This window comes from Triticum aestivum, chromosome 7B (genome assembly GCF_018294505.1).
Source record: "Triticum aestivum cultivar Chinese Spring chromosome 7B, IWGSC CS RefSeq v2.1, whole genome shotgun sequence".
Taxonomy (NCBI): Eukaryota; Viridiplantae; Streptophyta; class Magnoliopsida; order Poales; family Poaceae; genus Triticum; species Triticum aestivum.
The window spans coordinates 61,445,738-61,516,600 of record NC_057813.1 but is presented as its reverse complement, the minus strand read 5'-3'; the positions used below and the strand labels follow the sequence as shown (position 1 = coordinate 61,516,600).

At 45.5% G+C, this 70,863-nt stretch overlaps 5 protein-coding genes, 1 non-coding gene and 1 pseudogene across 7 annotated transcripts; 1 reads left to right on the top strand and 6 right to left on the bottom strand.

Annotated features, from left to right (window-relative positions):
* The first annotated feature begins 2,063 nt into the window (after positions 1 to 2,063).
* LOC123160647 (UDP-glucuronate 4-epimerase 1-like) lies at positions 2,064 to 3,798 on the top strand. The gene has a single exon (XM_044578473.1). It carries the CDS (start codon positions 2,306 to 2,308, stop codon positions 3,635 to 3,637), a length of 1,332 nt encoding a protein of 443 aa, XP_044434408.1. The 5' UTR covers positions 2,064 to 2,305; the 3' UTR covers positions 3,638 to 3,798.
* A 3,956-nt stretch (positions 3,799 to 7,754) lies between these two features.
* LOC123162929 (pathogenesis-related protein 1-like) lies at positions 7,755 to 8,231 on the bottom strand. The gene has a single exon (XM_044580699.1). It carries the CDS (start codon positions 8,229 to 8,231, stop codon positions 7,755 to 7,757), a length of 477 nt encoding a protein of 158 aa, XP_044436634.1.
* Positions 8,232 to 22,197: 13,966 nt separating this feature from the next.
* Positions 22,198 to 24,213, bottom strand: LOC123163051 (anthocyanidin 5,3-O-glucosyltransferase). The gene has a single exon (XM_044580808.1). The coding sequence runs from the start codon at positions 24,044 to 24,046 to the stop codon at positions 22,592 to 22,594; it is 1,455 nt and encodes a 484-aa protein (XP_044436743.1). The 5' UTR covers positions 24,047 to 24,213; the 3' UTR covers positions 22,198 to 22,591.
* A 4,545-nt stretch (positions 24,214 to 28,758) lies between these two features.
* Positions 28,759 to 39,092, bottom strand: LOC123158274 (putative G-type lectin S-receptor-like serine/threonine-protein kinase At1g61610; annotated as a pseudogene).
* A 277-nt stretch (positions 39,093 to 39,369) lies between these two features.
* On the bottom strand, positions 39,370 to 41,884 carry LOC123158273 (trimethylguanosine synthase). 2 transcript variants are annotated; one of them, XR_006479281.1, is made up of 6 exons: positions 41,195 to 41,884; positions 40,979 to 41,114; positions 40,290 to 40,381; positions 40,099 to 40,170; positions 39,748 to 39,871; positions 39,587 to 39,644 (listed from the first exon to the last, which is right to left on the bottom strand). XR_006479281.1 is itself a non-coding variant. In XM_044576331.1 (5 exons), exons 1-5 carry the CDS (start codon positions 41,764 to 41,766, stop codon positions 39,576 to 39,578), a joined length of 993 nt encoding a protein of 330 aa, XP_044432266.1. In that variant the 5' UTR covers positions 41,767 to 41,869; the 3' UTR covers positions 39,370 to 39,575. The 2 variants fall into 2 exon arrangements, 1 of the variants encoding a protein (XP_044432266.1); XM_044576331.1 differs by lacking the exon at positions 40,099 to 40,170 and having other exon boundaries at positions 39,370 to 39,644; positions 41,195 to 41,869.
* A 378-nt stretch (positions 41,885 to 42,262) lies between these two features.
* On the bottom strand, positions 42,263 to 49,359 carry LOC123158272 (origin of replication complex subunit 1). Its single transcript, XM_044576330.1, has 17 exons — positions 48,559 to 49,359; positions 48,035 to 48,170; positions 47,790 to 47,942; positions 47,536 to 47,685; positions 47,315 to 47,466; positions 47,139 to 47,238; positions 46,916 to 47,038; positions 46,639 to 46,800; positions 46,432 to 46,489; positions 46,173 to 46,351; positions 45,457 to 45,580; positions 45,124 to 45,194; positions 44,857 to 44,952; positions 44,076 to 44,152; positions 43,409 to 43,492; positions 42,892 to 43,042; positions 42,263 to 42,776 (listed from the first exon to the last, which is right to left on the bottom strand). The coding sequence occupies exons 1-16, from the start codon at positions 49,308 to 49,310 to the stop codon at positions 42,979 to 42,981; spliced, it is 2,481 nt and encodes an 826-aa protein (XP_044432265.1). The 5' UTR covers positions 49,311 to 49,359; the 3' UTR covers positions 42,263 to 42,776; positions 42,892 to 42,978.
* Positions 47,805 to 47,882, bottom strand: LOC123163419 (small nucleolar RNA snoR28). The gene has a single exon (XR_006481886.1). It is a non-coding gene; the product is annotated as a small nucleolar RNA snoR28 (small nucleolar RNA).
* Positions 49,360 to 70,863: the final 21,504 nt, after the last annotated feature.

Genomic DNA, 70,863 nt, shown 5'->3' with positions numbered 1-70,863 from the left:
GTTCCTAGATGTTCTGCGCGTAGGAATTTAAATTTGCAGTCGACGCACCCTACCGTAGATTCCAACATGGCGCGCACGCGAGCACATGAGGATGGCGGCGACAGTGTGTATCAGGCAGGGAGAGGGGTCGTGAGGACTGAGGAGGGAGAGAGAGAATGAGATTGGTGATTTTTTATTGACACGGACATGCGGGTCCCACATGTCATAATGCCCAATGTGCCGGTCGAACGTTATGGAGTTGACTATTGTGCCAACATGTGGGCCTGCCCGGTCATAAATGTGTCATCGAATGAATCGGTCACTAATGGGAAGTGGTGATTCTTTGAAAAAATTACCATAAAAATATAGTGTTTTGTTAAGCCTCTGAGGGCATCTACATCCAAACTTGGTAAATCTGCACCCCCCAAACGCCCGCGAATGCGACCGGGCGTGTCTGCGGGCACTGATCAATCACACCTCACACTTGGTGCCATGCGTCAGAGTACCTCACAGTTCATCCCCTATATCCATCCAAACCATGCAAAAGAAATTCTATGTTACCATCGCGCCAACCTCTACGCTTTGTCGTCGGAGATGTCCACGATGTCGGTGTTGGGCACCGGGTGGATGGACGCGTAGTACGGCTCCGGCTCCTCATACTCATCCATATACGCGAGCATCTCGTCGACATTCGCCTACCTCCGCCTCCTGCAGATGATGGCGCTTGGCCTCCGCCGCAGATTCTGACCGGAGGGAATCGATGATCGCTTGCTACTTCGCCTGCAGATCCACTCCCCCATGTCCTCCTCATCCTCCTCCAGCTCCTCCTCATGCTCCGCGTCGACCCCGTCATCCTCCACCTCCACCGCCTCCTCCTCCTCCACCTCCTCCAACTCCTCCTCTGGGTCCACCTCATCGGAGGTTGCCCCACGGCGATCCGGGCTTCGCGTGTTTTCTCGATATGCTCAAGGAGCTGCAGCCAACACTCTGACGTTAGATACGGGTAGCTCCTTACCCGGCGGCGTACGGGCATGGCTACTACTTGTGGTGGACGGCGAGTGGAAAGTGACAACGGCGGCAGACCGGGGGGGAGGGGGGAGGGGGATGTGGATGGGTAAGGTTTCGGCGCCGGCGGTCGGCTTAAATAGTCGGGGTAGAGCACTACGCGACCTGTCGGAGCGGCGCCATGCGGTGACGGAGGAGACGAGATTCGGACCGCGGGGTTTCAAAGTGTTTTCGTGTGGGATCTGGTCGTCAGTCCGATGTGGCAGACGTGCCCGGACCTACCCATAGTCGCCCCATATTTGGGCTGGATATGAGGGGTACCAGTCAGCCCGGGCGTTTGATGCCCGTTTGAGGCGCCCGTCTGAGTCGTTTTTTTGTGATCGGTCACTGATCGGGCCGTCCGTCCGGGATTATGAGGCAGGTTTGGGCGTCCGGTTGTAGACGCTCTAAATTATGATGGTGTTTTCTTTTGCGACGGTTGCTCCACTTATGATAGTTTTTGGTTATTTACTCACATGCACACATAGTCGTTGGATGTGGCTAAGTTTTAGTCGACTGAGACTTAACCAGTGATATACTCCCTCCGTTCCTAAATATTTGTCTGTTTAAACATTTCAACAAGTGACTACATATGAAGCAAAATAATTGAATCTACATTCTAAAATATGTCTATATACATCTGTATGTGTAGTTCATTTAAAATCTCTAAAAAGACAATTATTTAGGAACGGAGGAAGTAGTATAGAAGAAGAAAAAAAAAACTAAAAAACTAAAAAGAAATTTTTGTACAAATCTTCATGCAAAATCAACGAAGCCTCAGTCGGGTTAGACTTAGCGAAACTGATAGTTGATACCATATCCCAAACTTCTACAAATGAGCTCACACATATGTATGACCATGCCGCCATGAGCATAGCAAACAAGAGCATCCATTCTTCTCTTGTCTTCCTCTTGTCTTCACACAGGAGGCTAAAAATACACCAGGCTAAATTACAGGGATGTCCACCAACATCGCCGAGCCCCGGAACACAAAACCACCCTATTTATAACCCACGCCCTCCTAAGCAGGCGCCGGGAATTTCTTGGAACGAGAATGATCGGCGACAGCGCTCGCGCAACGAGATCGACCACCTCAGCGGAGGCACACATTCGGTCCATTGTTGCGACGAGGAGCTGACCGGTCGAGCGCTGCCGCGGTCGACACAACAGCAGGATCGATCGACCGATCCCACCGATAAGAGGAGCCCACCGCCGCCGCCGGCCGGCCGGCCGCCCGTTGGTCTCCTCTTTCTTTTTGTTCATTTGCTTGCATGAGCAGAGGATGCGGGTGCTAGCCGAGGAGGAGGAGGACATGCTGCCGTCGACGCCGGGCAAGGTGAAGATCGAGCGGGCGGGGGCCATGACCCGGCAGCTGCACCGGTGCTTCGCCTCCACGGGCACCATGTTCCTGTGGGCGCTCTTCCTCGTGGCCATGACGGCCACGTACCTCAGCTTCCACTCCTTCGTGGATACCTCGTCGCGCTACTTTGCCGCGTCCTGGGGCGGGCTGCACTGGGAGCGGCAGATCCGCGCGTCGGCGTCGCCCCGCCGGCCGCCCGGGTCGGCGGAGGGCGCGGGGCTGTCCGTGCTGGTGACCGGCGCCGCCGGGTTCGTGGGCACGCACTGCTCGCTGGCCCTCCGGAAGCGCGGCGACGGCGTGGTGGGCATCGACAACTTCAACAAGTACTACGACCCGTCGCTGAAGAAGGCCCGGCGCGCGCTGCTGGCGTCGCACGGCGTGTTCGTGGTGGAGGGCGACATCACCGACGGCCGCCTGCTCACCAAGCTCTTCGACGTGGTGCCCTTCACGCACGTCCTCCACCTGGCGGCACAGGCTGGGGTGCGGTACGCCATGGAGAACCCGGCGTCCTACGTGCACTCCAACATCGCGGGGCTGGTGTCCCTGCTGGAGGCGTGCAAGGAGGCGGACCCGCAGCCGGCCGTGGTGTGGGCGTCCTCCTCCTCCGTCTACGGGCTCAACGACGCCGTGCCCTTCTCGGAGGCGCACCGCACCGACCGGCCGGCGTCCCTCTACGCGGCGACCAAGAAGGCCGGCGAGGAGATCACCCACACCTACAACCACATCTACGGCCTGTCCGTGACCGGCCTGCGCTTCTTCACCGTGTACGGGCCCTGGGGGCGGCCGGACATGGCCTACTTCTCCTTCACCCGCAACATCCTCCAGGGGAAGCCGATCACCGTGTACCGGGGCAGGGACCACGTGGACCTCGCCCGGGACTTCACCTACATCGACGACATCGTGAGGGGGTGCCTGGCGTCGCTGGACACGGCGGGGCGGAGCACGGGGACGGGCGGGAGGAAGCGCGGGCCGGCGCCGTACAGGATCTTCAACCTGGGGAACACGGCGCCGGTGACGGTGCCGACGCTGGTGTCGATCCTGGAGAGGTACCTGCGGGTGAACGCCAAGAGGAACGTGGTGGAGATGCCCGGGAACGGGGACGTGCCCTTCACGCACGCCAACATCAGCCTGGCGCGGGAGCAGCTCGGGTACAAGCCCACCACCAGCCTCGAGATGGGGCTCAAGAAGTTCGTCCGGTGGTACCTCTCCTACTACGGGTACAACCGGGGAACGCAGGCCTTCAACAACTTGTGATGACTCATGGTATATTAGCATTGGTGTATGTATGTAGTCGTACATATGTATGTATGTTTGTACTTTTATTTTTTGCGTGGCTGGGTCCTCCACTCTCTGATCGAAGACTGGCCATTCTTGTTTCTTTAATTTTTGAGGAAATACGAGGAAGAATTCTTTTCTGGACAACGATATCGGGCTAGCGTTTTTCTCACTATGTTTTCTTTTTTGAAACTGATTACATATCACCCACAAATTTTTGGGACCCTGATACGTGTCGAACGTCAGATACGAGCACATGCCAACTTCGAATGCTTTCGATAACAAGTTTAGTTCAGCGAGGATGACAACTTTAGTTGATAAGCATGGCAACTTTCGTGCTGTAGTTTATTTTTGACAGAAACCTGTCGTATGTCATTGGAATTTATCATCCTTGCGTGACAGAAATTGCCATCGAAAAACGTCAGGATCGGAGTGCCACGCACCTGACGTGTAACACTTATCATTTGGGTTTTTTCCTTCTTCTGGAAACGGTGCTTACCAAAGCAACGGAATTTTTTGAAAACCAGCTCCTGGAACTATTGTCTTAAGAACCACCAAAATAAACCGCTTCATTAAATCTAGGTATTCATGGGAGTGTCAGTTGATATCTATGATAAATCACTTTTGTCATAGACAAGCTATTTAGCATCATAAAATGACACTTAACTCAACATGGTTTGTTACCAACTTAAATTTTGTTTGTCACCACAACACGTTCACCGAGTTTCATGTCTTAGTTAAGTCCGCCCTCGAAGCAGCAAATGTAAACCTCGGGCTAAATAAACTCACCATGGAAAGCTACAAATCGTGAAACTTTATAGTCTTCGCAAGCATGGCCTTACAAGTCATGTTAATTGATATTTTCTAGCACCATGGATTTTTGAGACTTTTCCAAAAGTGTATACTCCCTCCGTTCCTAAATATTTGTCTTTCTAGATATTTTAATTGGACTATCACATAAGAATGTATATAGACATATTTTAAGTGAGATTCAATCATTTTGCTCCATATGTAGTCACTTATTAAAATATCTAAAAAGACAAATATTTAGGAACGGAGAGAGTAGATGTGAAAATTTGAGATCGGCCTTCTAGGGCATACATGATAAGAATCTTTTTATATTCCAGTTCTTTTGCCAAACTAGAAAAGATCCAAGTCAGTAATCCTAGCCGTTTACTTCTTGCTGGAGAGGAAGAAGCACGCGGAGAAACAATTTTGCACATATTTTTCTTCTTACGGCTATTACATCAATCGATCAGGGTAACCACCTAGTATTGTGCATCTTAAAAGCAAAAATTTCATATCACTTGAGCATGAACTTAACTTAAAACAAAGATCTTTTAATTTCAAGAATGTAACTTTTTGCATGAATTCCCTCGCAAAAAAAAAACTTTTTGCGTCAATTGAAGCAACAAACTTTTAGCTATTCTTGTAGCACAAGTGTCAATCAGAGAATTGATGGTGAAAACAGACCAGCAATGTCATCACTCACTTGGATGTCATAGGAAAAGAGACGCGCTGTCTTGGACCCCGTCCCCCGCGTCGCCTCTCGGGCGGAATCACCGATCTAGCGCCGCCGGGCCCCTCCCCGCCCCCTTCCCTCACCTCGCCGTCGCCGGAGGACGCAGCCGGGCTAAGCCCGCGCAGTGGACGGCGGCGGCGGGGCCTTCTCTCTGCCTGGCGGCGGGGTCTCGTGGTGGAGGAGGCTCGGCTCCTGTCTGCTGCGCCGTGTGGCTGCTCCGGCGCTGTCGTGGTCTGCCTGGGCGTCGAGTCGCATCGGCTTCACGCGCTCCTTGCGCTTCTCGGCTCCTGCCGTCTCAGCGCGTTGCGTGCCTAGGAGGTGGCGGCCTATGGATCTCGCCGGCTGCGGCGGGATTCGGCTCGTCTGCGTCGGTGGCTCGATGTGGAGGGCTTTGAGCGGCCGTTCGGCGGCTCGGCCTGGCGGATCAGGGGCGGGGTGGCAGCCCTCCCCTCCGGCTCAGGTGACGCGGTGGTTGTGGGCGGCTCACAGCAGTGCAGCGAGTGTGGGTGCCAGATCTGACTGCGATTGGTTTGTTCTGGCTTGTCTGCGTCTGTCGGCGACGAGGAAGGAGGTGGCCTTGCGTAGCGTTGGCGTGCTCGCTGCGTTGGGGTGCGTGGACCAGCGGAGGTTCTGCGTTGGAGTGGTGGTTGTGCTACTTCGGGTGAAAGCCTAGCCGATGCTTGCCGGTCGGCGGCGACGGCGCCTGTGGGCGTCACTATCCTCCTTGGAGGTGTCGGAGGGGAGATCTGCGCATCCTCAACTCCCGGATCAAGATCTTTAGTTGAAAGCCAAGATCCTGCTGCAGGGTCGGGTGGCGGCGTCGTCTTCAGCGTCGTTTTCCCTTTTTAGGGTGTCGTCTTGAAGATCTTGGTTCCTTTGGTGCTTCCGGCAGGCTGGACGTGCACAGCATTGCGGTCGGCTGGTCTCCGTCCGGCGATGTGGGCGGTTTGGCGCTGCGACTCGTGTGGCGACGACGATGGTGGAGAGAGGAGCTGGGTCGTGGCTTGTCCTTCTGATGTGGACGGTCCAGTGCGCCAATGTTGGTTTCATGCTGTGATAGAGAAGTCGGAGCTGCGGTCGGCGGTGCCATTGCGGCAACGATGACTCCATGTGAACTTTGGACTAGGTCGGTGCGAGGCGTGCAACTTTCCCATGTGAAGCTCTTCAGCAAAATCGGAGCTGCCATGTCCTCAACGCTTTGGTCGATTGTTTGACGTTTGTGGCTAGGTTGTTCGTGTGTGCCCCGTGGGGGTTGTAATCTAGGTTTTCGTCCGGTTTTCCTCTAATTAACCGGGCAACTCTCTTCTGCTTAATCAATGAAAATGGCAAATTTTTTGCGTCGTTTCAAAAAAAAAACAGACCAGCATAAGAAAATTATAGGTTCTCAGTGTACATTGGCCGGCGCCGATGATACAAATACACATTCAGCAATAGCTAGCATATGGTACAGTTGAAGCAACGGCTGATGTTGAACCTACACATGGCAGGAAGGACCGCCCTTCTCAAGTTCGCATTCACTGTATCAAAAGCGCAATAAGGGAATTTGTTAGCACAATTTGCCACATTGCCAGCATGCCAAGAAAACGCACAACTCATGTGAAATTTGGACTTGGATTCACAATATTTATTCTTTATGTGCTTCTTGAACTTGAAAATTCTGAGAAATGTCTGCAACGTGCATGGGCATGTGATACATATGTTTTTTTTTGTCACAATAGCCTAAACACATGGATTGGTGCGATTTCTTCTATACAATGGGGTTATTTGGATACAAAGTTTAAAATCAGTTTTCCTAAACACATTTAAGGTTGTAACTAACTAAAACTTTGACAATAGCCTTATTTTGGATGTTGTATCATTATTTGAGTAAATATAAAGCTAGCTTCCATGGCAATTAAAAAAACTTAAATAAAATTAGTTTTTCTAAAATTGAAACAATGGAGCTTCTGGAAAAACGCTGATTAGATTTAATTTTTTCTATAGAAAAGGCTTAGCGTATTTCTTACGCATGGGTCAAACATGTTTTACCAGTTTCCTCATCTAAACAAGAGTATGTGCATACTTTATCTCTAACAGAATTACTATCCAAAACTGGTTTTCCAAAAAAATCTTACGAAAACGTGTATTGTTAAAGTTAGACATTAATGTTACGGTTTTCATTCGGTTATCCCTGATTAACTGAAAATGTTAGGGTTTTTTTATCCGGTTTTCCTTATAAACTGAACCATCTGCGTTCTTCTTATTAATGAACTGCAGGACCCTCTGCCCTCGCGGTGAGGTTTTCTCAAACAAACAAAAAACTAGACGTTAATTTCCTTTATCCAAAAGCAATTTTGCATTTTTTTTCCTTTAATTTTTGTACTCTCCCCGATCCACATTACTTTGTTGCAGCTTTAGTACAACTTTAGTCCGAGGAAGTAACAAGTTTACATGAAATTTTCACAAAAGAAAAACCGGTTTACATGGAAGCATATGTCTTCAAATGATACGCAAAGTGACTAAACTCAAATGAGCGACGTGTTGCTGAGGCTCACTTTACGATTGTCGTCGACATGCATCCACACAAAAGAAAAGCTAGTATGTGTAGACAATTTCTGCACGGATTAGTTCATTACCAGCGGGCTCGTAGTTGCAACTTATGAAGACGCCGCGACCGTGGCCGCAGACGGCACGGGCACAGCCGATCTTGGTGGAGTCCGGCCACACGACCTGAACGTACTCCCTCGCCGCCGGTGCCGTCCACGCGTCCAACGCGTCGCCCGCGTTCCACGCCTTCTCGGGCGGGCCACGGAACAGATTCTCGCCATACCTATGATGGCGGGGTTCGTCGTCGTAGCCGGCGCCGTCCGGCCTACGGAGCCCACAGCCGCGCTCAGTGCGCTTCCCGGCTTCCCGCGCCACCTCGTCGTCCCATGCCACCGGTTGGGCGCCAGCCGCCCCGCGAGCGGCGTTGTGGAGCCTGACGTAGTCCTCCGGGGAGTTCAGGGAGAGGGCACCGGCCAGGACCGCGGCGGAGATGGCCATAGCCATGGCTAGCTTCTGTGTTGCCATGACCGAACACACTATATCGTAATTGACTTGTGTGACTGACTGACTGTGTCTTTGCAGATTTACTTAAGGTCTTCCTCGAGGACCTCGAGCTTTGATATCGATCGAGCTAACAGGCACGGCTTACCAACTTTGTATAGGCCCCTATCGACGTAGGAAACACTTTTTATAAGCCTCTACTTGGGCTGCTTGCTCAAACTCTAAATATCTCTTCTTGAACATAGAAGACTTGACCTCGGTTTGGGAACTGGTCATTCAAATTAAGAAGAAGCGGACAAGAAACTACCAGTCTGCCACATGCATCGTTCATCCCCTCGGGTACACTAGGCCCCCATTTTTTTTTAGAAGAGTACACTAGGCCTCATGTGCAAACAAACTTGAAACCTGAGTTTATCATGACTAGCTAGGGTCAAGCGCTACCGTGATGCAAAGATGAAATTTGTTACCGTAAAATAAGCAGAGACATCCAAAATGCTAGTGGCAAACTAAGAAAAAAGAACCCATTCAATCAAAAACTGCGCAATACTTTGTCTTGCACACACACCAAGGTTTGAAACGACTAGACTACCCACGATACTTGTCTTTGAGATTTTATCAAATCATACACTATATTAGGCTGTATAAGCGCCAAATAAGATATGACCCTTTGGCTGAGGTAGGGTTTGGCACCGTTTTCTCCATTTGATTTTTTCAGGGATTAGTTTTCTTGCGGTAGGGAAGGGTTTGTTCGGGTTTTTATACTTTTTCTTCTACTTTGTTGGTTTTGTTTCTTTTCCGTTTTTCCTTTTTTTAATTTTTGAAAACATCTAACACTTTTTGGACTAAATACATTAAATCATTTTTTAAATGTGAGATTTTTCAGTTACATGAACTAATACAAAATGGTGAATACTTTCTAAAATTACAAGAACATTTTCTTGTGCTTTTCATTGTTTGCATTTCATTCTCCTTTTACTATTTTTCAGTTATTGGTTTCATATTTTCATTTTTTGAATTTTCCTTAATGTTTCTTTCTTAGAAAAATGTAATTTCATTTGAAAAATACGTAAACATTTTTTATATGTGATGAACACCTTTTTAAGTAGGACAAACCCTTTTTAATACATGATGAATTATTTTTTCAGTACGTGCTGATCATTTATTGGATCCACAACAACATTTTAATATGCAATGATAATTTCTTTTGATTACATGATCAGTATTTTTAAATACATAGTTACATTATATAATAGACATTGAGCATTTTTCTAGATACACGGTGAATATTTCAATACACCATGAACACTTTTTATACACACGACACACATAGGACAATTTTTTAATACACGATGACCATTTTGGATTACACAATGTGTATTTTTTGAACATTTTTGGATTTCACGGTGAATATTTTTTGAAATACATGATGTATATTTTTAAATACATGATGAATATTTTCATTACATGATGGACAATTTTTAATACATGATGTACAGTTTTTAAATACACAATGAACATTTTGAATACATGATGAATTGTTTCTGTGCACTGTGGACAATTTCTAGCTATACTAAGAAAATTTTGTAATACCCTGATGAATATTTTTTTAATACAAAATGACTATTTTAGTAAAGTATGAAATATTTTTTTTCAGATATGTATATATGAGGAGAAAAAACAAAAAGGTAAAAGCAACAACAAGTTGTATGTCTTCTCTAGGGAACCATCGAATTGTGCGTAGGCTGCACAAAATATGTGCAATCAGATAGGATACTGGGCAAGCCCGTTGACCTGATCGTGGGTTAGCATCCTAGTTTGCACAAAGTGAGACATAGACGTTCCCAAAATTGTGCTTGGATCACCATATCTGTAATAGTTTTTCTGGTAAGTTCCGGTCCACTGCATTCAAAAAAAATTACACATCACAGAAGATATAGATAAAGAAATTGATCCAAGTGCATTGCTAATGGATACAATAATGTTCAGTGAAACAAACCCAATAATGGAGTGGTTGAATGAGGATGAAGAGGATCCAATCATGGATGGAGCTGATGTTGCTAGTGTTATTATTGAGAAAATAAGGCGTCCCAACTTAAGTAGAAAAGCTTCCTATGTTGGTACAAAGGTTAATAGAAAGAAAAGAAATAGGAATGGTGATGAAGAGAATGAGTATGTAAACACTGAGAGTGAGGATGATGACGAAGAGAATGAAAATGTTTATAATGAGAGTGAGGATAATGATGGGGTGTGTGAGGATGATGAAGATGATCCATCAATGCAAGATCAGCAACATGCGCAAATGCAAGTGTTAAAGGAGACACAAATTCAAGTGGAAAAGGAGACACCACCAAGCGATGGCAATTTGGAGACCCATAGATCTGGACGGCTAGTCAAGAAGACCAAGGACGTCAACAGCCTCTACCATGTTCTTTTCCTGAAAAGAAAATAATATAATTAACAAAAATCTTCTTGTAAGTCTCTTCTGTTTGATGTTTATGATTCATGATGATAACTTAGAAAGTTCTATTTACTTGGATCTGCTAGTTCATAGGTTAATTAGAGCTTGTTATATATGTTCTAAGCGGTTGTTCTTTAACTAGCTTGTTGTACATTAGTTTATTGTTTAAGTAGTTGTTTGTTCTGCTACTCTATATGCATTAAGGCCTCGTTTGGCTAAGTAAAAAAGAAAGTAACTAAGTTTCTAGTCCCATATCACAAGTCCGTATACACTGTTGGACTAACATAAACAAGAGAGGACCTCTTTTGCCCCCTCCTGTTGGTAAAATAGTATGGAGAAATCAACAACTATATGCTTTCTCAAACTCAAAACTGTATCTCTAGTAATCCAACATAAGCAAACCCATTATCAAGCAATCTGATCTAACTCAAGCCCTTTCATTTTATTTTTTGCATGTTTCCTTTCTTTATGAAAGTTTGCTTTGATATTAATATGTCCAAAAAATAGTTTTAAAATAGATAAGAAATCTTGTAGTATAATATTGTTTTAAGTCGTAAACACATACGAGACACAATTCTAAGCATTGAAGTACATATATTGTTTTAAAATGAGGTGAGTTGGGAAACTCTAGTTTGCGTTTATGCACACTGTGTACAATATTTGTCTTTAAGTGATTCCTAGTTGTTCCGATGCTAGTTGGAACCTAGAAGCTTGGAGCATTTTCAATGGAACAATACCTCCCTATGTCCATGCTTTAATGGTTTTCTTATGGAGCCATTGTTTCAATGTGATGCTTTGATGGTTGTCTGTTGGAGTTGTTGTTTCTGTGTGTAATCCTTTAAAGTCTATTGGTTGTACTGAAGTATTTAAAATTTGAACTGCCCGGTGATGGTTTGGAATTGAGGTTCGACTAATAAGGTTATGTTGGATGCCATCATTAAGGTTCGAGGTCATCATTAAGGTTGTACTGCCAAGTTTAGAACTAATGTGTGACGGTTATGTTGGACCGATGTAGTTTTTAATCCCTAAAGCTAATTTGCTAAAGATTATATGATTAGTCTTGAGGGCGTTGTTGGGATGATATATTTATGCTCTATTTGATTTCAAATTTTGTTCAGATTTCAGCCAAATTTTGTTCAAATTTCAGCCAAATTTTGGTTAAATTTCGTTCAAAAATACAAAACTTGTTCTTAGCAATTTCGTCCAATATTTTGCTGAAATATTTGAAATGGTTGAAATTCAGCCATCTAGGCCAGGGGTGAAAAGAGAACGCAAACCGAAGATCAAAACTTTGATCTGCTCGGAACATGCGGGTCTAGGGTTTGGAACCATGTGAGCTTCATATTATTTTTGTAATGTTAAAAATTTGGCGTCAGATTTTTAACCACAGCAAATATGATGTTTTTATGGAAAATTACATTGTTAGGAGCATGCAACTTCCTTCAACAAACATGGCAAATCTGGTCATCCTCGGGTTATTGCCGACATAATTTGCTATTAAAAATGTCTGATTTGCCATGGTTAAAAAGCTAACAACTGATTTGTGGGAATCCTTTATTTTTATTTGAACTTATGTCCACTGTAGAATTTGTTTCCAAAAAATAGAAGTTGTGAGAAATCAAACATGGATTTACGAAAACTAGAGAAGACACCGCCCGTTGGTGCGGGAAGCGATTGCGATTTGAATATATGAAACATGAATAATTGAATTAATAATATATGAACTTAAAACTAAAAATGCATATTATAATTGAATTAATAATATATGAACTAAAACTAAAAATATGTATTATATACTACTCCCTCCGTTCCTTTATATAACGTGTATTTGTTTTTGACAAAATTCCACAATGTAAGGTGCATTTCTTCTAAGTCCTCATAATCCCTTTTTTATCCCTGTAGAAAAAAGGATAGTATCTCTCTCCCGATTGTCTGTATCTCTCTTTATAGAAAAAGAAGGAAAGTATCTCTCCCCTGATTGCCTGTATCTCTTTCTTTCAAAGCCTAACTGATTTACTTGCTAGTATTTAACAAGGGTAATTTTGTATAAATGTATCAATAATTTGTTGCCTTGGTCACCATGCCCAAAAATATACACATTAGATAAAGGAATGGAGGGAGTATATTTTATTATTGTGTAATCAAAAAATAATTTGAATATAAGTGGCATAATATAATGGGAAACAATCCCACGCATGTAGAGCGGATCTTTGATGAGGTGGCATGTGTGTTGAGGTGAGATGTGCGCATTGAATCAATTAATAATGGGAAACCTTTTCAGATGCATGTTGTGGTGGGCTTTTGATGAGGTGGCATGTGTGCATGTTAAGATAATTGAGGTAGTGATGATGAACTAGTTAGGTATATAAGATGCATGTAAGGAAAACTTGCGTTATACTCCCTCCGTCTTATCGAAGAAATGGATGTATCTTTCTTTTTTCTTTTTGAGAATCAAAAATGAATGTATCTAGACATATTTAGTTTCACGTACATCCATTTTTATCCATTTCTCTGATAAGTATTTTCAAAACTACCAATGAACTCGATCCGTAGGAGACTCGGGTCGAATTACATGATGATTGTATGCCGCAAGCAGTATTTCCAAGTTGGGGGAGGGTCGATCACGGGAGCGACTAACAGTCAGTCAACTGAAACTATAATTTGGATCAGTCAGTTTTTCTTAGGATAGAGAAAAAACATTTTTGTTAACTTTCAGGGTCACCAAACGTCCAAATGTGCTGCCCAAAGGCCCAAACTCATGCGTACAGCAGCTGGCAAAGCATTCAGCGAAACCTGCCAGGGCCTAGTCTATTTACTACGGTCTCTTCCTATGACAGTACAAAAAGGCAACATCGTCACTGAATTTTAGTCTATTAAAAGTTTTGATCTCATGATAGATTACTCCTTTTGGATCAGGACAAAGTCAGACCTTGGACAGAAGGCCACACACCAGGTTTTGAATGTCCAAAGGAAGGGCACTTCAAAAAAGACTGCACCAATCAAGTTGTCTGCTTTCGCTGCAAGATGCCTGGCCATGAGTCTAAGGATTGCAAGAGGCCGGGGAGCCCCTCGTCGGAGGAGGAGCTCAGGAGGTCGACGGCAGCCAAGGTTGCGCGCAGAGAGGCGCCTCTGCGTGCTCCTGGGGGTGGTCCATCCAGGACGTCGCCGCCCCCCCCCCCTCCCCCTCCTGCATCTTCCCCTGCTATCTGGCCAAGCCTCTGCATTCCCCGCCTTGAGCGCTCGCCACCAGATGATATCAGATCACATGAGCTCTGCGTCGTCCGGCGCACCGGGAGCATGGCTGACCTTGAGAGGAGGCTGCAGTTTGCCATGGTGGCGTATGTTGGAGGGGCTCGGCATGATATCTCGCCGGAGTTCGTTCTGCAAGCTCTGGAGGCAGTGGGTGGTGTCGAGCCAGAGTGGGTGTCGGTGCACTGCTTCAGACCGGAAGACTTCCTGGTTGTTTTCGCACGACAGGAGCACCGCAATTTGGTGGCGGCGAAGCCGTTCATCGAGTTCCAGGGAATCCGTCTCTTCTTCCGGCAGTGGAATCGACAAGCGCAAGCTGTGCATTCGCAGTTAAATTACAAGGTGTCGCTCGTGATTGAGGGAATTCCGCCGCATGCGTGGGAGCGTGAGATTGCGGAAGACCTGTTGGGCACTTCTTGCCTGGTGGATATGGTGGCACCAGAGTCCAGCTCGCGCCGGGACCTATCGGCATTCAAGCTCACGGCCTGGACTGCGGAGCCGGATTCCATTCCCTCGCTCCGATGGTTGGCAATTCCAGAGCCTGGGCTGGTGGCGCCCCTGTTGTTGCCGCCTTTGCTGCAATACAAAGTGCTAATCCATCTGGACTCTGTGGCGGATTACAGTGAGTGGGATGAGCCGCTATTCTTGGGCGTTTCTTCGGGCAGCGATCAAAGTGGGGTGTCGTCAGATGGGAGAATCAGTGGTGGTGCTGCGCCTGCGGTTGTTCCTAGGCGTCTGCCATGGCATTTCGGTGCACGGGACTCTTGCGGCCAAGGGGTGGGCAGCTCTTCCGGCAAGACACCGGACACTCCGGCCACCGGGGATAGCTGGTGCCTCCCGCCGATGGAAAATAGGATGATGGTGACAGCTGGAGGTGTCGTCATGCCGATACGAGATAGGCTGTCTGTCAGGACTTCAGCTTTTGACCGGCTGACCATGCACGATGGAGTGGCTGTGGTGGGGCAAAGAAATTTGAACTTGAGGCCCGGGAACGAGGAGACTGTGCCTCGCCAGCCAATCAGTGCCGCAGAGGTGGATCGCCTGATTTCCCCAAATGGTGGCCCGAGTCCGCAAGGGGGACCCGCAGATACGGCTGCTACTTTGGGAAAAGAGAAAAATCAAGAAGCTGTGCTGCACTTGGGAGATGCGACAGCCGAGGATCCTCTGCTTTGCCCAATAATTGAGCAGACACAGACACCGCCAGTGCGTGTGGTGGATCCAACGCAGCTCTCACCTCGCGGAGAGGAAGAATCGCAGCATGAAATGATTGAGCATAGAACACGTGGAGAGGACGATCTGCACCTAGGAACGAGTGAGCATCAACTGCAAGGGACATGTATGCAGCCTGAGGTGGGTCCAGGGGATAATGCAACGGCTGTGGACAAAGGCGACAAACACATCGGGATGACTTCCCAGGTGGATCTGGAACTGAATGCGAGTGCACCTGCCAAGCATCTCTGCGACCAAGAGGGTGGCGCTGCTTCCGAGGTCGCTGGTGGGCTCAGCACGGAAATCTTTGGCGAGACAAGGCGCAATGTGCTGGCCTCTGCCGAGGAATCTCAGCAGCTACCAATTGAGGGCGAGTGCGTGTTGGCTTGCGATTCGCTGCATGGCGCACTGCATGGCGCTCTGGATGTGACTACGTCCCGAGCGGCTACAAGCGATTTGCATAGGGGAGTGGACGTACTGGAGAGCAGACCATGCACAGAAATGGCCTTGTATGAGAGGGAGATACTCTCAGAAGTGCATGACTCAGTCCAACAAGGAATGACAGCATCAGAAGCGCTTGCTTTCGCTAAGCTGAAGGCCTTCTGCTCATGTATTGTCAAGAAGCTGGCTCCCCCACTACTGAAGGAAATTCAGGCCTCAACCCTACACCCGGCTATTGAGCCATGCACGCCTAGGCGCACCACTCGAGCCACGAAGCGCATCGCGGGGACAGGAGTATCCAAAGCGCCGCCTGCTGAAAATGTTCTTCTTCGGACGCTAGGAATTGCGGCAGAGGATCTCACGGTTGACGATCGAGCAGTGGAAGAGCTCAAGGGGCTGTTTGACTCGCCTTTACGCGAGCAACACATCCGAGTGATTGCAGCTCTGTTCGGCAAGACCCTGCCTCTCGGAGGGGCCCTTGCCCCGCAAGACTCGGTGGCTGTGAGCGCACAGTAGCCCCCGAATGGGGTTATTGAGTTGGTGGTGCTTTGACCATTTATGGATCCAAGCCCATCAATTATTTGCTAGAATGTGAGAGGGCTGAACAACCCAGCCAAATGAGATGTTGTGCAAGGTTTTGTGAGCACTATTAGAGCAAACGTAGCTTGCTTACAGGAGACTAAACTTGATGTAATCGATCGCTACTCAGTTATGCAATGTTTGGGGCCGTCGTTTGATGGCTATGCCTACTTGCCGGCTGTCGAGACTAGGGGAGGAATCCTACTTGCTTGGGATTCTTCTGTGGTGGATGTTGACCAGCTACAGCTGGATGATGACTTTATAATAGGCATGATTCACACGAAAGCGGGAGACCATTGGTGGCTAACGGTTGTTTATGCTCCACAGGGCGACGCGCTCAAAACTGCCTTCCTGGAGCAGTTAAACATGAGGAGAGAGTTATGTCCAGGACCATGGATGGTCTTGGGAGATTTTAACATGATTTTGCGAGCTTCCGAGAAAAACAATGCCAATCTAAACCGTAGCATGATGGGGAAGTTCAGGGCTTTCGTGGATAATAATGAGCTTAAGGAAGTGTACATGCATGGGAGGAGATTCACTTGGTCAAATGAGAGGGACTCGCCTACTATGACCAAGATTGATAGAGTGCTAGTCTCGGTGGATAGGGAACTGGCGAATCCGGACTGTCTTCTCCAAGCTTTATCTTCTGGTGTGTCTGACCACGCCCCGCTACACCTTCACGCTGCGGCCATGTACTGCCCGAAAAATAGATTTCGTTTTGAGCTATATTGGACTAAATTGGATGGCTTTGAGGATGATGTGCGCGAGGCTTGGGTTTGTGAGGATAGCATTGTTGACCCCTTCAAGAGGCTGGACACTTTATATAGAAACACGGCAGTCGCTCTGCAAGCATGGAGCAAAAGGAAGACAGGAAACATAAAAGTCCTCATGGCTGTAGCAACCTGGGTGATCTTTCGGCTTGACCAAGTGCAGGAAAGCTGCATTCTAACGGACCAGGAGCTATGGCTTAGGCGTACCCTCAAGCTCGCTCTGTTGGGGATGGCTTCCCTTGAAAGAACCATTGAGAGGCAGAGATCACGGATGAGATGGATTAGAGAGGGCGATGCAAATACAAAACTGTTCCAAGCTTTTGCCAATGGAAGACGAGCCAAAAACTTCATACCTTTTGTTAGAGTTGGAGATACTGTATACACGGATCAAAGGCAGAAAGAAGAAGTGTTCACAGCTGCGTTTGAAGCAAGGCTTGGAACCGATCAAGCACGCGAATTTACGATTGATTTGGACTACTTGGGTATCCAACCAATTGAGCTAGCGGACCTAGATGACATGTTCACCGAAAAGGAAGTCTTTGAGGCTATAAATGAGCTGCACCCGGACAGAGCTCCGGGTCCTGATGGCTTCATTGGAGCGTTCTACCAGAGAGCATGGCCTATCATCAAGAATGACATCATGGCAGCAGTGCACAAGCTCTACGTGTGTGATGGAACCGGTTTTGCCAAACTCAACCGGGCATACATTATGCTTATTCCGAAGAAAAGCGATGCTGAGGAGGTGGGCGATTTCCGACCCATTAGTTTGACACACAGCTTTGAAAAGCTGTTTGCAAAGATGCTCACAACTAGAATCAGGAGACAGATGAAAGCCTTGGTCAGTGCAAATCAATCTGCATTTATTAAGGGCAGAGTGCTCCATGATAACTTCCTAATGGTTAAGAATGTTGCAAGAAGAATTCACGCTAGGAGAGCTCCAGGTGTGTTTCTGAAGTTGGACATCTCGAAAGCTTTCGACACACTCTCCTGGCCTTTCCTCTTCCAAGTGCTGAGAGCCAAAGGATTTGGTCCAAGATTCATTCGATGGCTGGAAATCTTGCTGCAATCTGCGAGCACAAAGGTGGTTGTCAATGGATGCCCGGGAAAAAGATTCTATCACTGCCGAGGACTGAAACAGGGCGATCCTAGCTCGCCACTACTCTTTGTTATAGCCATGGACATTCTTACAGCTGTGATTGGGAAGGCAGCTAGGGCGGGTGTGCTCTCTTTCTTCTCGGGCATCAAAGACACACAGAGGCTTTCAATCTTTGCCGACGATGTGGCCCTGTTCATCCGGCCATCTGTGCCTGACCTGGCATGTGTGAGAGAGGCGCTAAATATCTTTGGGATAGCATTAGGACTTAGAATCAATTACAGGAAGACTTCGGCCATTTTAATTCGAGGAGATCAAGAGGATAAGGAAAGGGTGATAAGCTTCCTGAACTGTCAATCTGGAAGTTTTCCATGCAAATATCTTGGATTACCACTCCATAAACCAGCTTACGAGGACTGATTGGCAACCGCTGTTAGATTAGGTTAAGCAATTCATCCCAGCATGGCAGCGAGGCCTTATCCAGAGACCAGGCAGACTAATCCTCGTCAAGAGTGTCATTGCTAGTAGACCAATACATCATCTGCTCGTTCTAAACCCACCACTGTGGGTGTTTGAGGAAATCAATACCTGGATGCGATCTTTTTTCTGGGCCGGAAAAGATAGAACCAACGGAGGACAATGCCCGGTTGCTTGGAAAACCATCTGCAGGCCTACGAAATTCGGAGGCCTTGGAGTCAAAAACTTACAACTTCAAGCACTTGCCCTACGTGTCCGCTGGGAGTGGCTTCGCCGCACTGACGCTGAGAGGCCGTGGCATGGACTGACAAATGAAATTGATGAGGAGGCAAGAGCTGTGTTTGATAGCACTGTCCATATAACAGCAGGAAAAGGGGACAAGGTGCTCTTCTGGACTGATCGATGGATCCAAGGTTTTGCAGCTGTGGATATAGCACCCATGATCGTTGCTGCAGTTGATGTGCGCATCAAAAATAAGAGGACGATCCAGCAAGCAATGACTGATAATGCTTGGATCAATGACATCCGAGGCGATCTAACCTTCATGGCTCACATCCAACTCATTCACCTTCAGCATGTCATTACTACCACCCCGAGAGATGCCAATTCTGAGGATGCCTTTCAATGGCCTTGCGAACCGTCGGGCTCCTACACGGCCAGGTCCACTTACGAGAGGCTATGCCAGGGGCTGGTAAGATCGAGCACAGCCACATGCATCTGGCGAAGCTGGGCGACTCTCAAGTGCAAAATCTTTGCATGGTTGGCTGTGCAATACCGTATTTGGACATCGGACCGAAGGGCTCGACATGGGCTATAGGATGCGCCTTCGGCTTGCTATACATGCATGCAGGAAGAAGATAATGTGGATCATATCTTGGCACAATGTGTCTACGCGAGGGAAGTCTGGCACCAAAGTTTCCTTATCATGCAGGTCAATGTGGAGATCCCACAGGTCCTTGACACCTTTCAGGAGTGGTGGTTGAGGACAAGAAGCAACTTCCGACAGCCATACAAACGAGGGTTCGACACTTTTGTCATTGCCGCTGCCTGGTTGCTTTGAAAACAACGAAATGCAAGAGTTTTCAACCGGGCTGAGCAAGTGAGTTCCCCCATGAGGCTAGCTCAGCAAATACTAGAAGAGATCAGGTTATGGAAGCTCGCGGGAATAGGAGTGGTAGGATTGAGTAGATTTGTGAGAGAGTAATTGTTTGTGTGTTTAGGAGTGGGAGTCGGTGTACTCACGACGATGCGTCGTAGATTCTTGTAAATTTTTCTGCTCCCTTCTATAAAAATATGATACTCTATTGGCGTACTCTCGAAAAAAAATGTCCAATACTATTGTACTAAAATAAAACTAAAACAAAATAGGCTTTCAAAATAGGAATAAATTAGAAGCAATGGTAAGAAAATAAAATGAAAACTAAAATAACAAAATAATGACAGAAATTGCACATAATTTACAAATAAATTGTGTTTTTAATAATAGGCAATAATAGGCATATGGTAGTGTAGTTCTGCAAGAATTTTTTTTAAAGGAGGAATGAACTAAGATCAATTGTATTGTCCTTCAAGAAGAAGAAAATGAAAAAAAAATCAAACTAAATCAAAATATGAAGATTTCTAAGGAATAATGAATTAGTAACATTAGTATTACCCTTTAAGGAGAAAGAAAATGAAGATAAAATAATATGGAAAAAATTTGCACACATTTTATTAATGAATTGCGACCTTTTATAATATGCAAGAATAAACGTATAGTAGTGGAATATTCACAAAAAAAGGTTCCTAAGAGGGAATGACTTGGTTGCATCGGTATTACTCTTAAAGAAGGACAATAAAATAAAAACTTAAGCCAAATAGAAAAAATGAAGTTTTCTAAGGGGGAATGAATTAGTTGCATAGGTATCACCCTTTGAGAAGGCTAGAAATGAAATAAAAACTAAAATAAAATCAAAATATAAAGTTTTCTAAGGTAGAATGAACTAGTCGCATTGGCATTACCCTTTAAGAAGAAGAAAATCAGACACATTAAAACAAAAAATGAACAAACTTGCACACAACACATATTGCGACTTTTTATGATAGGCAAAAATAAGCTTATAATAGTGGAATTTTCACAAAAAGAAAGTTCCATAAGAAGGAATGAATTTGTGGAGTTGTTACTACCATTAAAGAAGAAGCAAATAAAATAAAACTAAATAAAAAATGTAGTGTTCAAAGGGAGAATGAATTAGTGGCATTGGCATTACCCTTTAAGAAGAAAGAAAATGAAACAAATAAAACACATAATGACAGAAATTGTACTTTTTATAATATGCAAGAATAAGCATATAATAGTAGAATTTTGCAACGAAAAAAGTTTTTTAACAGGGAATGAATTAGTGGCATTGTATTATCCTTAAAGAAGAAAGAAAATGAAATAAAAAATAAAACAAAATCAAACTATAAGTTTTGTAAGGAAGAAAATGAAAACAAAGCTAAAATAAATAATGAAAAAATTGCAGTCCATTTACAGATAAAATTTTATTTACACGCATATTTTAGTATTTCCGTGTATACATACACACGAAAAAAAATGAAGTTGTCTAAAAATGAATGAATTATTGGTGTTTGTATTACCTCTTAAGAGAACATGATGAAAATAATGAAAAATGAAAAAACAATTGCACACATTTTACACAAAATAGCGTTTTTTATAATACAAAAGAATAACCATATAATAGTGGAACGATATTGGTATTACCGTTAGAAAAGAAAATGAAAAATTTAAAATTAAAATAAAAAAAATGGATTTATCTGGGGAAGAATAAAACCCTTTAAGAAGAAAGAAAAATAAAAATCAAATACTATATAGTGAAATTTTCTAGGGAAGATTGAAACCCTTTAGGAAAAAAGAAAATAAAAAACAAAAAAGTTTTCTAAGGTAAAATGAAACCCTTTAAGAAGAAAGAAAACAAAAACTAAAACAAAAACAAAATAATGAAGTTTTCTATGGAAGAATGAAACCGTTTAAGAAGAAAGGAAAGAAAAACTGAAACAAAAAAAATGAAGTTTTCTATGGAAGAATGAAACCCTTTAAGTAAAGAAAAAAAATACTAAAACTAAAACTAAAACAAATAATGAAGTTTTCTATGTAAGAATAAAACCCTTTAAGAAGAAAGAAAATATAAAAACAAAAACAAAGTAATGAAGTTTTCTAGGGAAAAATGAAACCCTTTAAGAAGAAGGAAAATAAAAAAATAACTTGCACACAAGTATGCCCTGAATTCACACTTTTGTAATTTGCAGAAATAAGCATATACAGTGCAATTTTTGCTCCCTACTATAATTTACACACATGGTGTATCAAAGTTGTGTGTATACTTACTAAATATAATAAAACGAATACAATTTTATAAGAGAGAGTAAATTAGTGACATTGGTATTACTCTTAAGAATAAAAAAAATAAAGAAAAACTTGCACACAACTTTATAGTGAAATTGCACTTTTTATAATATGTGGCGAATACAGATATAACAATGCAACTTTAGGGGTCTAGTAGAATTTACACACATATTGTATAGTACTTTCGTGCATGCATACACATAATAATAGACAAATGTATTTAATTAGCAAAAAATTAGCACAAAACAATTAGCATTGGTATTACCCTTAAAAGAATAAAGAAAATGAAAACAATTAGCACAAAAATGCACTTTTTATAATATGTAGAATAAATATATAAGAGTGAAGTTTCCATACAATAATGTAATTTGTACATGTAGCACTTATATGTATACATTTACACACACTCAACATCCGGAAATACACGTAAAGAAAAACAATCAACTGAAAAATAGAAAAATAAAAGCTTACACATGCAGAAAACAAAAGCAAGCCCATGGAGAAAAGCATGCACACACCAAAATACAGCTCAAGAAGAAAATCGACTGACCCAAATAGATGCCTAGTACGAGCAGCAAAAGCGTGGCAAAAAAAGAAAATACTGCACAAATCTTAAAGCACAATTCAACGGCCAGAAAATCAACTGACCACAAAACTAAAAATCAGCAGACTGAAATCAGCTAAAGTGGTCGATCACCGGAACCGCATCCGCAAGAGCGTGCGTCACACTGGTTGCCAAAGCTCACCATCGATAGCTTCCCCGTCGCGAGCCAGCGGCTGTCGGCTGTCCACTTCCGCCAGGAACTGGGCAAGCGCCGCGCGCCCCGAGCCGCCGTCGTTCCACGCCACAGCGGCGCTTTCCTTTTGCGCCGCCGCTCGCGCCCTTAGTTCCCTGCCCTCCTCAGCCTCCATGATCATCCTTACCTTGCCCTCCACCTCGCCGGCTTTGACGAGCCCCTGCTGCCACCCCACCATCTCCACGGCGACCCTCATCTCCTCAACCATGAAGAGCTTATTCATCCTCTGTTCCGCATACATCGGCCAACAAAGCATCGGCACGCCGGCCGTGACGCCCTCCAGCGCCGAGTTCCACCCGCAGTGCGTCACGAACGCGCCGGTGGCCCTGTGGCGGAGCACGTCGACCTGCGGCGCCCACAGCTTGATGACGAGGCCGCGACCGTCCGTGCGCTCCAAGAACCCGTCCGGCAGGAGCGCGCTGAGATCTGGGACGCCGTCGCCGCCGGGGGCTCGCACGACCCAGAGGAACCGGTGGCCGGAGTTGTCCAGGCCGACGGCGATCTCCCTGAGCTGCTCCTCCGACTGGAGTCCCCAGCTCGTCATGCTCCCGGAGCAGAGGAACACGACGCTGCGGTCGGGTTGCCCGTCGAGCCACGCAAGGCACTCGTGCCTCGGTGAAGTTGCCTCGCCGTCGGCCGTGCTCCCGATGAGAGGCCCGACGCAGTACACCGGAGGCAAGACCCGTCCGGGGAGACACCGAGGGTCCCTGAGAGCCGCCACAGCCCGAGCCTCCAGCGACTCGAAAGTGTTCACCAGGATGCCGCTGGCCTCCGGGATCCGGTACATGGCGGCCATCGTCGCCTTGTACGCGTCGCTCTCCGGGTCCTCGAGCAGCTCGGCGAGCAGGTGCGAAGCCGGCACGGGCGGGAGGCCGAAGAACTCGACGGGGCTATCTCCTATCTCCCTAAAGCCTTTCCGACGGCTCTCGCCATCACCGAGGACGGAGTGAAGCTGTATGGAGGCGAGGAGGGTGGACGCGCAGGAGGTATAGAAGACGTAGGCGGGGATACCGAGCTCCTCGGCGACGCCCAGCGCTCCGACCGATAGCGAGTCGAAGATCACGGCATGGGCGCGGCGGGCGGAGCAGAGCAGGTCGTGGAGCCGGCCGTTGTAGCGGTCCAGGAGGCGGAGGTACGAGAGGAGGAGCGACGACGGCCCGTCGAGCGCCAAGGCGGGCTGGTCCTGGACGGGCGGGAGCGCGTGGATCCGGACGGACGGCATGGAGGAGGCGACCCGGCGGACGGCGGCGGCCAGGGAGTCGTGGCCGATGAGCGCGACGGAGACGGCGTAGCCGTGGTCCAGGAGCGCGGCGGCGAGCTGCATCATGGGGTTGAAGTGGCCCACGCCGAGGCCGGGGTACAGGACGATGGTCTTCTCCATTGGAGATCGTGGACACCGACTGGCGCGCTCCCGGGTTACTGATGCCTCACCAGCAGTGGCACCACCGGAGCCTAGCGGGAATTTGAAGCCGTGGTCGACATGGCGTCCCGTCGCTGCGGTAGCAAAGTTCGGTGCGGAGGTGGTGCCTCCAATTCTTTGGTGCCAGAGAGCAACGGCACCGATTGTGACTGAATAGCATCCATCCACCGGTGAAGGTCAGATTCAAATCATTTCACCGCACAGACGGCTCCACCACTTCGCTTCAGTTCATACGGGCAGGGTTTCCTTTTTACCCGAATATCGCACTGACGTTCACTCAGGTCGCAGGAAGGTCATTCATGCTGTTAAAAAAAATCACTCCCAACGAATGCTTTTGAATTGTCATACGGAAACGGATAAATTTTTCATATTATTGTATAAGGATTTGTCATATTCTACACTAAAAATTGTCATGTTGTAAAGATGTCTGAAAATTGTCATGCTGCAGCAGAGTAATCATGTAATTTCACATATTTACCATGATTGCAGCATAGAGAATTGACAGCCTAAAAAAGGAAAAAGATGAAAATTGCCATGCTACTTGAAGGGAATTGACATGTTATATCAACGGAAAAAGGTGAAAATTACCATGCTCTAAAAACAGAAATTGTCCATTTAATGTCGTTAGCTCGCTGTTCGCTTAGAGGCGTTTGTGGGAGCGCATGCTTTAGGATTCTTGTGGGGGATCTGATGTGTCTAGGGATTGAATGGCTAGAAATATGACATCTGATCGTTATCATTTAGGTTTTTAAACAGGAAACGGGTCCGTAAGGACCTGTAACAATTTCGTTAAGCTTTTGTAATTCGTACAATTACAAAAGGACACCAACGAAAGGCAAATTACAACCTAGCCCATGAACTTCAGGAAAAAAAACTGGACGCGAGAGGAAGATTTCTATAGGAATCTGAACATTTATTTCCCTAAAAATTAGTCATCATTATGGAAAGAACATTTATTCCTATAGAATTTGAACTCCAGTCGTTATCTCATATGTGACCCGAAGAAAAAACTTTTTTCTGAAATATACCCAAAGAGCATGATAGTTTACACATCACAAATCTGATAACTTACATACAAACATCGCAATATCTTTTTTGACCTGTTTTTTTATTATTGTTGAAACATGCTGGCAGTAATTTTTGTGCAAATAGTATGATAATACACATATCACACACCGGTAATTTACGTACAAATATCATGATAACTGTTGACCCAGTGAAAAAAAGTAGTTGAAATATCCCCCTATATAAGTTTTTTGACAAGTAGTGTGATAACATATGTACCACAGACCTGCTAACTTAGGTTTAAAACACCGTGGAGTTTGGCGCATCGGGTGGTTGAAATCATACCCGCGATGACATCTGTGTAAAATAGCATATGGTAAATTACGGATCATAGAGCTGATAACTCACGTATAAACACCCTGGTAACTTTTGACACAAAGAAAATAGTTTTAAAAACATACCTTCGATAACTTCCTTCTCTGCAAACATGTTAACATATGCACTGCACACCTGATAAATCACGTACAAACACCATGATAGCTTTTGACCTGGTGAAAAGATGTTGTTGAAACATACATTCGATAAGTTCTATGTAAGCAGTGTGGTAATTTACGTACCACAGACCTGCTATAGTAGGCACAAACATCATGGTAACTTTGCCTCGAGAACAAAAGTTGTTGAAGACATCCCCAGTAACATATATGTAAATAGCATGGTAAACACCATGGTAACTTTTGACCCCAAAAAAAAGTTGTTGAAAATATATCCCCATAATAACTTATGTGCAAACGACATGGTAATATATGCACCACGGACCTCATAAAGTACCTACAAATAACATGGCAACTTTTGACCTAATTGAGAAAAGTTATTGAACATACCTTCGATATGTTCTGGGAAATTAGCATGGTAACTACATATCACAGACCAGCTAAATTAGGTACAAACACCCGAAGGCGAATTCGGTGAACATGGTTCCACGCGCGCCCCTTATGAATGGTAAATTTAAAAATAAAACTAGAAGAAATCAAAAAAATCTGAATCTTTTTTGTAATATACATAGTCAACTGGTATACTCGCGTATGAAGTTTCACAAAGAATCAAATTCATGGTAATCTGGGCAAAATGACAAAATCGAATCTATATTAAAAAAACACTGTTTGATGAATTGTTTGATGAATAGTATGGTCTCAATTGTATTTTCTTCACTAAGAATATCATGGGTGTCAATACATCATGAAACTTCACACATGAGTAGAATGGTCGATTAAGTTTCATACCTCGAATTTTAGATATATTTTTTAAAAAAAATTCTAGTATTTTTTCGAATCTACTATTCATGTGGGTGTCTGTGCACATGTTCACCTTTATATTTTTGCAAACACCCTAGTAACTTTGACCCAGAGGGGAAAAAGGTTTTGAAATCATACCCCCACTCCCCTCCCGGATAATATCTATGTAAATAGCATGGTATATTACACACCGCAGAGCTGATAACTCACATACGAACATCGTGGTAACTTTTGACCCCTGGATATTTTTTTTGTTGAAATCATACCACTTTAAGTTTGGTGTTAATAACTCGGTATTTTACGTACCGCAGACCTGATAACTTGCCCAGTTTTGCGTAAAACTAAAAATCAAGTTTCATCTTTCATGTACTCCCTCTGTTCCTAAATATAAATCTTTGTAGAGATTTCACTATGAACCACATACAGATGTATATAGATGCATTTTAGAGTATAGGTTCACTCATTTTGCTTCGTATGTAGTCCATAGTGCAATCCCTACAAAAACTTATATTTAGAAACAGAGGGAGTACTATTTATACATAGTGAACAAGTGTCAAATTTGGTTAGTTTCTTATTTGAGTTGGGCCGAATTAGCTGTGGGGCAAATATTTCTTCCAAAGCTGTATTCAAATTCTAAAGGGGTTAGATATTTATCATGGAAAATTTGTCTAACGTTCTACGTTATGGTTAAATATAAAATAGCGCATGTTTTCCTCAAAGCCCAGGTAGTTCTTGTGCTCGGGTTGGAAGTCCGAAGTTTGTTGTTCGAGTCCAGCATTTGATAAATTATTTTGTGTAAAAGTGAAAAAGCAGCGATGCAAGGAACCGGTAGCGACCGAAGGAATTGCGAGGCGATATATATCAGTGTCCTTTAATCTATACCTAATAATAAAGGGCTATTACTTCTTCCGGTACGTCATGGAAATTGCCTATAAAATTGGAAAATATTACGCATCAATGTTCCACCTATAAGTGATAAAAAAACGCACCCGTTTGGGCCGGCCTATGTCCGGGTGGCATTTTTTTAAAATTTGTTTTTTTTTATTTTCCATATTTTTCCTACTTTAAATAATATGCGACTTAAAAATGTTCGGAAAATTAAAAAAATAAGATTTTTCAAATAAAATCATAAAATGTTTGTGGATTCAAAAATGTTTGCTTATTCAAAAAAATTCGAAATTATAAAAATACATTCATACACAAAAAAATCATAATTTTTTTTAAAAGTTTGTGTATTAAGAATGTTAATGAAATTGAACAAAGTTCCGCCAATTCAGAAAATGTTTATGAGTGGGCAAATATCCTAAAAATTCAAAAAACTGTTCGTGACTTACAAAATAGTTTATTTATTCATAAAATGTTTGCTCACTGAAATGATCATGCATTTCAAAAAACGTTCGTTAAATCAAAAAAGTGTTCATGAATTTCAAAAACTGTTCCACCAATTTCCAAACAGTGTTCGTCCATTCTAGAAATATTCGCCGATTCAAGAAAATTGTTAAAAAAATTGCAAATAGTATAAAATGTTTATGAATTCAAAACATATTCTTGATTTTAGAAAATGTTTGAAAATTTGTAAAAGTGTTAATGAATTTGAAAAATGTTCACAACTTCAAATATGTTCATAGTTTAAAAAATGTTCATGATTTCATGAAATTGTGAGTGATAGTGTATCTCGGTGATGCAGCAAAATCGGATCATGGCTGTTGGAGATTGTGATTTATTTTTTTCTCACATTGGGCTCTTTTGCTAATAATATACAATACATATTTCAGCTAAATCTTAGTTATTTAGATTTCCCCTGTTTGACATTTATGCATGCCTTCACAGTATCGGGTGAAGGTACTGTGTCGGCGGGCCGTGGACCTGGTACTTGCCCTCTTCGCAGCGGCATCGACATCGTCGACGTGCTGCTCAAGCCACGGCTACTCAGCCTCTAGCTCCGAGGACATTTGGCCTCTCAGGTGTCTCGCTCCTCGAGGGTTGGGGAAGGGGTTTGTGGTTGGGCCGTGTAATCCCGCTTCGTTGGCTTGAATTGGTGAAACGACAATGAGGATGCACCAATGCAGCAGCACAAGGTCATGCTTCGCCATTCACCAAGCAAACACAAATTTAAATTACTACAGTATAATGTAAAAAATGCCTTATAATTATATTAAGGCCCCGTTCGGCAACACTCCGCTCGGCCAGGACAGAGCGGATCCGCGCCAGGTTAGCAACTCCCTATATTATAACTACATGCAGCTCCGCTCCGGAGTGGAGTTGGCGGAGTGAAGGGATTCCAAACACGCTCTAAGTAATTTTTTGGTGTATTTTGTGTTTGATGTTCTGAGTAAAAGAGTGCATACATATTCTTTGCTAACTAAAATTGTCTTTTTTCACCACCACCGCACAAACGCACGAGCACATTCAGTAGAACAAAAAATACATCGCATTGAAATATCCAAAAAAATTATAAGTGTATGGAGCTGGCAGTGTGGTGCTCCCATTCTCTAGCGCCAACACAACTGATGACATGTGCGGTCTGTCTTTTGGGTTTTCTTGGGCACACAAGAGGGCTACATGAATGCAAAGCAACACCTCATCTGGTAAGCATGTGTCTATGCTAGATGGGTCGGCCAACTCCTCTGCCTTCCCGTCCTTCCACATATTCCATGACTGGAACAAACAAAAACATCATCTCTTTTGTGTTACATGACTGTTTTCTTTTAAAAATATCGGGCAACTTTTTAGAGAGTTGGGAGCTTGAAAACATGTTGTACGTACGTAAGCTAGGAGGCTAGGAAAGCCCGTGGTGTGACTACTGGAGCTTCTCTTCATCCGGTTACAATCTCCAATAGCAACACGCCAAAACTATAGATGTCGGACTTGGTAGAGATGACGCCTTCCATTGCGTACTCGGGAGCCATGTAGCCACTGCTTGATTGTTTGACTTGCAAGAGTTATTTGAAATGGGGTTTGGATATAATTGCAGATCAATTGAAGCTATCGGTTCAAACAGTTGCTCACTATGTTCCGACGACATGTTGGGTGTTTGCGTTTTCCTGGTTATCACCGAAGATCCTCGCCATACCAAAATCTGCCATCTTGGGCTTCATCTGTGCATCTAGCAAAACATTTCCGGCTTTGAGATCTCTGTGAATTATGGTCGGCCTTGAATCTTGGTGGAGATAAAGAAGCCCCCTGGCGACACCTTTGATTATATTTAAACGTGTTCCCCAATCCAGCAACAATTTCCTTGAATCATCTTTAGACAAAAGCAAATGTTAGAAAACAAAATTTTGACATGTTTTAAAAACTGGTGTATTGCTAGAATATACGAAAAGGGTGGCATCTAAGCTTCTATTAGACAAATACTCATAAATCAACAACTTTTCATCTCCCTCGTCACAACATCCAAGAAGTCGAACCAAATTTCTATGTTGAAGTTTGGCAATAAGTATTACTTCATTTCTGAATTCATTTGTTCCTTGTTGAGAATCCTTATTTAGCCGTTTGACAGCAATTTCCTGATCGCCTAGTGTTCCCTGTATGATTTTAAGGGAAAATGTAGATTTGAGTTTGTCATGTGAATAGATCAGTTAGAATAAAAGCAATGTAGTGCATAATTACCTTGTAAACTTTGCCAAAGCCTCCCCGTCCAATCATACATGTTTCAGAGAAATTATGTGTTGCTAGGGCAATCTCCTCAAATCTTACAAATGGGAACTCAAGATCACTTGAACCATCCAATAGCGCCTTCTTGTGCCCTGGGTCCTGTTCTTGCCTTCTTCAAACAAAATGGCATGATCATTTCTTCTCCAGTAAATATAACATAGTACTATGCAATTAGCCCCCCGAACTTGCCCCTTAGTTGAACACTCAAGTCGTCACTCATAGAACCCAACCAGCGCAGGATCAAGAGAAACAATGTGGTTCAGCCATGTCTTATCTATTGATGAATTACCATCACCGCATTACCAGCATGGATTTGCATCTTCATTGGGTTTATAAAGCTTTCATGGAATGGGGGTACAATAGATAGACAAACTTGAATGTTTCGGGAAGGTAAAGAATGTAAACTAAACGCACCTTTGGATTTCAACCATGCAAGGGAAATGCACACGAGTATCAGGACACTACTTCCTAAAACTGGCAGTAAAATCTTCACGGCAGTGCTCCTTGTCCTTTTACATGTGCAGCGCACATAAAACAAAGTATTATACACAGCCAAGGGCGTCCCCGAGTTGCGCTGTGTCTTGTCTATCTAAAACAAAAAGAGAGTTAGTGTAGACAAGTATATACAAGGTAATAAAGTGGTACCAGCTACTGCATCCAAGCCTGCAAGCCGCAGATAGAGTGTGTCGCTCACAGGGTCTGCGTGTAACTTCCCGGTGTCAACCAACTCACCGACCCACAACAAGCACCTTGGCATACCTCTGCTGGCCATGCCACTGCTCAGGTTGGCATACGCGTACGCCACGCATGAGCAGTTGCGGCGGCATTACCGCCGCACACTCCTCCAACGACGTGTCTCCGACGAACACGAACTTGTCTGGTGGCTTAATCCCCGGCAAGGCCAAGAAACCATCGCCGCAATGCAGTGCCTCTTTCCGTCGACACCCCTTTGAGAACTTGCCCTTGTTCCACTCCTCTGTGATCGTCGGCTCAAAACCGTCGAGGCACTTGCACATTGGGACGGGCAACACCGTCTCGTCACAGTAGCCGTAGCGGTTGCATCCGTAGTGTGGCCACTGCCCAAAGACTACCCACGCAGAGGAGCTGTTGTTCCAGCCCTGGAACTGGAGTGTGCCGGAGTAGGTCAGCACGAGCCTGGTGCGCCAGGTAACGTCCGAGACGCTAAATATTGCGTAGGTCTCCTCGTCATTATTGACGACACTAAGGTATATCATGATGGCGCTGGTGTTGGTCATCAGGTATTGGTACTCATTCTTGACCTGGTACCCCGTCCATGGGGTGGTGCGGTATTACCGGGCGTGACCCGTCCCAGAGGAACATCTGGATAATGGTGGCTGGGTTGCAGCCATAGGAGAAGCTCCCTGGCGAGGGGTCTCCGGAGCCTTTCCAGGATACCAGGCGCCCACCCGCACATGTCCTGTACCTGATTCGCATCTTCATGCCAGGTAGGAACGTGTCAGTTGGGTGGTCGAAGCTCTGCCATACCGTGGTGCCGTTGGATGACGGGATGATGAGGTTACCGGTCTTCAGAAGCACTGCCTCTGATGAATAGGAGCTCGAGGCAGCAGCCACGCCAGTCGTCCAAACAACACGACTACCATCACCATCAGAGAGAACAAGATTGGAGGTGTTGGTGAGGGAGAGCGTGGGCGCGGAGGAGGTAGTGTTCCTGACCGGGGTTTCCCGGTTAGCGACCCACAGCACGGTGAGCTCGGAGATGCCGTTGTACCAGATGTCGATGTACAGGTTGGACGGCGTTGAGCCGGAAGAGGGGAAGAAGCCAAATGCGAAGTCACCGCCATCCGAGACGATGGTGGTGCCGAGGGAGAGCGGCTTGCTGGAGACAAGCCGGTCGCCGGGCGCACGCAGCGGCAGGAACAGAATGATCAGGACGGCGATGGAGCAGGTGAGAGCTGACCAATCCATTCGACGATGCTGCCAGAAGAATTGAAGTGCAGGCACGAAATGTGATTCTGGTGGTCTTACAAGACTCCTTGGCCAGACAAGCAACATTACAATTATAGTAGGCTAGTCTCAGGGTTGACATTCCGGCTGTCTACATCAGTCCACCTTCATTCTGTTCGTTTAGGATATTATTCATTACGATTGGCCTGATCTAAACGCAGATATTAAAAATCAAGGATAATGTGTTTCCATTCTACTACCATTACGTGTACTTTGAACTGGGAAATAGCCAGCCTCAACTACCATTACGTGTAACTTTGAACTGGGAAATATGATGTGTACCTTATGAAATCACATCCAACCCCTCCGTTACAGAAAGTTTGTAATATCTAGAGAAGAGCAATTCACCTATCTACCCTCTAGAACTTTGGATCCATGCTCCCCTTCTGGCTTTTTTCAGTTAATTCAGCTCTCCTAGTTTTGAGTTCTACCGTTACCCTTATAACATGCAACATCTGTTCTGCAGAGTGAGGTGCACTGGAGGTATCAGAACCAGCAGCCACACTTTATCAAACTTCTCCAGCCATTGTCGGTTTGTTCCTGGGCGCTGCCATAAGCCCATAACCTCCAGCAATGGCTAGAAAAAGGCTCGATGAGAGGACTTTCGAGATTTTGGTTCACTTTCGCTGTTTATTTGCTTCAAGGCTCATGAACTGACGATGTCCCAGCACCCTGGCTCAAGCGATTCTGATAGGAACCAGGAAATTTTCCTAAACTGATCTTTGGGGTATACATTGGAGTCTTATTGTATGATGGCCCTCCCCATGGGGGTGAAAGGAACACCAAATCCGCCTGGTATAGTATCAGCAATCAGCAAACATATATCACTAAATGGCTACTCAACAATATGAAAATTGAAACTATCACTCAATCTTGCTAGTTCACCCCGGATGGTCTGTTATCCCATGACGTTTTATGTCACTCTCATCATACTAAAGAGGATGGTAACATCTTGAAATTAGACTTCAAGAAGGCAAGTGACAGGTTTAATTCGGAATACCTTGAGCAGTGTTACTTGATAAAGGCGTTCATTAAAAATGGGTAGACTGGATAGTGGGCATATTAAAGGGCCAGGTCAATATTTTACTGTATGGAGATCAATAGCCTTATAGGCGTTACTATACAGCCCAGGGCCTGGGGCAGAGAGACCCTAGGTATACAATGTTTTTTGGTTTATTTGCAGATGGACTGACAACAATGCTGAGTATTAATAGCCGAATAGGCAGATCAGTAGTCCCAAAATGAGGTACTTTCAACTAAACATTCTGACTGTACTACTCTCTTTTTAACTAATGGTGTTGACATGACAAGGAATCCAAAGTTTATATTTGCATTGTTTTCAGATTATATCGGGCATCAAATCAAATTTTTTAAAGGTGGAGTAATCTGCTACCTCCGTTCCAAATTATAAGATGATTTTGGATATTTCAATATAGACTACATACGAACTGAAATGAGTGAACAAACACACTAAAACGCGTCTATGTATATCCGATTCAGAAAAAAGTTAGAACACCTTATAATTTGGAATGGAGGGAGTACATCACTAAATGTGTGAGGACATGCCTAGTTTTGTTGGAACTCCTGTCAGCAATGTCAGGCTGGTGAAGGAGTTTATCGCAAAAAATAGGCTGGTGAAGGAGTACTGGTAGTAATAATAGTAGTTCAAAAAACAAGGTCACTTGGGCAGTTGTAGTGCTAATACTCCCTCCGTCCAGAGAAAAGTATACATATAGAAATTTTAGGACAAATTATGGAGTGGAGTAAAAAAATGCATTGGAAAGGTGCAAGCCACCATCTCTCTCCTCTTTAATTACCCAACCCCCAATGAGCTAAGTGCATGTATAAATTAAAGGAGACCATATGTAGAATGTTATTGGTCTTGATTACCGTGTGATGAGAGAGAAACATTTTTTTTCTACTTTAAACTGCGTTGGGGAGATAGAAATACACTATTTTGTGGACAAATTTTAAACCAAATGTACACTCTTCACCGGACGGAGGGAGTAGATTAAATTTAAAAGTACCACACTACCAATAATTGTAGATTTTTCTTTAGAAATCAAAATGGCTTTCTACAGATTCCGATATACTGGACATACAAAGTGTTCTCGAGTTCTGTAATCCATGCAGGTAGAATCCTGGTGCGCCTCATAGCTTAATTGCGCAAAAAGAGTTGGTAAAATTAACAGTTACAGTCTTACAGATGGGTTGTGTGTTTTTATAACTATGCATACCTTGAGCATGCCATATCATAGTTGGAAGCATACATTGGTTTGGCTGGTTTCATACCATTTCAGGATTTCCCCCAATAGGCAAGGTCAAGGCATGTCCATTTATCAAATTTAACTGACCTACTCAATGTGGTCTTGTTCATCCTAAAAATGAACGAGTATACCTTCAAGTAAGGCGCGAGGTGGAAGAAATCGCCGACGACGAACTCGATCAAATGCTCCACGCCGTAGATTCTGGCATTGTGCTTCACCAGATCCACCTTCCGGGGATTGATCTCCACCGCGACCACGTAGCAGCCCCTGCACGAGAACGAAACGCCAGTGTTAGCGGGGGAAAGCAGTGTCCTGGAAACGAGAAGTGATCGGCCAGCACCGATGCCTGGTGGCGAACTGGATGGAGTTACCGCCAACCATGGCAAACGCGTCGACGACGAGACCGACAGGCACGGCGCTGGTGTACTGCACGGTGACAATGGCCTCTGGAGTGCCAGAGTACCAGCCCTCCGCGTCCATCACAAGTTCGTGAAAAAAGAAAAACTTCATGCACACTAACACTCGGCCATCCTCTATTATGAACATATTTCATGGGCACGAACAAGAATCATTCAGTAGAACAAAAACTTTATGGATCAAGCCCGTGTAGATGGGATCAAACAACTTCCCTCCACCACTAAGCTACAAACAACGACCACCCGTGGACAAGCCTTTCTTTACACAATGTCCAACACATATAAAAGTAATGAACTATTTCATCGACCCTCTATACCAGTAAGAGTTAAAGTATTCACGGAATTCTGAATATTGTTTGTGAGTTGGTCCAATTCAGTGCTCTGTCCCACAAAGTATGCCGGCCGACTGGGAGTTGGGAGTGTAGTGCTTCCTTCTCTAGGGTGAACACAACTGATGACATGTGTGGTCTGTCTTTTGGGTTTTCTTGGACACACAAGAGTGCTAGATGAATGCAAAGCAACACCTCATCTAGTAAGCACGTATCTATAATAGATGAATCAGCCAATTCCTCTGCCTTCCCATCTTTCCACATATTCCACGACTGAAACAAACAAAAACATCTCGGATTACAAAACTATTTTCTTTATTGAGAACTTCGGCAAAAGCATGTATATACTCACGTAGATTATGAGGCTTGGAAAGCCCATGGCGTGACTAGTGGAGCTTCTCTTCATACCAGTTACAATCTCCAGTAGTAACACGCCAAAACTATAGATGTCGGATTTGATAGAGATGATGCCTTGCATTGCATACTCAGGGGCCATGTAGCCACTGCTTGATTATTGACATATGCAATAGTTACACAAATGGGAATTGAACATAATCATTGGGTAATATGAGCTATTGGTTCAAACAGTTACTTACAATGTTCCGACGACGCGTTGGGTGTTCGCATTTTCCTGGTTATCACCGAAGATCCTTGCCATACCAAAATCTGCTATTTTAGGTTTCATCTCTGCATCTAGCAAAACGTTCCCTGCTTTGAGATCTCTGTGAATTATGGTCAGTCTTGAATCTTCATGAAGATAAAGAAGCCCCCTTGCGATACCTTTAATTATATTTAACCGTGTCCCCCAATCCAACAAATGTTTTCTTGAATCATCTTAAGACAAAAGCAAATGTAAGAAAAATATGTTGAGTTGTTACATGAAAATTGGTGTGTTGCTAGAATATACCAAAAAGGGAAGCTTTTATTAGGCAAATACTCATAGATCAATAACTTTTCATCTCCCTTGTCACAACATCCAAGAAGTCGAACCAAATTTTTGTGTTGCAATTTGGCAATAAGAATTACTTCATTCCTGAATTCATTTGCTCCTTGTTGAGAATCCCTACTTAGCCTTTTGACAGCAATTTCTTGACCACCTACTGTTCCCTGTATAATATTAAGCAATAACAATGAGTTGCATTCTTCATATGAATATATCAGTTAGGTTACTGATTAGACTGAATAAGAGGAAACTAGTGTTCAATAATTACCTTATAAACTTTGCCAAAGCCTCCATGTCCAATCATACATGTTTCGGAGAAGTTGTGTGTTGCTAGGGCAATTTCCTCAAATCTTATAAATGGAAATTCAAGATCACTTGAACCATCCGATGGCAACTTCTTGTGTTTTTCCTGGTTTCTGTCGTTGCCTGCTCGCCATACAATTGCATAATCATTAATCATTTCTTCTCCGATAAGCATAATAGAAATTAAGAAGAGCTCTGTTTGACCCTAACTGTTGGTGTTTGCCCATTATACCTTTGTAAACTGACAAAACCAAAGCAGATAACCCCCCTCCCTCCCCCCCCCCCCCCCACACACACACACTTGTCCTCACTACTAGACCCCCCCCCCCCCCACACACACACACTTGTCCTCGCTACTAGAACCCCCCCCCCCCCCCCCCTGAGTACACACATACAGCGGGAGCAGGAACCCTGATGATCGGCGTGGCTCACACTGGCTTGAGGATGGATATAGACAATGTGGTTTGGTTTGGTCATGTCTTATTTACCGATAAATTGCAAAAAATACATTAACAGACACTATGATTAAACAACATAAGGGGTTATTTGGCCTGGATTTGCATCTTCACAGGGTTTACAAGATTTCATAGAACAAGGGTACAATAGACAAACTTCAAATTTTCAGAAACGTAGAATCGGCATTTCTCCAAGCAATGTATTCTAAACGCACCTTTGAATTTCAACCATGCAATGGAAATGCATATGAGTATCAGAGCAGCACCTCCTAAAACCGCCAACACAACTTTCACGGCATTGCTCCTTGTCCTTTTACCTGTGGATGCACAGAATGGCACAAAAATAAATTATCATATGTCATATACTGATGCATAGTGAGATAAAAGGGGGAGAGATTTGGTACCAGTTGCTGCATCTAAGCCTGCAAGCCGTAGATAGAGTGTGTCGCTGGCGGTGCTTGCGCCTAGCCTCCCGGTGTCAACCAACTCCCCGACCCACACCAAACACCTTGTCAGGTCTCTGTTTTCAATGCTGCTGCTTAGGTTGGCGTATGCATACGCCATGCAGGAGCAGTTGCGACCACATGCCGCGGCGCACTCCCTCAACGACGTGTTTCCGACGATCGCGAACCTATCCGGTGGCTTCATCCCCGACAATGGCACAAAACCATCGCTGCAACGCAATGCCTCTTTCCGTTGGCACCCTTTCCAGAACTCACCATTGTCCCACTCCTCCGTTCTCGTCGGCTTGAAACCGTCAAAGCACTTGCACGTCGGAATAGGCAACACCGTCTCATCGCAATAGCCATTCGGGCCACAGTAGCCGTAGCGGTTGCATTCGTGGGGTGACCACTGCCCAAAAACTACCCACGTGGAAGAACTACTGTTCCAGCTTTGGAACTGGAGCTTGCCGGAGTAGGTCAGCACGAACCTGGTGTGCCAGGCACCATCAGAGACGGTAAACATCGTGTAGCTCTCCTCATCGTTGTTGACGAAAGCCAGGTTTATGATGATAGCACTGGTTTTTGTCAACAGGTACTCGTCTTCGCTCTTCACCCGGAACCCGGTCCACGGGGTGCTGCGGTACACCGGGCGCGACCCGTCCCAAAGGAACATCTGGATGGACGTGGCCGGATCGCACCCGTAGGAGAAGCTCCCAGGCGAGGGGTCTCCAGCGTCTTTCCAGGACACCAGGCGCTCACCGGCGCGTGTCCTATACCTGATTCGCATCTTCATGCCGGGCAGGAACGTGTCGGTTGGGTGGTCGAAACTCTGCCACAACATGGTGCCGTTGGGTGACCGAATGATGAGGTTACCGGTGTTCAGAAGCACCGCCTCTGTCGAAGAGGAGCTCGAGGCAGCGCCCACATTGGTCATCCAAACAACTTGACCACCATCACTGTCAGAGAGAACAAGATTGGAGGCATTGGTGAGGGTGAGAATCGGTGCAGAGGAGGTACCATTTGTGACTGGGGTTCCCCGGTTGGCAACCCACACCACAGTGAGCTCGGGGATGCTGCTGTACCAGATGCCAAGGTACAGGTTGGACGGCGTCGAGCCGGATGAGAAGAAGAAGCCCAAGGCGAAGTCACCGCCATCCGAGACGACGGTTATGCCAGGGGAGAGCGGCTTGCTGGGGACAAGCCGGTCATCAGACGCACCCAACGGCAGGAGCAGAATGATTAGGACGGCGGCGGAACAGGTGAGAGATGACCAATCCATTCGACGATGTTGCCAGAAGAATTGCAGTGCAGCCGCGGTATATGATTCTGGGAATGTACTTGTACAAGCAACAATAATGCAAAGACTTTGCAAATATAGTAGGCTAGTTCCGAAGTTGACATTTCAGCTGTCTACTTCCATCTTCATTGCTGCCCTGGCCAGAAGAGTTAAACAATTGCTGTTTACTTTGAACTTTCTTTTTTTCATCTTGTCACAAGTTGGGAAAGAGCAAGTCAATGGCATGAAACTTCGAGGTGGAAATACCGTACCTTAAAAATCATATCCTCCAGGGAGTGGATGTCACATCCAGCTCCTCGGCTGGAGAAGGCTCAACAAGAGGATTTCTGAGATTTCAGTTTGCGACGAGACAATATGATCTGACAGGAAACAACACTGCGCCTAGACAATACGATCCGACAGGAAACAACATGCTACCAGTATGGGTTCCTTGGCTGACAACAAATTGGTGTGAAATGTCCAGACATAAACAGGTTTCTTCATGTATTACAGGCCACGTTTAATTCATCAGTATAGATGTTCCCACTGGTGCTTCTTCTTCCATTTGTACTATATTTCCTATTCCTATTCCTACTCCTATCCCTTTATTCCTATTTTTTTTTATCTATCTGCATTTAAGGAAATCCATGCGTCCCCATATGGTAACTATCCAACTAAAGATTTTGATTCCAGTGGGCACAGCTATGATCATGTCATAGCCACACATTATGAAACTTCTCCCGTCATTGCCGATTCAATGAGAGGACTTCTGAGATTTCAGTAGACATTTCCCATATCTGACTCCAGGGATGCGAATGGGAACCAGGAGATTTTCCAAACTGGATTTGGGGGTTAAACAATTAGAGTCAATCCCATGGAACCCAATTCGAGAAAGCCTTAACTAAATCCTTGTTATTAGAATGATGATCTCTTGGCTATGACCAACTCATATATTAATTGAAATGGTCGAAATTCAGTTGATATGTACATGGGTGTCACATCTGCAAGACTAATTCTTTCTGCACCAACTTAGGACTTGGGAGGAAAAAAAACATAAGTAGCTTAGGAAGAACTTCGCCTCACTGGATCCTTGCTCTCAACTTCGATAATGAACTGGATCATCGTGCCACATCTCCAAAGTAAGCAGTAATTCCTTTGAATCTGTGCTGTACGTAGCTCTCTTCACTCTATAGAAAACTTGAATATTAAGGTCTCGTCCTAGGATGATAGTTGTAAAATGCTCGGAGTCATGAGAAATGCGACCAAAAGGAGAGAAGAACAGTATCGTACCTCAAAATCTAGGGGAGGAGAAGACAACCACGAAAGTTCCTCTACTTGGCTTATGTCCACATTCCGTGGCAAGAACATGATGATATTAGGAGCTATTTTCTGAGCAGCTTGAAATATTGCATGCCTGCGTGCAAAACCATATATCAATAATACAATTGTTTTACTGTATCGGAGTTAATTTTGTTCATTCTGATTTTGTATGAATGTAACAATAAGGGGATGTTTGGATGAGGGGTATGTTTCTTCAGGAGCTCTGGTATTTAGTTTAGATAACTAAATATGAAAACTCTACAGAAATATCCCTCATCCAACACCCCTAAGTGCCACAAATGTACAAGAGTAATAATTCACCAGTCCAGTTTCACTTGGAATGTGCAAGCTTCCATGAATAACAGCTACAAGGCTACAATTGTAGGCCAACGACTGCAAAGCACTCAATCAGTATGCTCGCTTCCAAGAAGCATAAACTGTTTCAAACCTGTCTGTTTTTTATTCTACTTCACCTAGTGTAAGGACAATTTGGAAGATGGTGAGCGGCATACCCGTCCTTTGGCTTCAGCATATCGAGGGTGTACACTGGTGTTTGATTATATGATGGCCCTCCCCATGGTGGTGAAAGGAACACCAAATCTGCCTGGTATAGTAGCAGCAATCAGCAAACCATATCATTAAATGGCTACTCAACAATATGAAAATTGTAACTGTCACTCAATCTCACTAGTTCATCTTGGATGGTGTAGTTATCCCTCATGATGTTTGATGCCAATCTCATCATACTAAAGAGGATAGTATCATTTTGAAAATAGACTTGAAGAAAGCAATTGACAAGTTGAATTCAGAGTACCTTGAGCAGTGTTGCTTGCTACAGGCGTTCAACTAAAATGGGTTGATAGGATAATGGTGAAAACGAAGGGCCAGGTCAATATTGTACTGTATGGTGAACAATATTGTATAACGAAGGGGCAGGATAGTTGATGCAGGTAGAATCCTGGTGCGACTGACAGCTTAATTTTGCAGAAAGATTGATAAATTTAACAGTTACAGACAGATTTGTGAAATTCATGGTAACTGAGCATGCTTCATAGTTGGAAGCATACACTAGTTTGGCTGGTTTCATATCATTTCAGGATTTCCCTCAATAGGCAAGATCAAGGTATGTCCAGTTATCAAAAGTTAACTAACCTACTAAATGTGGTCTTGTTCATCGTAAAACTGAACGAGCATATACTACCTTCAAGTAAGGCGCAAGGTGGAAGAAATCGCCGACGACAAAGTCGATCATATGCTCCACGCCGTAGATCCTGGCGTTGTGCCTCGCCAGCTCCACCTTATGGGGATCGATCTCCACCGCGACAACGTAGCAGCCCCTGCACGAGAACGAAACGCCGTTGTTAGCGGGGGGAATCAGTGTCCTGGAAACGAGAAGGGGTCGGCCAGCGGCGCGTGCCTGGCGGCGAACTGGATGGAATTGCCGCCGACCCCGGCGAAGGCGTCGAGGATGAGGCCGGCGGGCGCGGCGCGGGCGGCCTGCGCGGCGGCGATGGCCTCCGGGGTGGCGGAGTACCAGCCCTCGGCGTCCATCCGCACGCCGCGGTCGTACAGGGAGAAGAGGCTGTGGCGGTGGGCCCAGTACTTGCCCGCGACGGCCTCCGCGGCGGCATCAGCGGCGTGCTCCTCCTCCTCCTCCTCCGGGCGCTTCGCCTCCTGCGGCGTCTCGGCCTCGCGGGGCGGCGGCGACGGAGGGGCTGGGGGTCGGGTCGCGCATTGCCGCCTGTCGGAGGCCGGGAGCGGCGGCGGCGAGGACGGGGAGACTGCGGCGAGGCCCCTGCGGCGGCGGCGGGTGATTTTTCGGATGGTGGCGAGCAGGCGGAGGAAGCGGTGGGGCCCGTTCGGGAGGGGCCTCACGGCGTTGGCTCGCCGGCGAGCTGGTACCCTCGGCGTGGCACTCGCCTTTGCCATCTCTCCGTTGGTCTTCTCGCGTGCTTGGCAGGTTAGGATCGCTCTTCCGACGGAACTCATTCAGCTGTTTCGCACGAACGGGATGAAGTAAACACACGAAATACAGACCGACAGTATCAAAGCAAGGCGGATGAACTTCCCACACTGTTAAGTACTACTGCTTCTGTAACTTAGGCGTTTCTTCAGTTTTTATTTACACTATTATCGACACCATCACTGTTAATTACTGTTCTAGTATAATATCCTGCTTTTCAACTGCAACCTTATGACAGCATCACTATGAACTACTTACTCCGTTCCAAAATATCAGAAGTTCCAGGTTTATCCTAAAGTAAGATCAAGAATTTATAGAAAAATGTATTACTACATCGACCATATACAGTACATGTTTTAGACGTTGATATATTTTTCTATAATCTGTATCAAACTGAAAGACGTTTTGAACAAACCTAGAGCTTTCAAGTATTATGAATCGGAGGGAGCAGCTTTCAACTTTCAGCCCTAACTACGTGGTTGTCAGCCATACTGTAGATTCTTATGGAGAAACATTGCACTGTTTAGCAAACACACACAAACAATTTTAATGTTATAGTCATGTTACAATTGACAGTAATCGCTCAAATGAGAGTGCAACAACAACATTACAGCACGGTCCCACACAAGTTCCACAAAAAGGACAGACCCAATGCATAGAAGCTTCCACACAAGGTGGGGTCTGGGGAGGGATTATAGGAACCTAGTCTTACCCCTGCAAAGTGCAATGCAGAGAGGCTGGTTCGAACCCAGGACCTCTTGGCACAAGTGGGGAGGACTTCACCACTACGCCAGGCCTGCCCTCTACACAAGTTCCACAAATGTGGCGAAAATCGGGAAATACAAGTTTTTTCACATCTTACAACTCCGACACACAACTGAGACTTTCTTCTTTTTTTTTCCCCTGAGATGGAAACTAAGATGCATCTGATGCAACATATGGCTGAGTTCTTGGTTTACACGGCGACCGATATGCAATTGGTGCGGCGATCAGCTCCAGAGAACAATGGTGTTTTTCGTTCCTGTTTTCTAAGTTTCTGCGGAAGATACAAAGAGCTTCTTAGTTCCGCAAGATAATGCTCGTCACTGGAAACAAGATGGCCACAACCACAAACTTCAGTATAAGGTGAGAAACAGAGGGAGTGAACTTACTATACATGTAGACAGGGCTGTTGCTCCCCAAGAGAAGCAGGAATGCAATGCAGAGTGCTGGGAAATTTGACCACTGCGGTATAAGATTTAGAGGTACTTGGACAGCCAAGGAAGATCTGGGGACTCCTTGAGGGCAAAGGTCACATCGTCGCTGCCAAACAACAAAAAGAAAGGTATATGAGAAAGGAGGCTTAACAAGACAATAATAGCTTCTAACTGTCCTGTGAATCAAGGGTTTCGGTTCAGATGGGTAAAAGCATCCTTATCCTTGTTTGATGGAAATTGGGTATCAAATTTTATCTGTGAATCAAAATTTTAACTAATCCCAAAACTACAGAACCTACTTCATTTCTTCATATATCTGGCCGGTGGCCACAGCTTATGCATTGGGCTCTTGGCCCATCCGTGTAGCAAACTCATACTTGTTAAAACTGAAATAGCGGCCATGGATGGATGTTGATCTTCAGACTGTTCTGTAATTCCTGTTTGATAGGGCAATGTAGTTTTGCAAGCTAACCTTGGGTAGTTGAGCTGCAGCTTCTGCAACTTATGCTTGGTGCCCTCCTCGCAGAGAACGATCTTGCTCTCACCAAGCTTGCAACTGTAAGAGAAACTTAGAACAATTGTTTAAAACAGCATATTGCATAGATAATAGAGAATGAAGCATTCAGAGCTAAGGGTTTTGCCTTTTTCAAAGTGTAGATGGACCATAGGTGGGAAAATAATGACTGATGGAATGTATGCAGATAACAGAGCTACGGTTGGGTAGTCTAATCCTACCATAGGATCAGACTAGCATGGAAACATAATAAATAATTATGGCAACATTAGTTTCCTACCGATGCAACCTAAAAAGTATGTGATGAAAGCATTATTTATGAAAGCATTATTTTCTGAGTAGTTTCCATGTAACAAATTCTGTGCAAATAACCTTTTTGTGTGGTGGAAATGAGTCCTACAACAAGCAACATCTCATGGAATCATGGCATGACTTCTCATGGAACAAGAAAATGACAACGAACTACATTTGTAACAGTGCACCTAAAAGCAAAGGTAACAGCAGCACTATCCATGTCATACATGATGGCACGTGCACATGAACTCGAGGTAACCGTATGTAAAAGCAACCTTAGCAGTTTCATGCAATGTGAATACCAAATGCAGATTAAATCAGAATAACTTACCAGATTTTCAGGAGAGTATCGTATCCAGGCAATAGTTCTCTGTTGACGTGGCACCAAGAGAAAACAGTCGTTGCCAGCTACAGGATAAAAAGAGCAAGATTGTTAACAGATGGACAGTAATTCAGTACCAAATGGACAGTAATGCCTAATACGGTGAAGGAACCCTCACACAATGAAACTTCTGTAGCAAGCATGAGACAAAAAAATTAAAGCCTCTAATTCAGATGGAAACTCAACCAGAGAAGAGACTGGAAAGAACTATTGGTTATATGGAGGAATAATTTAATGAGAGAATGAATGACAACTGAGTAATTACTCGCATGTTTTTCCGTTGCAGACCAATATACTGATCCAGAAAATAACCAGAACTTGGAAGTCATCAAAACAACACAAATTTACTGCATTCATGAAAGATAGAGCTAAGGCAAGCCAGTATCCTCATTTGAATACAGGTATAGTAGAGCAAACCAAGGTGAAATTTGAGGCCTAGATCGATTAGAATATTGTAAACCACATAATGGTAACAGTTCCAACTTAAGGTTGTGGCAGCTAGCAGACACAAATTCGGGGAAAACTTAGTGGTAAACAAGCTGAGTTGCCTAAAATAGGTCCACAAGGGACTCCGAATAATTTTTTATGCAGCGGATTAGGTTGGCTAAATTCATCAGAAAATTCAACCTAAGAAAAAGAGTGGATCAAAGAAAAGCAGTTATAACGGTAAATTTTCTGCATGACTGCAATGCTAAAGACAAACACACGAATTAAAAAAAGTTGTGCTCACCTTATCAAACAATACTTCACCTAGGCCACTTCTGTATAATTCGTGGACCATAGCAGCCAGTATAACTTTTCCAAATTTTGGGCAATTCTTCATTACCTGTATAAGTGAGGAGAAGTTGGTAATGTTGGACGCGGCTAGTATTACTATTTGATCTGATTAAGGAAGTCAAGTACATGTGGTTACCGTAACTGAGCAAACTGTATACTACATAGCAAAGCTAACACAAAGTATGAGTTCAGATAGGAAGCAATCATTATCTCTACTTACTTGAATATGTGGTGCCTGAAAGACTTCTTGAATAGCGTCTTCTATGTCACCCATGCAAACAAAACCATTTCCTACAAGTATTGGACAAATGTTCAGTGGGCTATATATAGTTAGGAGCTTAGCATAAACCCCAAGTACCCTTTAATGTTCAGTGGGCTATATTAGTTACTCCCTCCATTCCAAAATAGATGACCCAACTTTGTACTAAGGTCATCTATTGTACAAAGTTGGGTCATCTATTTTGGAACGGAGGGAGTAGGAGCTTAGCATAAACCCCAAGTGCCCTTTAATGAATAGGTTATTTACAATTGTACTACAAATGTGGAGGGTTACCTGTATTTGCAGAAGAGGGAGTCTGTTCAACCTGTTGAAATTGTTTAACACGGTAGTCTGCGAACTCTGCTGCGCGTCTACAAATTTCTAAGGCCCGCCTAGCATCACCGGACATAGCAGCTACCTGCGGGAAAAAGCAATCTACTCAGATGAATGAACATGCATGTTAACAGAACACTTGGATGGTTTGACCTTCTTATTTCACAGGACAGAAAAGCTAATTAGTTGGGAGATATGGATAAACAATTGTTTATTTTAATTTAATCTTTTTGCTCCAAAAAATTAAACTCTTTCCTTGTGCTATGGAGTGATGAAACTCAATGGTACAAGCAAATGTCATGCTGAATGCAGTAGCAATTGACAACTAATACTCAATGGCATCACACTGCATTGCTGGAACTCTGTTTATTCCACTGACTCCCAGCTGTGTTGAACAGATTATGAGATGTTTCGTATCAAACTACTCAAGAAGGGGAGAGTGCACAAGTGATCAAAGCATGATTCACTCTACTGGTTCATGGGACTCTGTCTTACTTAAAACAACATGAAGGGTCTGCACGCAGGTAGGAGAAACTAACCTTTAAGTGAAGGACCTAGTGTTTAAATAGTTTCTAGCATAACTCAGATTAGATGAGAGAAGAACAATCATGGACAAGAAGATACAAGTATATAACAGTAAATGTGTACACATGATACTGTGAACCAAAGTTCCAAACCTTTCTAGAAGCAAACTCAATAGCTTGATCTTCAAAGGCATTGATACCCTTAAGACGGCTTGTTATGATTTCCTGCAGTTGCCGATAATTATAGGGGCCAAAACACAGCCGTTGAATACCCATCCTACTTGAGATACGAGGCAACAGTTTTTCTGGAAGATCCATTGTGTTCGCTATACCTGCATTCAGTAACAACACACCAAAGAATAAATAATAGGCTAGAGATCAAAATCACAAATCAAGAAAGAGTTATAGGTACCTATAATAACTAGGTTTGAATTTGGCTTGGTGGGCCAATCAAGAATGTTATACAGCACCTGTTAGAAAGATTAATCCAAATGTCAATGAACATGAATATATATCATACAGCAATCAGAAGGCCACATGATGGCAATGTTGGGCATTTTCTCAAAAATAAACTATAAATTTGTACAAATATTTAATTAACTTCAGTTAGATTAATTACCGACTGATTTCTTGTCAAAAGGAGATCAAGCTCGTCGATGAGCAAAACAATTGGCTGGTTTGCTTGCTTTCCAATTTTCTTGCCATCTGAGAAGTGCTCTGTTAAATAATGAAGAGCTTTTTTCCATCCCACCCTATGCCCACTCAATTGTTCATATATAACCTGCATATTCAATGAAGTGGACCTGTTATAAGTCTATGTTGACTGATAAGGGAATGTATATGCTATGCTTGAGTATGAATTTGCCATTTCTTAACCAACTTAGAAGTTTGTATACCTTGTAGATATTCTCTGGAGAAGCTAATTTGAGACCATTGATTTCTATAAAACAATAGGGCCTCAGAGCTCCAGAATCAAATTCAGATCTCAACCTCCTCATGACTGCAAGTACACTCATAGTCTGCCAGTCAACAAAAGCAAGTGCAGAAAATGCAGTTTAGTATTCAGCCACAGCAGAAGAAATCAATCCACCACGACGGCCATGAAATACGGTCGGTTACCTTGCCAGTACCAGGCACACCATGAATATAAAGGCAGCGTCCTAGACAATGGTCATTGCAAATTGCATCCTTCACAAATGTAGAGATCTCCTCCATTTCTCTGGCACAAGACTTCTACTCAGTAACAGTTTGCATAAGAAGCTGATGAAACATGCAACAAACATGAATAGACATACTTATCCCTGCAAGGCAATGACTTGGGAAGAGTAGCCAATAACAGGGTAGCCTTCGCCTTCTCCAGAGCAGTCTTTTGATGACACCGAACATGCTCAGGTATTTTTCGGATCCCAATCTTTTGCAGGCCATATATCCTCCCTTTCCATGAATTCTACAAACAAACAGGCATTTCAGTAAAGCGATGCAAAATTATAGAGGGAAAGGGAGGTAGTGTTAGTACAGCAGGCAAAATTTTCTCATTAGATTGGTTCTTTCTGGCTGAGCAACGTGTAGCCGGTTCATCCTCCTCGTCGTATTCTGAATCTTCATCGGTATCACTGTTATAATCATTAGCAGCATTGTAAGGCTCGTCACTGGGATCTTCTTTTGTCTACATAATAGAGCAAGGACAAGATTATTCACTATACCACAATGATGATTCAGATTTCTATGAAGAGAGCTTCACAGCTTTGATTGAAGTTTCAGAAGATGTACCTCAGGTTCATCATCAATATCTGCCAGACGCTTAAAATTATGCCAATGTACATCATACTCGTATTCGCAATAAAATACATCATCTCCGTCATTAGTGGCATCCCTATACTCTTTGGGGCTCATGACAAAACAATGTCTAACGATACTTTCCATCTGTTAAAAAAGCCACATGAAGAAAGCAAGTACAATCAATAAACATGGAAAATTTTGAGGAACCAAACATAGACAGGGAAAACACTAATCACCTCAATGTCTCCAAGAGCATTGGTACGATAGAGCTCTCTCCGCAAATTGTGTGGCTGCCTTCCTGCTGCGGTCTCTTCAGGAATAGTGTACCACCTCACCTTTGCCCAGAATGCTCCATCTGGCTCCCTCCGTAAACTGTTACATGTTATTGCTATTCAGTAAGTATCATTCTAACAACAAGCATGTCTGAAAGCATTTTGCCGCCTTCTTCTACCATCCCAAACCATCATTATAGATCGAACTCTTGTTTTGTTGGAAGGAGGGATCAGACCCATAACAAAACAATGTCTTGCACCTAACTCGAATAAAAACTCCACAACTAAAGTTAAGTTTATGCACCATCGCCTAGCACTTGGAAGGGATGTTCTACAGTTCCTATTCTCAGCAAATATATCATCCAGACACACTATTCCACATCCATTTCTCAGAAAACACATCAGTAGACACCAGACCGTCGCTACAGCAAACTGCCAACACGCTTCCAATTTGCAAACTTTGAAAAAACTAATCGAGCAGCACTGACCTCTCAATGTGTGCAGCCCATAAATCGCTGTCGAGAAGCTTCTCCTTGGCAGTCCTCTTGATCTTCTTCCCGACGGGCGGCTTGGGCCTGTCCATCGCCCTCCCCTCACGCTCGGCCTCGCAGTAGGGGCACGCCCAGTCCCCCTCCGGCACGCGGCGCAGCGGCGGGCGCACGCAGCGCAGGTGGAAGCCGCCGAGGCAGGCGTCGCACTCCACCATGACCCCGCCGCCGGCGCGGAAGCAGACGCGGCAATCCTCCGGCTCCTCCGGGTCATCGGCGTCCGACTCGGCCCCCTCCAGCCGCTTGACGTACACGTCGTCCCCGGCGGCGAACTCCTCGCCGTCGTACACCACCTTGCGGTAGAAGGCCCGCTTCGCCGGTGGCCGCCGCTGCCGCTTGGGCTTGGGCTCGGACCGGGCCGGGGTCTTGGGCGACGGCGACGGCGAGGCCCGCTTCCGCTTGAGGGTGGGCTTGGGCTTGGGCTTGGCGGGCGTCTCGAAGAGGGCGGCCTCCGAGAGGTCCTTGGTGGGGGTGTCGAGGAGGCGGCGCGACCTGCGGACGGCGGAGGGCGTCGCCGGAGACGCGGGCGGCGCGTAGGGCACGGGCTTGGACTTGCGCCTGGGCGTGGGCGTGGGCGCCGGCTTGGACGGGGTGGAGAAGTCCATCTGGGCGGCGGCGGCGGCGACCTTGGACGGGGAGGGTCCGGGCTTGGATTTGGATTTGGATTTGGTGGGGGTGGCGGAGAGATCCATTTCGCCGGAGGGGAGGGGAGGGGAGGCAACGGTAACACTGACTATTTGTAGATTTGAAACAGGGGGGAGGGGGTTAGGGTTTGGCGGTGTTGTGGGGAATGAAATCGGCCTAATCGGGGTCTCTGTCTGGTCTGTCAGAGGAGCCGCGGTGGTGAAGGAACCCGTGTAAAGCAGAAACATTCGGTTCGGTGGATCACGAGTCGTGGGGTGGAGGAGGGGCGCCGCCGTGCTTGGAACCTGGATCCGAGTGAAGTCTGTTTTAAACCTTGAGATTGTAGAGCCGAATCTCTACCCGAATCTCTCTATGGCGATAGCTCTGTCTTCATGCATCGTGACGGGCTAGCTGCAGGGCATGCCGCGGTGCATCTGTCCATTGAGCCGCCACGGTTGAGACGAGGCCTTCGGCGAGGAGCGCGTATAGGACCTCCCCGCGGCCGGCCGTAGTAGGTAATACGGAGGACAAGCTCCAACAGGGACACGCTCACGCGGGTTGCCGGTGGCGCAAAGCTGGGTGCCTTGATAAGCAGTAGCTAAACTATCTAGCACCAAACGCTCATAGTACGTGCTAGGCAACTTAATCGATCTTGGCTTGATGATATGATCGAATCTGCGCACAACGCAGACACGCCACCATCACCTGCGACGCCTGCTGCGGGGGTTTCACGGGGACCAGCGTGTGGCCGCTCGGGATGGGCAGAGCTCGTCCATGGCGCTGTTCGTCTGCAGCTGATCCCGTCTCTTGGCCGCCCCCGGCACTGCGCAAGCAAGGATACGACTGCAAGCCCGTCTTCGCGTGGCACTTACTCGGCTCCGGCACCGTGATGCCCATGGCAATTGACAATGCTGAGGGTGAACACCTGCCGCGACGCCATTATCCGACGATGACCCGTGAGGCGCGCCTCGCTGTTCCGCCGTGTTGGTGGCGTTCAGGTGCCTGCGCTGATTTCAGGAGAGAGAGAGGGGAGCAGTTGGGAATGAAGGATGGATCTGACATGTGGGATAAGGGTGTAAGTGGGAGGTAGACTTTAATCCCGGTCGGGATGTTTCTTTTCCCAGTGCGCCAAATTGGTCCAGGGTCCAGATTGACCGGGATAAGTGACTAGAGGGTACATATTTCAGGGATTTAAAGATGAGGGTTCAATTCCGACAAGCAATACAACTTCAAGGTTTAAAATGGACTTCACCCCCTGGATCTTGGTAGGCACAGAGGCTCGCGCTCGCGCAGATGGTCGGCGGCCGGTGAGAAGGCGAGGAAAGAGACGGCCAACGTGCCAGGCGCCGGCGGCCGTCGGGAGTAGGCGTCGGGGTGCGGGAGGAGATGCGGTGGGGGCGGCTCGCGGCTGAGTGGGGTTGGGGGTGTCGAAAGATCGAGTCGGGGAAGTTGCGTTGCGTGGAAAAACAAATTAAAAATATTTTTTATTAATAACAAATTCCGAAAATACATGCCCTAGTTTGAGAAAATCAAAACTATGACCCCAGCGGCCTCACTCACGGGGAACGGCCTGTTTTCGGTCACGCTTAGGCCGAAGTGTCACTCTTCGACCGCGCTTAGACCCAAGGATTCATGTGCATGATGATCTTTTGTTGATGTACATATTGTTTGCGAGAAGGATTCATGAATGTGAAGATACACTTCCTTTTATCTACATCATTTGCTCTGATGCATATAGTCTAAGATAAATATAGGACGCGTTTGGTTGACTGCATACACCTCGATCAGGCCCGCGCGGAAAGAATCCGGCCTGTTTGGTTGCATGTATACACTGTTGGGTCTGCATAGCACGGAACTTAAAAGCACCTCTCACTAGTAGAAAAAGGGTCTAATGTGCAGCTCATTAGTTCCGGTTTGAAATTGAGCCGGCATTAATGTGTCCAACGGCTAGGCTGGCCGCTCTCAGTAGTATCGGTCCGTGGCGAACCTTTAGCACCGTTTCGTGCCACAAACCAAAGAGAGTGATGGCAGGATGTTGTCAGACTGGGGCCCCTCCAGCACCTTTAGTACCGGTTCGTGCCACGAACCGGTACTACAGGTCATCCTACATATAAACCCTTCGTCCAGCTCGCTCTGTTCTTCCCCCTTTCCCCTCTCATCTCTGCTCTTCCCCTCTTTCCCTCGAGCTCATCACACATTTTGCCTAAATTTTGTCAAGATTTGAAGGCCCCCATCCATTCAAGTGATCACAAAGGTTAGCAACTTTGTCATTTCATCTCTCATTGCTAGATTAGTTCTTGCAATGCTTTATGTAGTCATTAATTTGTGGGTTTTAGTAATTTGGGAGGAATTAGATGTGGTATTTTATTTGATTTATATGCAATTTGAGCATAAAATAACTCTTAGTTTGCATATGTACGTGTGGTTTACTTAATGCATTCCCGTCTCCATCATAACCACCGTCGATCGTCCGCACCGACCCGTCGCCGGCACCATCTTATGGTGAGCCTCTTGTTCTTATCTTTCTTATATAAAAAAGTCATATTTGTGTGATTTAGATATATAGTTACTTGTATAATTATCCTATCCGTACGTTGTTTGTTATACATAGTGCCATGGTTTTGATATCCGTCCCCGTCGGCCCTCGTCCGTGTTGTGATTCGGATGTGGTATATTCTTTTTTAAAACTATTTGTTGCATTTCGTGTTTATGACGAATTATGCCCATCAAGTTGACATAGATATTTTTATCTAGGAGGTATGTAAACCAGAAATTCCAACCGACCCTATTGTCGAGAGGTTAAATTTAGTTGAAAGAGAAAACGAGTATTTGAAAGAAAAATTAAAAAGAATTGAAGGAGAGAAGATGGAATTGGAGTTGCATGTTGCCGATGTCGTCGATGATCACAAGATCAAGATGGAGAAAATGCGGTTAAAGATTAGAAAGATTAGAAAATATGTCATTGATAGTGAGCCTTGGTATCATTATGCTGTTGGATCAATTGTTACCTTGTTGCGATCTTGATCGCATTTGTTGTTGCATTTAAATGCTTTAGCTAGAGAGTTATTTGTATGTTGCATTTAAGTGTTGTATGAACTTTATGTATGAACTTGTATTAATTTGGTCTATTCGGTGGTGTGTAATGAAGATGAGCCGGCAATGGATGTACGATGACCGATGCTCTCCCGAGTTCATTGATGGCGTGCATACTTTTCTGATTGCGGCTCAGGCAAACAAGCGGGCGGATGGTTTTATGCCTTGTCTGTGTGCTGGCTGTAAGAATGATCACAATTACTCTAACTCAAGAACCATTCACGTCCACCTGTTTGAGTTCGGTTTCATGCCCCACTATAATGTTGGACCAAGCACGGAGAAAGAGGGGTTATGATGGAAGACAATGAAGAAGAAGAGGACGACGATAGCTATCCTGGCCATGGGTTCCCTGAATATGATGATACAACAATGCGAGAAGAAGCTGAAGAAGAGGCATTAGATGAGCCCGCTGATGCTCTGGGTCGGGTCATTGCCGATGCAAAGAGAAACTGCGCAAGTGAAAAGGAGAAGAAGAAGTTGCAGCGCATTTTAGAGGATCACAAAAAATTGTTGTACCCGAATTGCCAAGCTGACAAGAAAAAGCTGGGCACCACACTGGAATTGCTGCAATGGAAGGCAGAGAATGGTGTATCTGATAAGGGATTTGGAAAGTTGCTGGTAATGATAAAGAATATGCTTCCAAAGGACAACGAATTGCCCGAGAGTACGTACGAAGCAAAGAAGGTTGACTGCCCTCTAGGGTTAGAGGTGCAGAAGATACATGCATCCCCTAATGACTGCATCCTCTATCGCGGTGAGTACGAGTATTTGAACGGGTGCCCGGTATGTGGTGCATTGCGCTATAAGATCAGCCGCGATGACCCTGGTGATGTCGAGGGCGAGCGCCCCAGGAAGAAGATTCCTGCCAAGGTGATGTGGTATGCTCCTATAATACCACGGTTGAAATGTTTGTTCCAAAACAAAGAGCATGCCAAGGCGATGCAATGGCACGGAGAAGACCGTAAGAAATACGGAAAGATGAGAGTACCCGCTCATAGGTCGCAGTGGAGAAAAATCGAGAGAAAGTACAGGGAGGAGTTTGCAGGTGACCCAAGGAACGTATGGTTTGGTCTAAGCGCAGATGGCATTAATCCTTTTGGGGAGCGGAGCATCAACCATAGCACCTGGCATGTGACTCTATGTTTGTATAACCTTCCTCCTTGGTTGTGCATGAAGAGGAAGTTCATTATGATGCCAGTGCTCATCCAAGGCCCTAAGCAACCCGACAACGACATAGATGTGTACCTAAGGCCATTAGTTGAAGAACTATTACCGTTGTGGAATGGAAAAGGTGTACGTGCGTGGGATGAGCACAAACAGGATGACCTAAAGGCGTTGTTGTTCGTGACCATCAATGATTGGCCTGCTCTCAGTAACCTTTCAGGACAGACAAACAAGGGATACCGCGGATGCACGCACTGGTCGGATGATGCCGACAGTATATATTTGGATAGTTGTAGGAAGAATGTGTACCTGGGACATCGTCAATTTCTTCCGGGCAGGCATCCCGTAAGAAAGAGAGGCAAGCATTTTAAAGGTGAGACGGATCACCGGACGAAGCCTCGCCACCGTACTGGTGCTGATGTACATGATATGGTCAAGGATTTGAAGATAATCTTTGGAAAGGGTCCTGGCGGAAACCTGTTCCGAAGGACGCTTACGGACACGCACCCATGTGGAAGAAGAAATATATATTTTGGGACCTGCCCTATTGGAAAGACCTAGAGGTCCGCTCCGCAATCGACGTGATGCACATGACGAAGAATCTTTGTGTGACCCTGCTTGGCTTCTTGGGCATGTATGGGAAGACAAAAGATACACCACAGGCACGGGAGGACTAGCAACGTATGCACGGAAAAGACGGCATACATCAGGGTCATGCCAACTGCGCTCTTACCAAAGAAGAGAAGGAAATCTTCTTTGAATGCCTGCTTAGTATGAAGGTACCGTCTGGTTTCTCGTTGAATATAAAGGGAATAATAAATATGGTAGAGAAAAAGTTCCAGAACCTAAAGTCTCATGACTGCCACGTGATTATGACGCAATTGCTTCCGGTTGCATTGAGGGGGCTTCTACCGGAAAATGTTCGATTAGCCATTGTGAAGCTATGTGCATTCCTCAATGCAATCTCTCAGAAGGTAATCGATTCAGAAATCATACCAAGGTTACAGAATGATTTGGTGCAATGTCTTCTCAGTTTCGAGTTGGTGTTCCCACCATCCTTCTTCAACATCATGGCGCACATCCTAATTCACCTATGCAAAGAGATTAACGTTTTGGGTCTTGTATTTCTACACAATATGTTCCCCTTTGAGAGGTTCATGGGAGTCTTGAAGAAATATGTTCATAACCGTGCTAGGCCAGAAGGAAGCATCTCGAAGGGCCATGAAAATGAGGAGGTCATTGAGTTTTGTATTGACTTTATTCCTGACCTGAAGCCGATTGGTGTTCATGAATCGCGGCATAAGGGCAGACTGGATGGAAAAGGCATGCTAGGAGGGGATCAAATAATATGTATGGACAGGCATTCTCTCACTGAAGCACACTACACAGTTCTACGGAATTCCGCCTTGGTGGCTTAGTATATGGAGGAACACAAGAATTTTCTACGCTCCAAACACACGGAGCAGTCTGGCGACTGGATTACACGTGAACAAACGGGGACTTTTGCCGGTTGGTTGCAGACACGTGCCATGCATGATGGCGATATTGAAGATGACCTGTAATTGCTGTCCCAGTTACCATATTCAAATATAATGACTTTCAAAGGGTGCGAGATAAATGGGAATACATTTTACACGACCGCCCAAGATAAGAAGAGCACCAACCAAAATAGTGGTGTCCGCTTTGATGCAACAACCAACACGGGAAAGGAAACATATTATGGTTACATAGAGGACATATGGGAACTTGACTATGGACGTGGTTTGAAGGTCCCTTTGTTTCGGTGCAAATGGGTCAATATGACATGAGGCGGGGTAACGGAAGACCTGTTGGGGAACGTTGCATAAAATAAAAAAAATTCCTACGTTCACCAAGATCAATCTATGAGTTCATCTAGCAACGAGAGAAGAGTGCATCTACATACCCTTGTAGATCGCGTGCGGAAGCGTTCAAGAGAACGGGGTTGAGGGAGTCGTTCTCGTCGTGATCCAAATCACCGGAGATCCTAGCGCCGAACGGACGGCACCTCCGCGTTTAACACACGTACGGTCAGCGTGACGTCTCCTCCTTCTTGATCCAGCAAGGGGGAAGGAGAGGTTGATGAAGATCCAGCAACACGACGGCGTGGTGGTGGATGCAGCAGGGCTCCGGCAGGGCTTCGCCAAGCGACTACGGGAGGAGGAGGTGTAGCAGGGAGGGGAGGGAGGCGCCAGGGTGTTGGGTGCGGCTACCCTCCCACCCCCTCTTTATATAGGGACCCCAAGGGGGGCGCCGGCCCTAGAGATGGGATCTCTAGGGGGGCGGCGGCCAAGGGGGTGGAGTGCCCCCCAAGGCAAGTGGGGGCGCCCCCTCCCCTAGGGTTCCCAACCCTAGGCGCAGAGGGGGGCCCAGGGGGGCGCACCAGCCCACTAGGGGCTGGTTCCCCTCCCACTTGAGCCCACGGGGCCCTCCGGGATAGGTGGCCCCACCCGGTGGACCCCCTGGGTCCCTTCCGGTGGTCCCGGTACAATACCGGTGGACCCCGAAACTTTCCCGATGGCCGAAACTCAACTTCCCATATATAATTCTTTACCTCCGGACCATTCCGGAACTCCTCGTGACGTCCGGGATCTCATTCGGGACTCCGAACAACTTTCGGTTTGCTGCATACTCATATTCATACAACCCTAGCGTCACCGAACCTTAAGTGTGTAGACCCTACGGGTTCGGGAGACATGCAGACATGACCGAGACGGCTCTCCGGTCAATAATCAACAGCGGGATCTGGATACCCATGTTGGCTCCCACATACTCCTCGATGATCTCATCGGATGAACCACGATGTCGAGGATTTAAGCAACCCCATATACAATTCCCTTTGTCAATCGGTACGTTACTTGCCCGAGATTCGATCGTTGGTATCCCAATACCTCGTTCAATCTCGTTATCGGCAAGTCACTTTACTCGTACCGTAATGCATGATCCCGTGACCAGACACTTGGTCACTTTGAGCTCATTATGATGATGCATTACCGAGTGGGCCAAGAGATACCTCTCCGTCATACGGAGTGACAAATCCCAGTCTCGATCTATGTCAACCCAACAGACACTTTCGGAGATACCTGTAGTGCACCTTTATAGTCACCCAGTTACGTTGTGACGTTTGGTACACCCAAAGCACTCCTACGGTATCTGGGAGTTACACGATCTCATGGTCTAAGGAAAAGATACTTGACATTGGAAAAGCTTTTAGCAAACGAACTACACGATCTTTGTGCTATGCTTAGGATTGGGTCTTGTCCATCACATCATTCTCCTAATGATGTGATCCCGTTATCAATGACATCCAATGTCCATAGTCAGGAAACCATGACTATCTGTTGATCAACGAGCTAGTAAACTAGAGGCTCACTAGGGACATGTTGTGGTCTAAGTATTCACACATGTATTACGATTTCTGGATAATACAATTATAGCATGAATAAAAGAAAATTATCATGAACAAGGAAATATAATAATAATCCTTTTATTATTGCCTCTAGGGCATATTTCCAACAATCTCCCACTTGCACTAGAATCAATAATCTAGTTACATTGTGATGAATCGAACACCCATAGAGTTCTGGTGTTGATCATGTTTTGCTCGCGGAAGAGGTTTAGTCAACGGATCTGCGACATTCAGATCCGTATGTACTTTGCAAATATCTATGTCTCCATCTTGAACATTTTCATGGATGGAGTTGAAACGACGCTTGATGTGCCTGGTCTTCTTGTGAAACCTGGGATCCTTGGCAAGGGCAATAGCTCCAGTATTGTCACAGAAGAGAGTGATTGGCCCCGACGCATTGGGTATGACTCCTAGGTCGGTGATGAACTCCTTCATTCATATTGCTTCATGTGCTGCCTCCGAGGCTGCCATGTACTCCGCTTCACATGTAGATCCCGCCACGACGCTCTGCTTGCAACTGCACCAGCTTACTGCTCCACGATTCAACATATACACGTATCCGGTTTGTGACTTAGAGTCATCCAGATCTGTGTCGAAGCTAGCGTCGACATAACCCCTTACGACGAGCTCTTCGTCACCTCCATAAATGAGAAACATGTCCTTTGTCCTTTTCAGGTACTTCAGGATATTCTTGACCGCTGTCCAGTGTTCCTTTCCAGGATTACTTTGGTACCTTCCTACCAAACTTACGGCAAGATTTACATCAGGTCTGGTACACAGCATGGCATACATAATAGATCCTATGGCCGAGGCATAGGGGATGACACTCATCTCTTCTTTATCTTTTGCCGTGGTCGGGCATTGAGCCGAGCTCAATATCACACCTTGCAATACAGGCAAGAACCCTTTCTTGGACTGATCCATTTTGAACTTCTTCAAAATCTTATCAAGGTATGTGCTTTGTGAAAGACCTATGAGGCGTCTCGATCTATCCCTATAGATCTTGATGCCTAATATGTAAGAAGCTTCTCCAAGGTCCTTCATTGAAAAACACTTATTCAAGTAGGACTTAATGCTGTCCAAAAGTTCTATATCATTTCCCATCAAAAGTATGCCATCTACATATAATATGAGAAATGCTACAGAGCTCCCACTCACTTTCTTGTAAACGCAGGCTTCTCCATAAGTCTGCATAAACCCAAACGCTTTGAGCATCTCATCAAAGCGAATGTTCCAACTTCGAGATGCTTGCACCAGCCCATAAATGGATCGCTGGAGCTTGCATACCTTGTTAGCATTCTTAGGATCGACAAAACCCTCCGGCTGCATCATATACAGTTCTTCCTTAAGATAGCCGTTAAGGAATGCCGTTTTGATGTCCATCTGCCATATCTCATAATCATAGTATGCGGCAATTGCTAACATGATTCGGACGGACTTCAGCTTCGCTACGGGAGAGAAAGTCTCATCGTAGTCAACCCCTTCAACTTGCCGATAACCCTTAGCGACAAGTCGAGCTTTATAGATGGTAACATTACCATCCACGTCCGTCTTCTTCTTAAAGATCCATTTGTTTTCTATCGCTCGCCGATCATCGGGCAAGTCTGTCAAAGTCCATACTTTGTTTTCATACATCGATTCTATCTCGGATTACATGGCTTCAAGCCATTTGTTGGAATCTGGGCCCGCCATCGCTTCTTCATAGTTCGAAGGTTCACCGTTGTCTAACAACATGATTTCCAGGACAGGGTTGTCATACCACTCTGGTGTGGAACGTGTCCTTGTGGACCTACGAAGTTCAATAGCAACTTGATCCAAAGTACCTTGATCATCATCATTAATTTCCTCTCTAGTCGGTGTAGGCACCACAGGAACATTTTCCTAAGCTGCACTACTTTCCGGTTCAAGAGGTAGTACTTCATCGAGTTCTACTTTCCTCCTACTTACTCCTTTCGAGAGAAACTCTTTTTCCAGAAAGGATCCGTTCTTGGCAACAAAGATCTTGCCTTTGGATCTAAGGTAGAAGGTATACCCAATGGTTTCCTTAGGGTATCCTATGAAGACGCATTTTTTCGACTTGGGTTCGAGCTTCTCAGGTTGAAGTTTCTTGACATAAGCATCGCATCCTAAAACTTTTAGAAATGACAGCTTAGGTTTCTTTCCAAACCATAATTCATATTGTGTCGTCTCAACAGATTTAGACGGAGCCCTATTTAAAGTGAATGTAGCTGTCTCTAGAGCGTATCCCCAAAATGATAGCGGTAAATCGGTAAGAGACATCATAGATCGCACCATATCCAATAGAGTGCTATTACGATGTTCGGACACACAATTACGCTGAGGTGTTCCAGGCAGCGTGAGTTGTGAAACGATTCCACATTTTCTTAAGTGCGTACCAAATTCGTGACTTAAATATTCTCCTCCACGATCTGAACGTAAGAATTTTATCTTTCGGTCACGTTGATTCTCTACTTCATTATGAAATTCCTTGAACTTTTCAAAGGTCTCAGACTTGTGTTTCATCAAGTAGACATACCCATATCTACTTAAGTCATCAGTGAGAGTGAGAACATAACGATATCCTCGCGAGCCTCAACACTCATTGGACCACACACATCAGTATGTATGATTTCCAATAAGTTGGTTGCTCGCTCCATTGTTTCGGAGAACGGAGTCTTGGTCATTTTGCCCATGAGGCATGGTTCGCATGTGTCAAATGATTCATAATCGATAGACTCTAAAAGTCCATCGGCATGGAGCTTCTTCATGCGCTTGACACCAATGTGACCAAGGCGGCAGTGCCACAAGTATGTGGGACTATCGTTATCAACTTTACATCTTTTGGTATTCACACTATGAATATGTGTAACATTACGTTCGAGATTCATTAAGAATAAACCATTGACCATCGGGGCATGACCATAAAACATATCTCTCATATAAATAGAACAACCATTATTCTCGGATTTAAATGAGTAGCCATCTTGCATTAAACGAGATCCAGATACAATGTTCATGCTCAAACTTGGCACTAAATAACAATTATTGAGGTTTAAAACTAATCCCATAGGTAAATGTAGAGGTAGCGTGCCGACAGCGATCACATCGACCTTGGAACCATTCCCGACACGCATCGTCACCTCGTCCTTCGCCAGTCTCCGCTTATTCCGCAGCTCCTGCTGTGAGTTACAAATGTGAGCAACGGCACCGGTATCAAATACCCAGGAGTTACTACGAGTACTGGTAAGGTACACATCAATTACATGTATATCAAATATACCTTTAGTGTTGCCGGCCTTCTTGTCCGCTAAGTATTTGGGGCAGTCCCGCTTCCAGTGACCCTTCCCTTTGCAACAAAAGCACTCAGTCTCAGGCTTGGGTCCATTCTTTGACTTCTTCCCGACAACTGGCTTACCGGGCGCGGCAACATCTTTGCCGTCCTTCTTGAAGTTCTTCTTACCCTTGCCCTTCTTGAACTTGGTGGTTTTATTGACCATCAACACTTGATGTTCTTTCTTGATTTCTACCTCTGCTGACTTCAGCATTGAAAATACTTCAGGAATAGTTTTCACCATCCCCTGCATATTGTAGTTCATCACAAAGCTCTTGTAGCTCGGTGGGAGCGACTGAAGGATTCTGTCAATGACCGCCTCGTCCGGGAGGTTAATGTCCAGCTGGGACAGGCGGTTGTGCAACCCAAACATTTTGAGTATGTGCTCACTGACAGAACTGTTTTCCTCCATCTTACAACTATAGAACTTGTCAGAGACCTCATATCTCTCGACCCGGGCATGAGCTTGGAAAACCATTTTCAGCTCCTCGAACATCTCATATGCTCCGTGTTGCTCAAAACGCTTTTGGAGCCCCGGTTCTAAGCTGTAAAGCATGCCGCAATAAATGAGCGAGTAATCATCAACACGTGACTACCAAGCGTTCATAACGTCTTGGTTCTCTGGGATGGGTGCTTCACCTAGTGGTCCTTCTAGGACATATGCTTTCTTGGCAGCTATGAGGATGATCCTCAGGTTCCGGACCCAGTCCGTATAGTTGCTGCCATCATCTTTCAGCTTGGTTTTATCTAGGAACGCAATGAATTTCATGTTGACATGAGCGTTGGCCATTTGATCTACAAGACATATTTTGCAAAGATTTTAGAGTGAGTTCATGATAATTAAGTTCATCTAATCAAATTATTTAATGAACTCCCACTCAGATTTGACATCCCTCTAGTCATCTAAGTGTTACATGATCCGAGTCGACTAGGCCATGTCCGATCATCACGTGAGACGGACTAGTCATCATCGGTGAACATCTCCATGTTGATCGTATCTTCCATATGACTCATGTTCGACCTTTCGGTCTCTGTGTTTCGAGGCCATCACTAGTAGAAAACAGGGCTTTCGTCGAGGCTAGTTTAGCCCATTAGTCCCGGTTCAATCCAGAACCGGGACCAATGGAGCTATTTGCCCAGGTTCGTGAGCCCAGGGGGACGGCCGGGCCACGTGGGCCATTGGTCCCGGTTCGTCCGGACCTTTTGGTCCCGGTTGGTGGGACGAACCGGGACCAGTGGTCCTGGCTCCTGGCCCACCACTATTGGTCCCGGTTGGTGGCATGAACCGGGACCAAAGGGTTACCTGTAGTCCCGGTTCATGCCACCAACCGGGATCAATGGTTCTGCCTATATATAGCCCCTCGCGCAAGAGCAGAGCACACTGCTCTGTTTTTTCTGGCCGAGGGGGAGAGGGCTTGGTGGTGCTCTAGCTCACCTCCTATGCACACAAGGTGTTCGATGGAATGCCCGAGCCACACTACTTAAGGTTTCTCCTCTCCAAGCTCGACCGCCAAGCTCCATTTTCCTCAATATTTATCTAGGTTTAGCGGTCCGTCATGCCCCGTCCCCGTCTTCACCGTCGTCGATCACCCGCGCCGATCTCCTCGCCGGCACCACCATGGTGAGCCTCTTGTTCTTATCTTCTTTCTGAAAGGAAAAATATTATTACTTGTTTGTTTAGATAGATACTTGTATTATTTTCTTACTTTTATTATTGCATCTTATATAGTGCGCCGATGGTTTTGGTATCCGCCCCCGCCGGCCCTCGTCCTGTCTATGATTCAGATGTGGTATATATTATCTTTTCATAACTATTGGTTCATTTATTGTTTATGAAAATTATGCCGACCAATGTGACATAGATTTTATTTATCTAGGAGGTTGTTGAACCGGAAATTCCAACCGACCCTATTGTCGAGAGGTTAAATTTAGTTGAAGAAGAAAACAATTTCTTGAAGGAAAAAATAAAAAAACTTAAGGAGGAGAAGATGATATTGGAGTTGCATGTTGCGGATGTCGTCGATGATCACAAGATCAAGATGGATGCAATGCGCTTGAAGATGAGAAAGATTAGAAAATATGCCATTCATACCGAGGCTTGGTATCATTATGCCGTTGGATCAGTTGTTACCTTGGTTGCGATTATGATCGCATTTGTTTTCGCATCGAAATGTTTTACATAGTTTCAATGTATGGTTTAATTAATTTAGATGCTCTGCAGAGCTTTATGTTGTTAGATGAGAACTATGTATCTACTTTGGTTTTTATGTGATGATGAACTTCTATTAATTTGGTCACTTAATTATCTATTCATGATGTTCTGTAATGATTTTTGACACACTTAATTATATATAATGCACGCAGATGAACCGGCAATGGATGTACGGTGACAGACACACCTCCGAGTACATTAAGGGCGTGCATGATTTTCTCGAAGTGGCTGAGGCAAACAAGCAGAATGGTTTTATGTGTTGTCCATGCCCTATATGTGGGAATACGAAGTCTTACTCTGACCGGAAAATCCTTCACACCCACCTGCTTTACAAGGGTTTCATGCCACACTATAATGTTTGGACGAGGCACGGAGAAATAGGGGTTATGATGGAAGACGGCGAGGAAGAAGAGTACGATGACAACTATGTGCCCCCTGAATACGGTGATGCTACTGAACATCAAGATGCACCAGACGATGTGCACGATGGTGCTGCAACGGGCGAAGCTGCTGAAGATCAAGAGGAACCAGACGATGTGCCCGATGATGATGATCTCTGCCGGGTCATTGTCGATGCAAGGACACAATGCGAAAGTCAAAAGGAGAAGCTGAAGTTCGATCGCATGTTAGAGGATCACAAAAAGGGGTTGTACCCCAATTGCGAAGATGGCAACACAAAGCTCGGTACCGTACTCGAATTGCTGCAGTGGAAGGCAGAGAATGATGTGCCTGATAAAGGATTTGAGAAGCTTCTAAAAATAATGAAGAAGAAGCTTCCAAAGGATAACGAATTGCCCGACAGTACATACACAGCAAAGAAGGTCGTATGCCCTCTAGGATTGGAGGTTGAGAAGATACATGCATGCCCTAATGACTGCATCCTCTACCGCGGTGCCTACAAGGATCTGAATGCATGCCCGGTATGCGGTGCATTGCGGTATAAGATCAGACGAGATGACCCTGGTGATGTTGACGGCGAGCCTCCCAGGAAGAGGGTTCCTGCAAAGGTGATGTGGTATGCTCCTATAATACCACGGTTGAAACGTCTATTCAGAAACGGAGAACATGCCAAGTTGATGCGATGGCACAGTGAGGACTGTAAGAAAGACGGGAAGTTGAGAGCACCCGCTGACGGGTCGCAGTGGAGAAAAATTGAGAGAAAGTACTGGGATGAGTTTGCAAAGGACCCAAGGAACATATGGTTTGCTTTAAGCGCGGATGGCATTAATCCTTTCGGGGAGCAGAGCAGCAATCACAGCACCTGGCCTGTGACTCTATGTATGTATAACCTTCCTCCTTGGATGTGCATGAAGCGGAAGTTCATTATGATGCCAGTTCTCATCCAAGGCCCTAAGCAACCTGACAACGACATTGATGTGTACCTAAGGCCATTATTTGAAGAACTTTTACAGCCGTGGAATGGAAACGGTGTACGTACGTGGGATGAGCACAAACAGGAGGAATTTAACCTAAAGGCGTTGCTGTTCGTGACCATCAACGATTTGCCCGCTCTCAGTAACCTTTCAGGACAGACAAACAAGGGATACCACGCATGCACGCACTGTTTACTTGACACCGATAGTATATACCTGGCAAGCTGCAGGAAGAATGTGTACCTGGGCCATCGTCGATTTCTTCCGACCAACCATCAATGTCGAAAGAAAGGCAAGCATTTCAAAGGCGAGGCAGATCACCGGAAGAAGCCCGCCATGCGTACCGGTGATCACGTACTTGCTATGGTCAATGATTTACACGTAATCTTTGGAAAGGGTCCCGGCGGACTAGCTGTTCCGAATGACGCTGAGAATCACGCACCCATGTGGAAGAAGAAATCTATATTTTGGGACCTACCCTACTGGAAATACCTAGAGGTCCGCTCTTCGATCAACGTGATGCACGTGACGAAGAACCTTTGCGTGAACCTGCTAGGCTTCTTGGGCGTGTATGGGAAGACAAAAGATACACCTGAGGCACGAGAGGACCTGCAACGCTTGCACGAAAAAGAGGGCATGCCTCCGAAGCAGTATAAAGGTCCTGCCAGCTACGCTCTTACGAAAGAAGAGAAAGAAATATTCTTTCAATGCCTGCTCAGTATGAAGGTCCCGACTGGCTTCACGTCGAATATAAAGGGAATAATAAATATGCCAGAGAAAAAGTTCCAGAACCTAAAGTCTCATGACTGCCACGTGATTATGACGCAACTGCTTCCGGTTGCATTGAGGGGGCTTCTACCGGAAAACGTCCGACTAGCCATTGTGAAGCTATGTGCATTCCTCAATGCAATATCTCAGAAGGTGATCGATCCAGAAATCGTACCAACGCTAAGGAGTGATGTGGCGCAATGTCTTGTCAGTTTCGAGCTGGTGTTCCCACCATCCTTCTTCAATATCATGATGCACGTCCTAGTTCATCTAGTCGACGAGATTGTCATTCTGGGGCCCGTATTTCTACACAATATGTACCCCTTTGAGAGGTTCATGGGAGTCCTAAAGAAATATGTTCGTAACCGTGCTAGGCCAGAAGGAAGCATCTCCATGGGCCATCAAACAGAGGATGTCATCGGGTTTTGTGTTGACTTCATTCCTGGCCTTAAGAAGATAGGTCTCCCTAAATCGCGGTATGAGGGGAGACTGACTGGAAAAGGCACGCTTGGAAGGGACTCAATAATATGCAGGGACGGATATTCTTGGTCTCAAGCACACTACACAGTTCTACATAACTCTACCTTGGTGACCCCGTATGTCGATGAACACAAGAACAGTCTGCGCTCCAAACACCCGGAGCAGTGCGACGACTGGATTACATGTGAACACATCAGGACTTTCAGTAGTTGGTTGGAAACACGTCTCAGAGGTGACAGCACTGTTTGTGATGAGCTGTACTTGTTGTCCAGGGGACCATCTTCGACTGTAATGATTTGGAAAGGATACGAGATAAATGGGAATACATTTTACATGATTGACCAAGATGAAAAGAGCACCAACCAAAACAGCGGTGTCCGCTTTGATGCAGCAACCAACAATGGAAATGACACATATTATGGTTACATAGCAGACATATGGGAACTTGACTACGGAGTAGATTTTAAGGTCCCTTTGTTTAAGTGCAAGTGGGTCAATCTGTCAGGAGGCGGGGTACAGGTAGACCCACAGTACGGAATGACCACAGTGGATCTGAAAAATCTTGGGTACACTGACGAACCGTTCGTCCTAGCCAATGATGTGGCACAGGTTATCTATGTGAAGGACATGTCTACCAGACCGAGGAAAAGAAAAGATAAGGAAGCGAATACATCATACAATGAGCCAAAGCGCCACATAGCTCTTTCAGGAAAAAGGGACATCCTGGGAGTGGAGGGCAAGACAGACATGTCTGAAGAGTATGAAAAGTTTCATGAAATTCCCCCTTCAAAGTCAAGGCTGACCCAAGCATCCTGATAAACGATGAAGATTATCCATGGTTACGGCGCAATAAGCAAACGACACAAGCGAAGAAAAAGTGAAGACTTTCTCCCGCAACTATTATGATGATAACATGCCAACTTTGTAACAGACGAGTATGATACCATTGTCCGTTTTGTACATGCACATGCTATGCCAACTTTTTCAGAGTTCATTTGAAAACTATGAATTTTAAAACCTCGCCAACCGAAGGGCGCTCACACCGGTTTATAAATAAAGCAACAAAGAAAACAAAAAAAAAGTTTCCAAATTTGAAAACTAATGGCACTAACAGAAAGTTTATAATTTTTCTAAAACTAAAAGCAAAAAGAATTAAAAAATAAAGCAAAAAACAACAAAAAATAAATAATGCAGAAAACAGAACAAAAAACTGAAAAAATAAAAATAGCAACAATAAGTATTTTGTTGTAAGTAGAAACAAAATAAAATAAATAAAGCAACAAAGGAAACAAAAAAAGAGTTTTCAGATTTGAAAACTAATGGCACTAACAGAAAGTTTATAATTTTTCTAAAACTAAAAGCAAAAAGAATTAAAAAATAAAGCAAAAAACAACAAAAACTAAATAATGCAGAAAACAGAACAAAAAACTGAAAAAAATAAAAATAGCAACAATAAGTATTTTGTTGTAAGTAGAAACAAAATAAAATAAATAAAGCAACAAAGAAAACAAAAAAAGAGTTTTCAGATTTGAAAACTAATGGCACTAACAGAAAGTTTATAATTTTTCTAAAACTAAAAGCAAAAAGAATTAAAAAATAAAGCAAAAGACCAAAAGAAAAATAAACCAAAACCAAAATAAACTAAATAAAGCAACAAATAAAACAAAAAACAAAAAAATGCCACCTACTGGGCACCCACGGCCTGAATACGACTAGAAACCCTGTGGGCCAGGATTCAGGCCCGTGGAAGGCCCAGTAGGCCCACAGGCACAAATGGCAGAGTTAGGCCCGAAAGCCTGCTTTAGAGAGGAGCTCGAGAGGGGAGCCGCACCGCACCTTATAAACTGGTGCGGCTCCCTCTCAACTAGCGAGGTGGGACTAAACATTTGGCGCGGGGCAGCACAAGGCCTTTGGTCCCGGTTGGTGGCACCAACCGGGACTAAAGGGGGCATTAGTCCCGGTTCGTGGCACCAACCGGGACTAATGCCCCCCTTAGTCCGGTTGGTGCCACCAACCGGGACCAAAGGCCGCCGCTTCTCGCCCTTTGGGCTGCTGAAAATTGGCCTTTGGTCCCGGTTGGTGGCACCAACCGGGACTAAAGGGGCATTAGTCCCGGTTGGTGCCACCAACCGGGACTAATGCTCAGTGTATATAAACAACACTTGTGAAAATTTTCAGTTTCATCGCGCATTTGCCCCCGACGACGCCGCCAGGCTGCCCGCCGCCGTCGCCGTCGCCCGTGCCCCCGAGCCCACGCCGTCGCCGGCCGCGCCCTCGAGCCCAGACGCCGCGCCCTCGAGCCCAGACGCCGTCGCCACCCCGCGCCACCCCGACGCCGTCGCTACCCCCCGCGCCGCCCCGACGCCGTCGCCGCGGGCCACCCCGGCCGCGCCGTCCCGACGCCGTCGCCGCCCCGCCTCTGCCTCGCCGTCGCCTCTGCCTCGCCGTCGCCTCTGCCTCGCCCCGCGCCGCTTTGGTCAGGGCCGGCACCGCCCCCCTCTTCCCCCTTTTTTTGCAAATATAGTTTTTTTCCTGATTATGTGTGTATATGTATGAGTATATATGTATATGTGTATATCTGTTTATATGTCTTTTTTTTAGATTTTTTTGTTTTTTGCATTTTTATAAAAATGTATATATGTTCTCTGTGTATATATATGTTTTCTGTTCATAGATTTTTATTTGAACATTATTTTAAAAAAAACAAGCAATACTACTTCATGTATTTTTAAGAAGGAAGAAGAAGAAAAAGAATGAGAGGAAAAAGGAAAAAAGAAGAGGAAGAAAGGAGAAGAAGAGGGGAGGAAGAAGAGGAGAAATAAATAAGAAGAGGAAAAAAGAAGAAAAAGAAGAGGAGAAGAAGAAAGGAATAGAGGAGAAGAAGAAAAAATAGAAAATATTCTATTTTTTCTTCTTCTCCTCTATTCCTTTCTTCTTCTCCTCTTTTTTTCTTCTTTTTTTTCTTCGATCTTCTCCTCTGTCATCGTCGATATACCCCTCCCGATAACTTCAACATGAGAGGAGAAGAAGAAAGAAAGGAATAGAGGAGAAAGAAGAAACTTTGACACGAGGGGGGGGGTACCGATACCCCCTCCCCGATAACATTATTTTCCCATGTATATGTATGTTGCTTCGTTGTCGATATAACGAGGGTGTCGAGGATCACCGAGGGGTCGAGGGTCGGGAACTAGGGTAGAGGGTCGAGGGTCGTTAAGGGGTCAAGGGTCGAAGGTTTCAGGGTCGAGGGTCGTTAAGGGGTCAAGGGTCGAAGGTTTCAGGGTCGAGGGTCGTTAAGGGGTCAAGGGTCGAAGGCTCTCGACCCCTCGGCGATCCTCCCGACCCCTTGACCCTCGACCGCTCGGCGATCCACGACCCTCTACCCTACCGCGGGCGTCGATGCCCACGTCACTTGTGGGACATAGATGTAGTGTTCAACGCCGACCCCCTCCCGATAGCTTCAACACGTGGGGGGGGTCGATATTACCCCCTCCTAGCTTGAAGCGTTCTCGAGGCCACCCCCTAACCCTTGAAGCGTTGTCGAGGCCACCCCAAACCCTAGAGAAGCAGCGTCGAGGCCACTAATATGATTCCTTATTGTGATTAGCTAGCTAGTTCTACGTTTGCCACTAATATATCCATATCTGTCATGTTTGAATAATAATTGCCATGTTGTAAATATTTGTAGAAACTATGGACACCCCCCGAGACGAAGCACAAGAAGCGTTGTTGAGGGACATAATCGCAGAAGGAAGTGATGCCCTCTCCTCGATGTTTCTCAACGACAACGATGGTCTGGAAGGAGAGGGTGAAGAAGCAGCTGGCCCTCTCCTCATTGATTTACATGGCTCCGATGACCCAATGCCGGTGCAAGAAGGAGAGGGTGAAGAAGTAGACCGTGAGGACGGCTCCGGTGATCACCAAACCGAGTCCGGCCAGGTATATATATTAGTTAAGCCTGTGCTGACTAGCTAATTGATGCATTCATTGTTTTGGTATGTACACATATTAATTAACTCTCGTCTTTGTTCTTTTTTCTAGCCCTCCGGATCGAGCACAACTTCGGTAAAGAGACGAGGCCCGAAGAAAAAGTTGAGCTCGGATGAAAAGTTTGAGATCATACAAATCGCGCGCGACGGCCAACCGATTGAACCCTACCGGACAAAGAAGGCATTTGTTGCTCAGTGTGGGGTTCTGGTTAGGGACAAGATCCCGATCAGCATCCAGCAATGGTATAAGCCTAAGAACGAAGACCCTGAGGTGTCTTATGTCAATGAGATGCAGAAAAAGAATCTTTGGACTGAGCTGAAGTCAAATTTCACCCTACCGCCGGAGGATGATCCGGAGAAGCCAGTTATAGAGCCATTAATCAAGTCTTTTGCTCTGAGGAAGATGGCAGACCTATTCAGGAATTGGAAGAAAGACCTCAATAGGTATGTCGAAAAAAATGAGACACCAGAATTCATTGGCAAATATGAGAAGATCAGAGATGACTGGCCCGCATTTGTGGCCCACAAGACATCGGAAAAGAGTAAAAAAATGTCGGCGACAAACAAGAGAAATGCTGAGAAGAAGAAGCTTCACCATCGCACGGGGTCAGGTGGCTACCTCGTAGCCCAGCCTAAGTGGGCCAAGGCTGAGAATGATCTGCTTGATAAAGGGATCGAACCAGAGACAATGAACTGGCCAGAACGTTGCCGGACTTGGTTCTTTGGGGCCGGCGGATCCTTGGACCCTATAACAGGGAAGTGCATTTGGACGGAGGAACAATTGGACATACCAGTCAAGAAGCTTCAGCAATATATCGAAGCAGCGCAGCAAGGGACGTTCGTTCCAGACAGGGAGAAGGACGAGCTCACAATGGCCCTCGGCAATCCTGAGCACCCTGGACGGACACGAGGCACGCCAGGCTCCGTTTCGTGGAAGGCTGGATTTCCGGACGCAGGGGGTTACAAAACCCACGAGAGGAGGAAGAAACTGGAGCAGAGCCAACTGCAGTCGCTGCACGAAAGGGTAATGGGGCTAGAGGAACGAGAAGCAGATCGCAGCAAACGACCTGCCGAAGCTTCCCCCGAAGCTACCCCGCCATCTCAGCGGAAAAGCAGCGTGGCTTCCACCGAGCTGCTTCAGCCAGAGCATGCCTTGACGGCTCCTGCCAGCTATCCCGTGGATGCTATCACGGATGCTGAAAATTGCCACCTTATGGCGCAATGGAGCAATTTGAAGGTCAAGGCGGCTGTTGGCTCTGTTTATCCTACTAAACCCGACTCAACTTTTCACTGCCGGCCGATTCCAGAAGGATATGCTAAGGTGATGGTCGATGAAATAACGGAGGGATTTGAGGACCTCCGGCTTGACCACCCTACCGGTGAAGGGGAGTATCGGCTGGGTTCTGCTCTGAAGACTCCATGCCTATGGCGGAAGGATCTCATCAACCTTCCGAACTGGACGCCTCCGCCTCCTCCTCCTCCTCCGGCGAGTCAGGGCACTCCGCCTCCTCCACCGGCGAGTGACGATCAGGGCACTCGGCCCGCTCCTTCTCCGGCGCGTGGCGGCACTCCGCCTCCTTCTCCGCCTGCGCCGGCGCGCCCGAGCAGCCAGCCTCCTCCTTCTCCGCCTCGTCAGCAAGGGCGGAAGAGACCCGCCGCCGCTCCGGCTTCTACGGCGCGTCGCAGTCCTTCTCCTCCACCTCGTAAGCAAGGAAAGAAGACATCCGCTCCGTCTACTCTGCCGGCGTCTAGCAGTACAGCCAAAGGCGGGAGGAGATACAGATTCG

Bases quoted from the DNA above. Each gene is read 5' to 3' on its own strand.
- LOC123160647 (XM_044578473.1), top strand. From the start codon at position 2,306: ATGCGGGTGCTAGCCGAGGAGGAGGAGGACATGCTGCCGTCGACGCCG.
- LOC123162929 (XM_044580699.1), bottom strand. From the start codon at position 8,231: ATGGCAACACAGAAGCTAGCCATGGCTATGGCCATCTCCGCCGCGGTC.
- LOC123163051 (XM_044580808.1), bottom strand. From the start codon at position 24,046: ATGGAGAAGACCATCGTCCTGTACCCCGGCCTCGGCGTGGGCCACTTC.
- LOC123158273 (XM_044576331.1), bottom strand. From the start codon at position 41,766: ATGAGTTCCGTCGGAAGAGCGATCCTAACCTGCCAAGCACGCGAGAAG. The intron at 41,115-41,194 runs GCACGCGCCGCT...GTTCTCGTGCAG, and splicing joins TCCATCCAGTTCGCCGCCAG to GGGCTGCTACGTTGTCGCGG. The intron at 39,872-40,289 runs GTATGCCGCTCA...TTTTGCACGCAG, and splicing joins ATGCTGAAGCCAAAGGACGG to GCATGCAATATTTCAAGCTG.
- LOC123158272 (XM_044576330.1), bottom strand. From the start codon at position 49,310: ATGGATCTCTCCGCCACCCCCACCAAATCCAAATCCAAATCCAAGCCC. The intron at 45,581-46,172 runs GTTTGGAACTTT...TTTTTCCCGCAG, and splicing joins TTGAGTTTGCTTCTAGAAAG to GTAGCTGCTATGTCCGGTGA. The intron at 43,043-43,408 runs GTTAGCTTGCAA...GTTGTTTGGCAG, and splicing joins CTGCAGCTCAACTACCCAAG to CGACGATGTGACCTTTGCCC.